The sequence below is a fragment of the Macaca fascicularis genome, chromosome 1, assembly GCF_037993035.2.
Source record: "Macaca fascicularis isolate 582-1 chromosome 1, T2T-MFA8v1.1".
Taxonomy (NCBI): domain Eukaryota; kingdom Metazoa; phylum Chordata; class Mammalia; order Primates; family Cercopithecidae; genus Macaca; species Macaca fascicularis.
The window spans coordinates 67,646,246-67,718,334 of NC_088375.1; the positions used below are offsets into that span (position 1 = coordinate 67,646,246).

General features: G+C 42.4%; 1 protein-coding gene across 2 annotated transcripts; it reads left to right on the forward strand.

The window, feature by feature from the left end:
* Positions 1–7,713: 7,713 nt before the first annotated feature.
* UTP25 (UTP25 small subunit processome component) lies at positions 7,714–32,052 on the forward strand. Of its 2 annotated transcripts, none has more exons than XM_074035467.1 (12): positions 7,714–7,927; positions 9,853–9,892; positions 10,542–10,779; positions 12,921–13,129; positions 14,837–14,925; positions 16,574–16,984; positions 18,715–18,934; positions 20,652–20,854; positions 22,084–22,266; positions 22,402–22,514; positions 23,256–23,501; positions 31,038–32,052. In XM_074035467.1, the coding sequence occupies exons 6-12, from the start codon at positions 16,778–16,780 to the stop codon at positions 31,279–31,281; spliced, it is 1,416 nt and encodes a 471-aa protein (XP_073891568.1). In that variant the 5' UTR covers positions 7,714–7,927; positions 9,853–9,892; positions 10,542–10,779; positions 12,921–13,129; positions 14,837–14,925; positions 16,574–16,777; the 3' UTR covers positions 31,282–32,052. The 2 variants fall into 2 exon arrangements, with proteins under 2 accessions (XP_073891568.1, XP_005540776.3); XM_005540719.5 differs by having other exon boundaries at positions 12,921–13,094.
* Positions 32,053–72,089: the final 40,037 nt, after the last annotated feature.

The window sequence follows — 72,089 nt, forward strand, 5'->3', positions numbered from 1 at the left end:
AATCACTCCCTCCTCTCTGTTCCCTCAGTGCACGGCTCACACTTTCATAAAAGAATTTATCATACTGTGATGTTGTGGAGAATCATCGGCTTCTATGACTGCTCCCTTTCTCTGGACTGTGAGCTCCCTGAGGCCAAAGACTTTGTTTTATTCTTTCACATAAATTCCCTTGGCACTTAATATATCCCCAGAGTGCAGTGGTACAGAATCAATGATTACTCCATAAACAAACACGCCCCAGGTTCTGTACTGCACCCAGTCCCCTGTATGAGGTGTAAAAGTCATTTGGCCCCTAATGCGTCACTGGTTTTTGAATCCAGATAGATGTGAGTCCAGCATCCTCAGTCTTAACTCTTTTGTAAACCTGCCTTTCCTGAGAAGAATCAGTCCATAAATGGGAGACAACACCAGCTTTCCTCTTCCCCCAGTGGCTGCTCCTCCTTAGTCACCTTGCTCATTCTTCTTCATCTGTCCTGTGTCTTAAATTCACGGCTACCCCAGGGCTCAGTTTTCAGGCTTCTTCTCTGTATTGATACTAAGCAATCTCATTCAGTCCCAATCATACACTGACCACTCTCAGGTTATTCTGGCAGCCTGGATCTCTCTTCTGAACTCCAGATGTGCCACATACCTGGACCTTTCCACTTATATGTCTAAGGGAATCTATCTATAGCTTAATATGTGAATTGAATTATCTGGACACTGGCTGGGCATGGTGGCTTACGCCTGTAATCCCAGCACTTTGGGAGGCCAAGGTGGGTGGATCACTTGATGTCAGGAGTTCGAGACCAACCTGGCCAACATGGTGAAACCTGTCTCTACTAAAAACACAAATAATAATAATAAAAAAAAATTAGCCAGGCATGGTGGTGCACGCCTGTAATCCCAGCTACTCAGGAGGCTGGGATGGGAAAAGCATTTGAACTAGAGAGGCAGAGGCTGCAGTGAGCCGAGATCACACAACTGCACTCCAGCCTGGGCAAGAGTGTGAGACCCTGTTTCAAATAAATAAATAAATAAATAAATAAATAAGAAGAATTATCTGGGCACTTGTTGGGCAGATGGATGCAGTGTTTCTGAGCCCACAGGGATAAGGGAGAACATAAGAAGTCAAGAGCTGTGGAGAGCTGGGGCCGGGTGTAGTGGCTCACGCCTGTAATCCCAGCACTTTGGGAGGCCGAGGTGGGCGGATCACGAAGTCAGGAGATCGAGAGCATCTGGCTAACATGGTGAAACCCCATCTCTACTAAAAATACAAAAAATTAGCTGGGAGTGGTGACAGGCGCCTGTAGTCCCAGCTACTCGGGAGGCTGAGGCAGGAGAATGGTGTGAACCCAGGAGGCGAAGCTTGCAGTGAACCGAGATCCGGCCACTTCGCTCCAGCCTGGGCAACAGAGTGAGACTCCGTCTCAAAAAACAAACAAACAAAAAAAAGAGCTGTGAAGAGCTGGACCCTTGGGTTCACTCGTGTGATTCCATCATATTATAACCATATTTGCATAGTGACCAGCATGGAGAGTGTGGATTTCACGGATGTTTCTGGTAAACTGAATTCATTACAGTCTCAAAATATGATAATTATACCAGGAGAGACTTGAGATTCCGGTTTCAATAAATGCTGAGAAGTAGGAGGAAGCACTTGGTAAACATATGAAAACGTCTTCAAAGTCGCCCCAGCTGGAATGCAGTGGCACAATCTCAGCTCACTGCAACCTCCACCTCCCAGGTTCAAGCGATTTTCGTGCCTCAGCCTCCCAAGTAGCTCAGATTACAGGCGCATGCCACCATGCCCGGCTAATTTTTGTATTTTTAGTAGAGATGAGGTTTCGTCATATTAGCCAGGCTGGTCTTGAACTCTTGATCTCAATTAATCCACCCACCTTGGCCTCCCAAAGTGCTGGGATTACAGGCATGAGCCACAGCGCCCAGCTGAAAAAGTCTCCAAAGTCGTGGTGGGCAGCATCCAAAGCAAACTAATTGCTCAGGTAAGGCATCAGAAGGGAAGATTTAATAGCCTTGACACCCACACCAGACATCCTTGTGATTGCTCTAAACTCCAAATCTGATCACATAACTTCCTTGCTTGAAATCCCTTATCAGCTCCTCACATTTTATGGGATTGGATGTCAACTTCTCCATAAGGCATCCAAGGCCTTTCATGGACTGGCTCCTCACCTGCCAGGTCTCTAACCCCTCCTGTCCTGCCCATCCACCTCAGTGACGTGGACCACTTGCAGTTATCCAAACACGTCTCTACACTTTTGTTCATGCTATTGCCTCTACCTGGAATTCTCTCTTCCTATGTATTCACCCAGGAAATCCTGACTCGGTCCATCCTCTGTGCAGCTCCCCACAAACTTTTCCCTCTTCTCCATGGCAGAATGAGTTTCTTTATCTTCTGGGTTCCTTTGAACCTTTTGTACATCTTTTAGCCCATGGTAATGTTATTCTTTGTTAATTGCTTTGTCTCCCAACTAGACTCTGAGATCTTCAAGGGAAAAGTCTGATGATTGAGTTTTTGAAATCCTTGATGCCCAGTGTTGTTATTCCTGGAACACAGTAACAGTTTAGAAAATGTTTGATAAAATGAATGAATGAACAGCTAAGCCCTTGCCGGAACAAACGAAAAATAGTATCTAGTTATACCAACATTCCATTAGGGGAGCAATGCAAAAGTTGATGCCCTCTAACAGCATTTAAGGCTTGTTCTCAACTAAAGTAATAGGATAAAATATTTTCCATTTTAAACTAGACCTAATGTAAATCAATCCCTGATACACCTGATGAAACATATTTATAAAAGTTCACGATATTCCAGGTTCTGAGTTTCACAGTGGATACTTCTTATCGGTACAGATGAATGGAAAGGGCAGGGGCCATATGTACTAATATTTTGTATTTTTATGTTATGTAGCGTGCATCACAAAGCTTTGCTCTTCACAGACATAATCTCATTTCTAAAGTCTGCTCCACCTAGAAAGCTTATTGCTCCACATATAATAAACGCTGTGGAATCCGATGACTACACAGCTTCCTAATTTCCTATTGTTCTAGATCCATCATATCCTGTCTTGAACGCACGCACTTGCTGTTGATGAGGTCAGGAGACACAACTCATACGGCCTCATATCCATAATTCTGATCAATTTTGAGTTCAATACTAGTGTTCAATGAATGTGTCTGGCTGACACATTCTCAGCCTGAGACCAGCATCCCCCGACCTGGGTAAACATGTCCTTGCAGATTCCTTAGCATCCAGCATTGTTCAGTTCAGCATTCAGCACAGTGAATTGTAATGGTCTGTGTACTTACCTACACCCAGACAAGACTGTGAACTCCCTGAGGAGACTGGCATGATCTTATTCTTTCTCCTAGCCTCAGCTGCCAGCATGGTACCTGGCACGTACGTGTTAGGTAAATATTTTTTTAAACAAATAAGTGAGCTAATTCCATAATTTTATAAGGCTAGTGAGAGACTGATTTCTGCCAGCACTCTCGGGAAGAGGCTGGATTGCTTTGGGTCTGTACACAGACATACGTGTATATATGTTGTAGAAGAGCTGGTCTTGTATGTAGGAAACTGTCTAATTTAAGGCTACTAGGAAAACACACACACACAGACACACACACACACACACACACACACTCTTTCGTTAGAATCTTCCCAAATCAGAAGCTGAGGTGTCTGACTTTCACAATTAGAGAGTCATACCTTTGGATATACATGGCTTCCTCTCAACATATCTTGAAACTATGTGACCTTGTTATCACAAAAAAATCAAATCTCAGACATCCCCAGCATCTGAGATGTATCCTCAAGCAGTGCTCCCCCTAGCTCTGTTGAGAATCTCAGACAGACCTCTGCTTACTCTCTGTATTTTGCATTAGAAAGTGACTAACTTGTGTCTTTAAAAATATATAGCTATATGTCAAGTAAGTACTTTCAAATTATATATATCATAATATTTACAAACAATTAAAACATATCAATTTGTAGAACTCCATGAATTCAAAATGATACTAAAAATAAAAACCAAAACGTAATTGGCCACCATTAAATCTAGTGATCAACTTCTTATATTGAAATTGGCAAATGAAGGCAAAGAATCAAGCATTTATTCTTTCCTATATAAACTGTACCACTGGGTAACCAAAATGTAATTAAGGTCGAAATTTATCTTCACAACAAGAATTCAGCAAGTAAGTAAAGAATAAATGACAGAATCAGAGTATCACTCCCTGAAACAGAATTATAACATATTCATGAATTAATGAATTTACACATTGAGCATCAATGTCTGGTAACATCACAGAAAGAAAGGCAACCAGACATCATATGCCTTCTGATGGAAGTATAAAATACCAAGTATAACAAAGTCTGATCAAACTACTGGGAAAACACAAACACACAGACACACACACACACACACACTCCTTCGTTAGAATCTTCCCAAATCAGAAGCTGAGGTGTCTGACTTTCACCATTAGAGAGTCATACCTTTGGATATACATGGCTTGATCCAACAATCAATTCATAAGAAATATAGAGAAGAGCATAACAGCATAACATGTTAAACGACATGTTAAACCAACAATTTTTTTTTTTTTTTTTTTTTTTTTTTTTTGGAGATGGAGTCTCGCTTTGTCGCCCAGGCTGGAGTGCGGTAGTGCTATCTCGGCTCACTGCAAGCTCCGCCTCCTGGGTTCACACCATTCTCCTGCCTCAGCCTCCCGAGTAGCTGGAACTACAGGCGCCCGCCACCATGCCTAGCTAATTTTTGTATTTTTAGTAGAGGTGGGGTTTCAGTGTGTTAGCCATATGGTCTCAATCTCCTGACCTTGTGATCCACCCACCTCAGCCTCCCAATAAAGTATTTTTAAAAGACAACATTTATGAGACAATCAAAAATTTGAACACTGGCAGTATATATGATTATATTAAATAGTTATCACTTTTTATTTTTTAGGTTGGATAATGCCATTGAGGTTACATTAAAAAAAAATCCTTAAATTTTAGAAATGCACACTAAAATATTTACAGATGAAATAATATGACGTTTGGAATTTGCTTCAAAAATAATGCAGAGTAGGGACAGAGCAGTGGGACAAGATGGTCTTGAGTTGATAGTTGTTGAAACTGAGCAACAGGTATATGGGAGTTCATTCTCCCATTTTGTCTACTTTTGCATACACTTAAAATGTGCCATATAAAACATTTTTTTCTTTTAAATTATTAACTGATTCCGAAACATTCCTGTATTCTTGTCCTAAGGGATAGCTATCCCTCTCCCACTCCTTGAGATCATTATCCTAGAGAATCTTCTGGAAATTGCAAATATCCCAAGGAAAGTAACTTGTTAATTCATTAACAGCTATCTGTATACTAATATAGAGGGTTATTTCCTAGACCACCTTTAACACTGAAAATACGGAGTTCCTGTGAGTAGAGGTAAAATAAAACTTTGGGGGAGGGAAACAGAAGGGCAGAGGGAGGGAAGATGAAAGAAGAAGAATAAATTTTGTCTTCATTACAGTTTTCCAAAGGCCATCATTTGTTGGCATATACAGCTTCTTTGTGCGGGTTTTAGTAAAAGAACTTTCACGGGGGGTGGGGAGTAGGGGGAGAGAAATGCTTACATTCTTGGCTCTTAGGTTAAATTTTCACAAAGGATCCCTTTTTATGTTGTCAAAGGGTAATATAAATATTTTTAGGACAAAAAGGGCTTCTTTTTGCATTACCCAGTGATCCAATGATGAGACTGCTTGGGTGGGGCTAGGGTAAATTTTTGCCTGAACCTGAGAACCGTCTAGACCTGTACACAAGACCACAAGGGTGTGGAAACCAGGAGATTAAGAGTCACTTCAACTGCTGGAGAATATAGCTTTCATAGAAGATCTCTGGAAGAACACCAAGAAAGTGGCTGCCTCTGGGGAGGGAAACTGGGGCACTTGGGATATATTGGGAGGGGGAAAAAGGATGGCTCTTTATTGTTACAGCCAAGTTATACTGTGGTCAGCACCTTAAAATATGTGACGACATCTTGTAAACAGGCTTTTGTTGACCTAAGTGACTGTACCTTTTATCTGGAAATTAGATAGAAGACAAATGGCTATTTATGGGTTCCTTGGCTGTCCCAGCTGCTGGGCACCACCCACTCTGTTTGCATGTGTTCCTCATATTCTCTGGCCCTGCCCTCCCTTCCGCACCCCAGCCTCTCCGAATCTAATTAAGAATAGTAGATGGTCACTAGAACTGACAAGAATCACATTCTAATAGTTTTATTACAACTTATATGGTGTGACATAGTATCAGGGAAAATCCAAATTTCCCACAGTAGCACTCCAATAGCAGAGCTGTTGGATGCTCCTGTTTTACCTTAAATATTCAAGTGAATTCTGCGGCTTATGATTTAAGCACTCCGTTTCTATAGAACATGGTATCATAAGTTACTATTAGGAAAAGGGTCGCACCATCTTTATCCTGTGGTCTCAAGCAGCCCTGCACACTTTGCAGATCCCTAGAATACTGAGTCTACTTCTATATTTTTGCTTTTTCCTGTTTATTTAGGTGTTATTTACATACATTAAAATTCACTCACTTTAACTGTACAGTTTAACTTTTCTTATTGTATACAAGGCGTAACTACCAGCATGATCAAAATGTAAGATGGTTCCTTTACCTTCAAAGGCTTTTCCATCCCCTTTTGTCCGAGTTCAGTTATGAGACACTGGATTGGGTTTCACAGCCTTTTCTAGCATTGATTGGGGTGATTTCAGCAAAGTCGCTTTACCTCTCTAGCTGTGTTTCTGCCGCTGTTAAATGAGGAATGCTGGAACAGATTTGTTTCCAGGGACTCTTCCAATACTTGCAGAAAACGCGAGAGTAGGGTGAGTGTGGGAATCACACACTTGTGGGCCCCATGATTGATACTAATGGGTAAAAGCATGTGGTTGTATCAATATAAGGTTCTTCTCTCGCTAGCGTGTTATTATTTATTTTATTTATTTATTTTTTGAGAAGGAGTCTCGCTCTTGTCGCCCAGGCTGGAGTAGGCTGGAGTGCAGTGGCGTGATCTCGGTTCATTGCAACCTCCGCCTCGGGTTCAAGCAATTCTCCTGCCTCGCCTCCTGAGTAGCTGGGATTACATGCACCCGCTACCACATCCGGCTAATTTTTGTACATTTAGTAGAAACGGGGTTTCACCATGTTTGGACATGCTGGTCTCCAACTCCTGACCTCAGGTGATCCACTCGCCTCAGCCTCCCAAAGTGCTGAGATTACAGGCTTGAGCCACCGCGCCCGGCCGTTAGCGTGTTATCTTGTCTAAGCATCAGTTTCCTCATCTGCAACACCAGGCTTATTAACAAGACCTATCTGTACACTGTTGTGGTGATGAAGTGAGATGTTCATGCACCTTTAAATGTGGATTGATATTTTTATTGCAGTATACTGTAAAGTCACTGCATTCGGCTATCTCCGGTACTACACATTTACACAGACTGATTTCCATAACCAAAACACAAGCACAAAGCTCATGCCTCCGACCCAAGCAACGCGGGAAGCCCAGCTGCCCACGTTCTGGGGCTCTGAGAACATATGGGAACCAACGCCCGTACTTTCAAAGTGCTGCGGTAGGGGGCAGAATAGGGAACCGGATGTTCTAAGCCTGTCGCACGAGCGCGACGTAAAGCGGATCTGCTTTATGGCACCTTGCTTTCGCCGTAAAGCGCCATCAGGGAGCCCACGTGCTAGTGTTGACTGGACAGCTTCCTGGTGAAAAACGCGACTCTTCCAAGTGGGCAAACTTGACATTGTCGCTATGGGCAAACGCGGGAGCCGGAGCCAGAGCCAGCTACTCAACACCCTAACTAAAAAGCAGAAGAAACATCTTCGAGATTTCGGCGAGGAACATCCCTTCTATGACAGGTCTGAAGGGGCGTGACAGGGTTCCCCAGTCGCCAGGGTCGTATCCTCGGGTTTGGTCCTCTGGCCTCCCGGATAGTGCTGCTCCGGCCTTTTCCCACGCTTCCCTGGCTCCCGCCGTGCTCGGCCGGGGAGATTCTGGCGCCATCCCGCTGGGAGATGGAGTGCTTCACGGGCCTTTTTGTTGAGCCCGTAATTTCATGCTAAGAGACACGCCCGTTGTTTGGGGGCGGATTTTTTTTTTTTTTTTTTTGAGACAGTGTTTCGCTCTGTCGCCCAGGCTGGAGTGCAGTGGCGCGATCTTGGCTCACGCAACTTCTGCCTCCCGGGCTCAAGCGATTTTTCTGCCTCAGCCTCCCGTGTAGCTGGGATTACACGCGCCGGCCACCACGCCCGGCTAATGTTTTTTGTATTTTTAGTAGGAATGGGGTTTCACCTTGTTGGCCAGGCTGGTCTTGAACTCCCGACCTCAGGTGATCCACCCACCTCGGCTTCCCAAAGTGCTGGGATTACGGGCGTGAGCCACCGCGCCCGGCTATGGGGCCGGATTTTTGTGTGGTCAGAGATCTTCTAGGAATTTTTTGTGGAGATATATATATATATATATATATTTTTTTTTTTAGACGGAGTCTCGCTTTGTCGCCCAGGCTGGCGTGCAGTGGCGCGATCTCAGCTCACTGCAACCTCCGTCTCCCGGGCTTAAGCGATTCTCCTGCCTCAGCTTCCCGTGTAGCTGGGATTACAGGCGCCTGCCACCACACCCGATCAATTTTTTGTATTTTCAGTACGGACGGGGTTTCACCATGTTGGCCAGGGTGGTCTCGAACTATTGACCTCAGGTCATCTGCCCGCCTCGGCCTCCCAAAGTGCTGGGATTACAGGCATGAACCACCGCGCTTGGCCTGTTTTTATAATTATTTTTAACTTACATAAAATGATTGTACATATTTGTGAGATACAGTGTGATATTTTGATACCAATACATGTACCCAATGTGTAATAATCAAATCCAGGTAATTACCATATTCATCATCTCAAACATCATTTCTTTGCTTTGGGAACATTGAAAATCGGCTCTTCTATCCATTTGAAAATATACAATAAATTGTTATGGTCACATTATATGTTTTCTGTGTTTTTAAAGAATTTGTTGGGACATCACTGATCTATGCAATTACAATAAGGAAATAAGTCTATTAGTAGTTGTGGTTTCTCTAGAAATGTGTAGGTGCAGTTATGATCTCAGTGCTCATCCCACTACTTCGGGCTGCTTTATTATCAGTTAGGGACATTCTTTTTTTATTTTTTTTCCTTTTTTTTTTCGAGACAGGGTCTCACTTCGTTGCCTAGGCTGGAATCCAGTGCTGCAATCCTGGCTCACTGCAGCCACCACCTCCTGGGCTCAAGCAGTCCTCCTGCCTCAGCCTTCCTGGTAGCTGAAACTAAAGGTGCACAGCACAACACCGGGCTAATTTTTCTTATTTTTTGTAAAGATGAGGTCTCAGTATGTTACCCAAGTTGGTCTCAAACTCCTGGGCTCAAGTGATTCTCCCACCTTGGCCTCCTAAAGTGCTGGGATTCCAGATATGAGCCACCACTCCCAGCTTAGAGGGACATTCTAATTAAGAAATTTGCTAGAAAAAGATGAACCCCGAGATCTTTTATTTAGCCAAGTTGTATCCTTCTTTTGGATGAGAGCCATGTGTAACTCTAGTGTTTGTCATGTGACCTCGTTAAACTTTTCATTTGTCAGTTATTAACCATATTCTTGGAAGCCCTGCCCAAGTGCATGTGTAATTTTTGCATGACTATATCTAAAATGTATTTATAATGTTATATTCTGCCTTTTTCATTTAATGTCTCATTTGACCTTTTCCTAATTTCTACATACTAGTAGTTAGAGTGTAACATTGCCTGTTTCTTTTTAGGGTTTCCAGAAAGGAAGCAAAACCACAGATTTGTCAACTGGTAATGCTTTATACCTTCTTTTTAATAGTTGGTTTTGGGTTGTTGCCACTACGATTATATCTAATAATAAAGCTTGATTACATTTCTGTTTCTTTTGATTTCAGATGCAAACTATTATTTTGGCAATATTACTTAATTTTAAATGAAGATGTCTATAAAAATGCCATTGTGATGTCTAATACAGAAGCTACAGTTTGAAATTGTCCCAGGAGACTAGCCTATTAGGCCCTGTTACAGAGGCTTACCAGAGGGTTCTTAGTGAATCCTAGGAGGGAATATCTTTTTTGGTTAGCATAAAGGAATCACAAATACAGTGCAAAATGAACAAAGGGCCTATCATATTAAAATAAACTAAAAAAGAAGAAAAACCTGTTTTCTTTTGTTGTTTTGTAATTGTCCTGTTGTTCTGTTAAACCTGTGGCCTGATGCCTGGGACATAAATTAATCTCATAACCTGAAGTTTTATGTTTTAAAAGTGAGCAGTAGCAGTTTGGAGAATATGAAGAGCTTCTAGAATCATAGCTAGATTAGCAATTTTAAGTAAATTTGAATTTGGGCTTCATTGAATAGATGTTGGCTTGATGATAGTTTTAGGGTAACAATGAGAACAATACAGTTTTTGTTCTTAAAATTCTCCTTTTCTTTTTAGTCAGAGAGTTCAGATTCTTCAGATTCTGAAAGTGAATCAGAGAGTGAGCCAGAACAAGTTTCTGGCTACCACAAACTACTTGCTACATTAAAAAATGTTTCTGAGGAAGAAGAGGAGGATGAAGAGGAGGAAGAGGAAGACAGTATTGTAGATGATGCAGAAATGAACGATGAAGGTGGTGGTAGCGATGTCAGTGTGGAAGAAGAGATGGCTGCAGAGGCTACTGAAAGTCCAGAGAGTAAGTGTCTTTAATATAGGCTCATCATCTTTGCCAGAACTATAGGCAGTTCACCTCACGGGCATGGTACCTTGTAAACTGTGTGAGTTGGATGAAAGGATGTGAATCCAAACCAGGGATTTAACCTTGTTAGGTTTGATTATATCTTTGAGAATCTGATGGAAACACAGAACCTTCTTAGCACAGCTATGCAGAAATAACATTTTTGCTTGTCATTTCAGGGACTACACCAGTACTAGTGAAAGACCTCCTAATACAGAGGAAGGAGAACACAGTTCTCTCTTTGTGACTGTCTGAATTTATTGAAGAGGTTACTGTTCTTCCCTTAGGGAGACCAAGTTTGATGGAAGATAGACATAAAAACATATAAAAATTTTCAAACAGTAGATTTGCGATTGCATGGAACAGCTAGATGTAGGGTGTTGAAGAGACGCAGAGTGGTTGAACACTGCCAGCGTAAACTAGGGAAGGCTTCAGGGACTCTGTCTCACTCAGACTTCAAGGTGACTTTTTTCTTCAACTTCAAAATCACCTTCATTGAGGTATCATTTACATACAGTAAAATGTATCCAATTTAAATATGCAGTCTGATGGGTTTTGATAAAGGTATATATCCAAATCAAGATACAGAACATTTCCATTACCTCCAGAAATTTTTCTTGTCCTTTTGCAATCAGTTCCCCACCCTTGGCATCAGGTAGCCACTGACCTGCCTTCTGTCACTGTAGATTAGTTTTGCCTGTTCTAGAAATTCATATAAATTGAATCATACAGTATGACTCCTTTTATGTCTAGCTATTTTTGCTTCTCATGTTTTTCTAATTTATCTGTGTTGTGCATGTATTAGTTGCTTATTACTTTTAGTTGCTGGAATAGCATTCCATTGTCTGAATATATCTGGGTGACTTTTTACATCTTATTATTTTCATGCCTATTTTTCTTACAGACTTATTTTTTTCTATACCTTCTGGTGTTATATATCATTCCAGGTATTTTAACTGATCAGTTTTACTGAGATAAAAATTCATTGACTTACACTTAGGAATTTGTTTTGTTTCTATTTTTCTTTGCTTTTTTGGATTTTTAAAATTGAAAATATTTTTTATCATTATAAAAATAATATATATTTACTGTAAACATTTAAGAGGGTAGCATAGTTACCCACTATCCCTGCTACCCAGAGATAAACACCTTTAGCATTGTATATAACCTTTCAGACTATATTTTTATGATTATATATGTGAGTATGTATACAAAGTTATGTGTATCTGTATAATGGCCTTATACATTTCTGTAACTTCCTATATCTGTAACTGTGGATTCACATTAGCTTCTTAATTACATAGTATTCCATTGTAAAAATATGATTGTACCCCATTGATAGACCTTTTTTCCCCCAGTTATTTATCATAATCAGCACTGCCTTGAACATCCTCTCATGTACGTCTTAGTGCACTATGTCTAGTTATTATTTTAGAATAAGTTCCTAGAACTAGAACTGGGTATATTAATCAGAATTCTCCAGAGAAACAGAACCAATAGGATATGTGTGTATATGAGAAAGAGATCTGGCTCACGCCTGTAATCCCAGCACTTTGGGAGGCTGAGGCAGGCAGATCGATTGAGCTTAGGAGTTCGAGACAAGCCTGGCCAACATAGCGAAACCCCATCTCTACAGAAAAATACAAAAATTAGCCAGGAATGGTGGTGCGGGCCTGTAGTTCCAGCTACTTGGGAGGCTGAGGTGGGACGATCACTTGAGTCCAGGAGTTGGAGGTTGCAGTGAGCCAAGATGATGCCACTGCACTCCAGCCCGGGTGACAGAGCCAGACCCTGTCTCAATATATAAATAAAAAATAAAATGCTCATCCAAAAACATCCTCGCAGAAACATTCAAAATAATGTTTGGCGAGATATCTGGGCACTGTGTCCCAGCCAAACTGAGACATAAAACCCACCATCCCACATCATGCATTGATGATTAGGCTTAATTTTGAAATCGATGTTTTCTACCTGAATTTACCTAAATATAAATAGTATCAATGAACATTATTGTTGGTATAGCCTAAGGAAATAAATTTTGTCAACAGAAGTATAATTTGTGAGTAAATAATTTGATAAAATGTTTCTCAAAACTGCAGATGTACCTTTATCTGCTGACCCTGAGGGAAAAGAAGATGGGGAAAGGCCACCGGGCACATTACAAGCATCCCCCGAAGAGTTCACAGACGCAAAACACGAGTCACTGTTCAGTCTGGAAACCAATTTTCTGGAAGAGGAAAGTGGAGACAACTCTTCTTTGAAAGCATCTCAAGGTCATAGCGCAGTGTGTGTTACTTGAATTCACCAGGTGCTTAGTATGGAATTTGTGTACTAATACACATTGAATCTATTATTGGAACAAACAGCAATAAAAACAGTTTGGTGGCTATATCTAGAGCTGGGAAAAATACTTCTAAAAGATATTTTGTGTTTCTCAAGGGTTACTCAGTGTTTAGGGGTTGGAGGGGATGTTTAGGAGAACAAACAACTTAAGAATGATGGTAGGGAAGGTCAGCTTCCCAGGCCTCACATTTTCATTATTGGGGTCAGGGGAAGATTTCTGATTTTCTCCCCAAGCAGGGAAAGAGAAAGAAAAAGAGGAAAAATACTTCCTCTACCCCTCACTTGCTGTTCTGTTTTGGAGCAGTAATTTTTCAGATTTGCAAGACCCAGGGGTGGCTAATCTGAGTGGTCTTTATTACAGGGAGACCCTCAAAAGCCAAAAAGCCCTACCCTGTGTCTCCTGCCTCTCACAGACTCTTGACCACTCCTGTGACCAAATGGCAGTCATGTGGACAAGACGTGCCTATGTCAGGGTTTGATGGGTTCCTGCTGTCTCAAGTCCAGTTTCTCAGCCAGTGTCTAGGTGGGCAAGTCAGGTTGGTCTTGTTCTGTATCCTGATTGCCTTCGTTGATCTCATTGCCATTCTTCAACCCAGCTTTACCTTTAATGAAACAGAAATTTTAATCCTTATTTGACTCATTTAGTTCTGTTGGTTATTTTGCAGGAGAAGTGACAGGTAGAATTTGGAGATTTTAATACAAACTCCCTTCTGAACGATTAAAACTTAGAAACTTTGGAGGAAACATTAGGAAGCTTGACTGTCCCATAATTTCTGTGGTGGTTTTGCCCATACAGATATATTAGCATCTAGAATTCTTATGTCCTGTTGTTCACTCTTAGATATTTAATACAAGATGCTTTTCGTTTGAAATTTTACTGTTTGGATGCTTGAATGGGTCATTTAACTTTGTTCTGTTTCTTGTGAGTGGGACTGGGAGAGAAGGTTGGGTGGCTAGCTCAGAATACTAAAGATTACTTGGAGTGCAGATGCTATCATGTGGATCATTTGTTCAATTCTGTGGAGTATTGATCATTTCTATGTGTCCCAATGCAAGATCAATAAGACAAGGTTCTTAGAGACCTTGGAATCTGCTAGATAAGACATGTGTGTATATATATATATATATGTGTGTGTTGGAATGGGTGGGCTGGGCAGGGCAGGAGACTAGAGAAAGTGATGACTCTGTAGGGAACAAAGGGAGCCAACGTTGTGCCTAACACAGTAAGCCTGGGAAGTATTTATTGTGATTCAGTGGGTAACATTAAATTGATAACATTTGGATATTATCCAAATCCAGCCTCAGTGAAGGAGAGGCTGGAACTTTTGGTTGAAAGAAGGAAATGCACAGAGGCAGAAGAATTTGAGGGCCATATAGTCCAGAAATGACACTGAAGATGCAGGTTGGAGGTATATCCTAAAGTGCTCTGAATTTTGGGCTGAGAAGTTTCTTCAAAGGTTTTCAAGCTGGGAAGTAATATAATTAGAGAAATGTTTTAGGAAGATGAACCTTTCAGAAATTTTTAAGCTCTGGACTTGGCTAGAGGATGGGGAAAGGCAATGGAGAAAAGGATGAGTTAACACAATGAAGATCAACATGTCTTTCACAGGGGAAGACCAGAAAACCCCTCTATAGTTGCATAGTGTGCTGACATTTTTTATTTCTGAATTAGATCCATTTCTTCAACATGTGAACAAAGAACTGAAAGAAAAAGAAATTCAGGCTGTTGCCACAAATCCCAAAACCACCCACGAGCTTAAAGTAAGTGTTGCTTGGTCATCCTGGTCAGAAATAGAGAAAACTCTAAATAAAACAGTGGTCTTGGGTTTTAGTAGCCTCCCACAATGTATGATATACACCTGTGGTAGATGACTTGCTAGGGAAGCAGGGCATAGGAAGGCTAGAAGAGCCTAGTGGGGCACAGGTGTAGCCAGAAAAAGCACCAAGAAGCTGGAGTGTGGGTGCCAGATAATATATAATGATGGGTAAGAGTGGATTTGGAGACCAACATCTTCAAGGAGCTGTCGCATTTTGACCAAAGGCAAGTTAATGTGCTTTTTTGCTATTCACTATTCTAGTCTGCTAGAGGGGGATCATAATACCTATTTCAAAATAGAATAGTTTACTAATACATAGTGTTCAGCAAAACGGTGTTCATTAAAACAGTAGGTACTACTATTGTTGATTTGTTTGAAATTATTGGAGGTAGGTCCACAAATAAATTACCCAGACACTGGGCAGTTTTTACTTCTTTGTTCCCACCATTGATACCATTCATCAGAGTTGGTCATCCTTTTTTAATTGAAATTTTTATTGAGGAAATAATTATAGATATACATGCCATTGTAAGAAATCATACAAAGACATCTTGTACCCTTGGCCCAATTTTCCTCAATAGTGAAATCTTGTAGAATGGTAGTATAATGTCACAGCCAGGAAACTGACATTGATACAATCTACCAGTCTTACTCAGATCTGGTTTTACTCCTGTTCAACTGCGTATGCCTGTGCCTGTATTTAGTTATATACAATTGTATCATGCGTAGGTTCCTGTATCTACCCCTGCCATCAAGATGTAGAACATTTCCCGCAAAATATGGATCCTTGCTGCCCTTTTATAACCACATCTACCTCCCTCTATGCCCTACCCCACCCCCATTTCTAAGCCCTGATAACTGCTAATCTGGTCTCCATTTCTATAATTTTGTCATTTAAAAAATGTTAAATGACTCATACAGCATGTAACCTTTTGAGATTGGTTTTTTTTTCCACTCAGCATAATTCCCTGGAGATTCATCCAAGTTATTTCAGCTGTCAGTAATTTATTTCTTTTTATTGCTGAGATTGTCCTATTTTTAGATCAGCAATTTAGCTATAATGCAAAAATTCTTAAACTTGTATCCCACAAAATAGAAAATAGTATTTCTTAGGATTTAAACAAAATGGACAGATTTCTTGTCATGGAATTTGTCAACACCTTTAGTATCTAATGGACATTGTGAATCTCCCTCAGAGGAATTAAGTTTTGTGATGTTTATCAAGGGTATTTGACTATGGGACCCCTTTGTTTCTAGAATGAATGTTGACTCTTCCCAGAATATATTCCACAGAACAGTGTGGGACAACTGATAGGGTGAAGAGCTCAGATTTGAAGTCAGAAACCTTGGGGTCTAGCCCTCAGCTTCTTTTCTTCTGTGTAAACTTTGTCTGTATCATACAACCTCTGTATAAACCTCAGCGTTTCCTAAACTATAACGTGAGTATCATGGTAACTACCTTGCAGGGCTGTTGTGAGGATTAAATGAGGATGATCTATAAATAATGAAAACATTTGCTAAATATATTATTATGTGAATGTAATTTACTGTTATTCATTTCTAATTTAGCCCTTGATCTGTTTCTCCCCTAGTGGCCTATCCTGGGCCAGCTTGTCTTTTCCTCTAAGTTTCAGAAGTTGGAAACATTTAAACCCACAAAGGATATTGACTTAAAGTCACTTCATCTCCAGAAGCCTCTGGAATCCACCTGGACTAAGACCAACAGCCCGTTCCTATCTGGTCCCCAAAAATCAAGCAGCCCATTCACCCCCCTCCAGAAAGAACTCTTCTTAATTATGAATTCTTACCGGGACCTGTTCTACCCAGAAAGCACTGCCCTGAAGAACGGGGAAGAGATCCGCCATGTGTATTGCCTGCATGTGATAAATCACGTCCTCAAAGCCAATGCCCAGGTGCTTGGCAACAATAGCAGACACCGAAGCCAGAAGTTTGGAGTGGGTGATGATGATGACTTTAGAGACCAAGGGTTAACAAGGCCCAAGGTGAGTGCAGCAGGAAGGCTTTGCTCTCGAGAAGGAGGCTGCAAGGCACTGCCATAGAGGTGCCTGACACTTAGCAGGAACTTGGGTGTTTTAATAATTGGCATCATGAATGAGCCCAAATGTGAGCATAGTAAGTAGGCCAGGTAGTGTCAGAGCATCACTGCAGCAGTTTAGTGGGCTGTTTCTGACAGTGGATGTAGCTGGAAACTTGTGAGAAGGAGGCACTTCGTGACACTTTCCTTAAAGATAAACCCAGAGTATATAAATAAAACTCCATTATAAATCTCTTCTTTGTGGTTGTCAGAGCTGGATGGGACCTTAATGAGCCTTTTATCCAATCCCTCCGTATTACAGGTGTGGACAGCCCCAAATTTGTAGAAGTTCGTAGAGGGCCTTGCTAAAGAGAACCAGGGAAAGAGTAGCAGAGATGAGACAAGAACCATGGATTCTCTTCATTAAGCCACATACATATGACAACCTTTGAAAACAAAAATTTATATTTGCCACTGTAAAGTTTTTGCTGCTTAAAGTGATGAGTTTATATTCATAAGTCTAAGCTCTAGTGGATTTGAGGCCTTAACAGGAAATGGCTTTCAATTATGTCTACATTATTCATGATGTTATAGAACCAGGACTTGTCCCCCTGCCCTGAACTGCATCTCTCTGTATTGAAGAGCCTCATCTTTTTATAATTTTCTCATTGAGTTTAATAGAATCCTAGAATTTTGATACTAATGTGGCTTTTGGAGATTTTTTAGTCAAACTCCCTTGTTTAATAGCGGGGGAAACCAAAGCCCTGATGCTTACTTAGTGTCACCGCTGGAACAATAACCCGGTCCTCTTAAATCCTGGTCCACCATTTCTGTACTGTATCAAGCTAAGTCCACTGCACTCCTTGGGGCTTGAACATCAGGGTTATAAGGTTATTTGTTTCCTTTTAGAATTACATAGAAGAATAAGAGGCAGATTATCTATGAAACATATTATAATTTGGTGAATTATGTGGTTTAACTGGGGTTATGTCCATTATGTTGTTTACAATAGGAAATTAGAAATTAATCATTTATTAAGCATCTTTGGTTTTTATTCTCAACAGTAACTTTAAATATTTTTGAATATGCTTAGAAAGCTGAGTCCTGTTTTTCCCATTAATTGTGGTCATTTTTTTTTTTAGAAATGCTTTATTGTCATTTCTGAAAGACTGTACTAGAGAATGCACTGAAAATGTAATGATGTGTTAATCCTTTTTCTTACCTGCGTTATTTCTTCTCTACTTGTTCCATTTATTTATTTGGCATGTATTTATTCACTGTGTCTTAAGGATAAAAATATTGCACTAAATGCTGTGGGAGACACAGAAATGGAGTAACACTTCTTTCCCTCAAAGAGCTCATGTGTTTATGTCCTTGAGTTTTTACTAGTAGACGTATCTGTTAGAGGTATTGGCTTATTGTAAAAGATATTTCCAAATTCTGCTTGAGAAATGTCTCAAGCAGAGACGCATGGATTCACGGGTCTAAAGTCCGCAGGTCATGGTGCTGGGGTTATGAAACGTGCTGTTTCTGGTGTTGAGCCAGGCCCTGTGCAAAGGGGGTAACATAAGTATGTTTCCTGGGCTGGGAGCCACTGCTCTACATGGAGCTTTTTAGCTCCACTTCCTCAGCAGGTTCACCTCAAGATCTGGTTCCTTCCTCTTGCCCCTACTAAGGCTGCTGTTGCTCTCTGCACAGGTACTGATAGTGGTGCCATTCCGGGAAGCTGCTTTGCGGGTGGTGCAGCTCTTCATCAGCCTCCTCGAGGGTGACAGCAAGAAGAAAATCATTGTGAGCAACAAAAAGAGGTTTCAGGGAGAATATGGATCAGATCCTGAGGAGAGACCACCCAACTTGAAGAGGCCTGAGGATTATGAAGCCGTGTTTGTGGGCAATATTGATGACCACTTCAGGATTGGTAATTCTTCCTTATCTACTTTGAGACCTAAAGTGTGAAGGTCTGCATAGCTGGAGACCAGAAGCTGGAATTAGACATTTTTCCAGTGGATCACTCGCTGCGCCTCTTAACAGAACCAGTGTGCCTTTGAGACATGTTGTTTGCCTTGGGAGAGTCTTTTCTTGGCTAATGGGGTGGATATTAGGCCAGTGGAGTGGGGAGGATCTCTGAGGCCACATATGAAAGGCACATATACATTAATAACAGAAATTTATAACAAGTGTATAACAGAAGTGTGTAAGCACACCCATAGCTGGTAGCAGATAGATGCTACAAGGGGTGCTGTAGGATGTTGGAAGTGATGGGGCTGATGGGGTCATTCTGGGGAGGCTGAATAAACTGACTGTCTCTACATAAAGGTGGACTTTCTCCTGTCTGCTACATAATGCCTACCCTGAATAATCTCCACACATGACTTCCACCCACATTTTCACGTTTTTGCTTGTCTCTCATTCAGCTCCCATTGACTTTGGTTGGTTATACCTTTCTAGAGTACAGTTCTTGAGAAAATGTTCATTAGTCGCATATGGTCATTCACAAATACTTATTGAGTATTTACAGTGTGCCAGGCACTCTTGAGAATATACGAATAAATATAGAAATAAAAGTTATAGTTCCTATTGCTAAGGAAATCCAGCCTACAACAGGGAGCAGGCAGTGCAGGATACATGTGCAGTGGTTGTTCTTGGAGCATTTAAAGCAAACCCCTTACCCAAAATGGGGGCAGGGTGGTTAGGGAAGATGTTGTGGTGGAGGTGTCATCCGTATTAGGTGGAAACCTATGCAGGATTTAGCCAGTTTCAAAGGGAGGTAACTGAGTGGAAGAAAACATTTCAGACAGGAAACTACCTGTTGCAGAGGCCTCAGGGTGACTAAGCTTGGAATGACCTGTGATTCACACAGGCTTCGGTATGGTGGAATGTAAAGCATAGGAGATGAGAGCCCATGTTTTGTTTGGAACATATATGACTGTCCAGCAAGCAGTTAGTATATTGTTCTGGAGCTCAGGAAAAAGATAAGGGCTGGAAATGCACATTTGTGTGAAGGTGACGTTAAAGCCACGATCAGTGAGTCAGTTTACCCAAAGCTTTATGCAGCATGAGAGCAGAGCTGACAAGTGAATCCACCAGTTTGTGGAAGAAGAGTTCTTTGGATCTGGAAGGATAGACAAGGGCCAGGTCAGTGATAGAAGCAAAAGTGAGCGTTGAAGTCATGGAAATGATTAGCGAGGAAAAGAACATTGCAAGGCAACTGTTTGTACATTCTGTGCCATTTGTACATTCCTCATAAGAAGCTCTCAAAAGTGTTCATCCTGTTGGTGACTGAGGACTGTGAGGACCTTAGCAAGAGTCATTTCTCTGGAGTCCTGAGGAATCAGAGGCCAGATTGCAGTGGAGTGAGAAGTGAAGGAGAGATTTGAAAGTAGAGACAATTCTCTGGAGCAGTTTGATGGTGATGGAAAGGAAGAGAAGGTAGAAGCTAGAAGGGACTATAGATGCAAGGGAAAGATTTCTCTTGTTCTTATGTTTTAATAATTAAAGCAGTTGAGCACAGTTACATGCTAAGAGGAACATAAGAGATGTGGAAGCAATAGAAGTGGTGGACTGCTTTGAGAGGGTGGAAGGTAATGGCTTGGTAGTGACTAATGAATTGGTGTGTACTTGGCTGTTTTGTGTAGGAGTGGCAATACTGCAGAGAAGCATCCGACTCTATGCCCCGTTTTACTCCTCGGATATCCTCATTGCTTCCCCCCTGGGCTTGAGGACCATCATTGGTGGAGAAGGAGAGAAGAAGAGAGATTTTGACTTTCTGTCTTCTATTGAGCTTCTCATCATTGATCAAGCTGACATTTACCTGATGCAGAACTGGGAGCATGTCCTGGTAATGCTGGCCATTCACATTCAGTGGAACAGTATTCATGTTTAGAGGGATAAGACACCCAGTGGTTTAAGTCCTAAAGAATTATTTAAGTCCAGATTAGAACTCTGTTTGGAAGCAAGGACACATTCCACATTTTCTAATTTGAAAAAGTCTTTTGTCCCCTTTTCTCCCCACAGATTGTCCATAATTAAACTATCTAGAGATTATAATTCCTGTCAGTTATTTTCAAATCTCCAGAAAAGATTTCTTTCCTTTAAAATTTCTTTCTGCTAACTTTAGGGTGGGTGGATGGGTGGATGGGACGGGTTGATGGATGGATGAGTCCTCATTGGGAACATCTTTACCTAACATAATCCCACATGTGGTTTTTTCTTATGCTCCTTTGTTTGGCCTTTAGTGAAGATGGGGAAACCCCGCTGCAGACTTTTGAAGGTGGGATTTTGTTTTGTAGAGAAATATAGGATGTCTTTATTTCCCGATGTAATTTGTACTGTTATTTTTTTCTCCTTCTCCGTACACTCTGCAGTGTTAATCAGTTTTAGGATTGAAAAATTGCTTTGGAACAATCCTTATTGAGGAACTATAGGTTTATTTTTCTAAGGCATATGGGAACTCACCCCTTCTACAACCCCATGTCTTGAAGCTTGCAGGAAATTTGGGACAAATGAAGGGTAGGACTTACTTCTAAAGTAGGAAATACATTTATTGTACTCATTATCCTTCAATATATATTACAAGGTGAAAATATAATTAAAATGGAAAAGGCATTTTGGCATAGTTGAGTTATATTCTTCGATTTGAGGAGAAGGCAGGTATGGTGACACTGCGACTATTCCCAATGTTTTGAGAACTAGGTCATTGAGGGACAGCAACTCTGTTTTCCATGTCATTTCCCTTCTTGTCCAAGCCTGGGACTTAGGGACCCATAGAGAGACCAGTGTGGCATTTCAGAGGTTCATTTTAAAGGAATATTCCTGTAGGTACCATTTTGATCCTTTGTTAAAATTCCAGGAGGTGGCCAGTTTTAGCTTATCTCCTCATTGGGCATGTTTGGCTGGCCATGGGCAAGTCGCTCACCCATGTGAGCCTCAGTTTTCTTATTATAATTTAGGAGATGATAGTACATGCTCCATGGGCTTAACTGAGTTGATAGACTTGGAAAATGTTTAGCAATGTCCAACATGTAAATGCTCAATCAACACTAATGGTATCATTATTTCTACTCAAAGCATTTGATGAATCACATGAACCTGCTACCCCTGGACTCACATGGGGTAGACTTTTCTCGAGTGCGGATGTGGAGCCTCAATAATTGGTCCAAGTACTATCGCCAGACACTGCTATTTGGGGCCCTTCAGGATGCCCAGATCAACTCAGTGTTCAACAAGTACTGTGTCAACATGCAAGGCCAGGTGGGTTCTTATCTTGTTTCCTCAGTGTCTTCATGAGCACTGTTTATTGTTTGGGTCCTAAAGTAGAAGGAGGGGATAGCATCTGGTCAAGAAGGGGATGGCTGTCTACCTAACGCTCTCGTTGACTACTGGCAGGTGGCTGTGAGGAATGTCCCAATGACAGGCTCTATCAGTCATGTCCTGGTGCAGCTCCCACATGTCTTCCAGAGGATGGAAGCTGAAAACCTAGCTTCAGTGATTGATGCCAGGTAACCCACTGCTCCCAGCAGGCCCCTGGGGACAACATAGAGAGATTTGACTTGGGTGTCCAAACCTAGAATTGGATTCCATTTTGCTTTTATTGATTACTGTTTACCAAATCAGATGAGATAATTTAATTTAATTATGTCATTTGTCAGAGGAGGAAACTGAAGCCCAGAGAGAAATAGTGACTTGGCCTAGGTCTCCTGACTAGTAGTGGGGTTATTGCTATAAATCAGGACTCTTTCACTCTTGACGGTGCCATTTTAAAATTATACAGCTTTATGCTACAAGGTGTCTCATGTCAGCAAGTTAATTGTAAGCCCCTCAGGGAAAGAACTATTTTTCCAATTGTATAGAAAATTTCCCCCTTTTTCTTCATTGTGTTTAGTTAGGGGACCCCAAGGAAGCTTAGTCGGGCTTAGTATATGGTAGATGTTCAGTGATTATTTGTTGACTGACTGACTGACTACTGACTAAATAGTGTGGTGTGTACCTCCTAGAATAATTCTCTGGGATATAATGGTATTACATCTGTTTTTTACAATGAATAGTATTGACACTTACTTTTTTAGTGTGCTTATCAAGTTTTATCCTTACATAATCTGTTTGAGAGGAGGGAAATCCTATTGGCCTCTGGGGAGGTAATCTTTTAACACGAGATTGTGATTTGCCCAGGGTCACACAGTTAAGAGACACCATAAGCTTCGCTCTAGACATTAACTTTGCCCTTTGCCATTCCAAATCAGGTTTAACTTTTTTGTGAACAAGATTCTGCCGCAGTATCGTGATGCAGTCATGTCTCACACGCTCATCTATATCCCCTCCTACTTTGACTTCGTGCGTCTTCGAAATTACTTCAAGAAGGAGGAACTGAATTTTACCCACATCTGCGAGTACACGCAGAAGTCCGGTGTCTCCAGGGCCAGACACTTCTTCCTTCAAGGAGAGAAACAGTTTCTGCTTTTCACAGAGCGCTTCCATTTCTACAAAAGGTAAAGTGGTGCCCGGTTTCAAGCCTCCTCTCTGCAGGGGACGTGCAGGACAAGTCATGGCCTGCTCTGAATGCATGGCAGGCTTCGTGGTGTTGTGAGATCATCCCTCACTCTCCCACTCTTACAAAGTAGCGAGAGTTTTTGGCCTGGACAGACTCTTCTTAGTTGGTTAGTTGGTTTTTTCCCAAAATGGGCATTGCTGAAGAAGGACGTAGAAACCAAAGCATACCCTGTGTATAACCCTGGAGTGAAGCTGTGGTTGTACACTGCAGGAAGGACATTACAGGACAGCTCCGATGAATACAAGGAAGGGGAGGGACCTTTCCTGTGTTCACTTGAGTTTTCCCTGTCTAGACTTTTTCCCTCTGTCTTCCCCCAATGCACAGACAAGCATTGAGAGCTGTGTTTCCTGGGGAGATGGAGGCTGAGTACAATGTCAGTTTCCAGACACTTGCAGTGCTCCTGAGGTATGCACAGATACTCCCTACCAAGGAGAACTAGGACCGTGAGCTCCTTGACATTTGCAGGAGGTAGAAGGGTAAGGGCTTCAAGTTGAATGTTGAAGGGTTTCAGTGTTTGCTTAGCTTTCCTACTAGGTGACTTTGACAAAATAAGTTGATTGGCCTTTTTGTTATTTTTTTAAAAACTCAGGCCAGGTGCGGTGGCTCACGCCTATAATCCCAGCACTTTGGGAGGCCGAGGCAGGCGGATCACCTGTGGTCAGGAGTTCAAGACCATCCCGGCTAACGTGGTGAAACCCCATTTCTATTAAAAATGCAAAAAATTAGTTGAGCGTGGTGGCGTGTGCCTGTTATCCCAGCTACTTGGGAGGCTGAGGCAGGAGAATCGCTTGAACCTGGGAGACAGAGGTTGCAGTTAGCTGAGATGATGCCATTGCACCCCTGCTTGGGCAACAAGAGCGAAACTCCATCTCAAAAAAAAAGAAAAAGAAAAAGAAAAAAAAAACCCTCTAATTAGGATAGTGGCGGCCCTTTTGGCCCTACAGCTCATGTATTTTATTGTTTTGCTGAGTCTCTCTCTGTTGATAAATAGAAAAGGCTTTTTTATTTTATTTTTAGATTTTTATTTTCAATTTTCATAGGTACATAGTATGGAAGAGGCTTTTCTTAACCCTTGCCTGCAGAGATATGTAAATTATATTCTGTTACCTCATCCTGATTTCACAGTAATGTCCAGTGGATTTAAGTTCTGACTTTACTGTTTTATTAACTCACAATGGGTGCATTTTCTCAGAGAATCCCAAACAGATATGCCAGAAATCTCCCAAGCTTTGGAGCACATTAGATGACGCACTTTGGCATCGCATTACCTTTTAATTTATGCTAAAACAATTAGGATGGTGCTCCCCAAATAATGTTCTTGTTACCAGGATGGGGAGGGAGGAGTCCCAGCAGCTTGCCTAGGCATAGCAAAGCTGGCATGGCATGACCTCTTAGAGAGTTGAGGATTGATTAAATTTGTGTTTCCCAGGCTCCATTCTTGGCTACCCAGAGAAGGCTGCTTGGCCAAAGAGTGTTAATGAATGCTTGCTTGTTGGCCTCATTATTTGCTCTGTTCCAGTAAGTTGTCGTTTCCATTCATGTTGGAAAGTGTCTGGGGGAGTTGCACTCATCAGGTCTTAAAAGCTCTTAGCTTTCCATCGTCTTGACAAATGAAAGCAAGCCCTTTAAGTGAAGTGGATGGATTGGAAAACTTCCCAGTGTGATTGTCTATAGCAACTGTGAATTAAGCTGGGATGAGGACTGCTCTTAAATATCTCAGCAGCTTTTCAAGGACAGGGCATGGCGCCCTTTGTAAGCAGGACAGTCCCCTGTATTATACTGTCTGTTTATTTACCAAGCTGTGTTGCCCTCAAAGTCACGGTAAGGACAAATCTCAGCATATGCCATTTGCTTTATGCCCTGGGCCAGGTTAATTGGTGTTTCTTTTGCAGAAGATGAATGGAAATAATGTGCTTTAGAGTTCTGTAACAGCTAATTATCTCAGTTTCCAACTATGGAATTTTTTGCTTGAGAGATCACCAAGGTGATGATGGGTGTTTTCGTGTACAGTGTCTCTGTGATTTGTTTTTTTTTAATTTGACCTTGGAAAAGGTACGCTTTTTGGAGGGGGGCTGGGTTGTGCGTTTGTTTGTTGTTTGTTTTTTTAGACAGTCTCACTCTGTTGTTCAGGCTGGAGCGCAGTGGCGTGATCTTGGCTCACTGCAGCCTCTGCCTCCTGGGTTCAAGCAATTCTCGTGACTCAGCCTCCCGAGTAGCTGGGATTACAGAAGTGCATCACCACGCCTGGCTGATTTTTGTATTTTTAGTAGACAAGGTTTCGCTATGTTGGCCAGGCTGGTCTTGAACTCCTGGCTTCATGTGATCTGTCCACCTCAGCCTCCCGAAGTGTTGGGGTTATAGGCATGAGCCACTGTGCCCGACCAGAAAATGTACATGTATTTCATATTGTAGTATCTGACTCTGTTTTTATATTCTCTATGACAGCTGGCAGTGTTAGGAAGATTCGAATTCATTTTTGAGTTAGCAAAAATTTTTTAACCTGAAGATTTGTTTTATTTGGGGAAGATTAAACTAGCAGAATCTTAGAATTAGATGAACATTTAGTCGTGATAGCCCTCCCAACGATGGGTCACAGCTCTTTTCCAGTGTGTTATCAGTGGGTTTCCACGGTAGGGAGTATCTCAACCAGGAGGCAAGTCAGAAACTGGAGGTGGGATTTGTGGAGTTTGGAAAGGCTGCTGGGAGTTTCTGAGTACTCCCTTCCCCTACATGAGAATCCCTTTTCTAGAAGTAGTAGACTTGGTCTTTATGGACCGTAGGAAGGAGCCAGCCTTTCAAGTGCGTTGTGGTTGCCTCATTTGTCTTTAACAGTGGCTGGTGAAATAGACATCTGGAAGGTCCTGTCAGGGTGATTAGGCTGTGTTTGTAGGAGTCACTGAAGACAAAGCATATGTAAGGGAGGAGGAAGGCAGGGGAAGGGGTGCTCAGGCTATGGAGACTTGGCACTAACTGCCCCTTGGAAAAGGCCCTGGCCATGTTCTCTGTTGCCAGGAGATACTTAGTCTCTATTGTGGTTGCATTGGGACTGAGACAGATTTTCGTGTGTGTGTGTGTGTGTGTGTGTGTGTGTGTGTGTGTTTAATATAACTCTTAACGGTTTTATTGTTTTGCTTTTCCTGATTGTGAGGGTATTACACAGTTATTGTAGAGAACTTGGAAATTTTAGGTTAAAAATCTCACTGCCGTGATATAAATACTCTTTTTGGTATTTTTTTCCATCTTTTTTATATGAAAAATGTGTGCGTGCATGTATGCACCTGCACGCATGCACACACAGGTGTTTTTTTAAAAAAAAAAAAAACTTAAATGGGGATCTTTTTTTCTTTTAGGGATTTTTTTTTTCCTTTGTCTGAGATGTTTTATGTGCTTACTGAAAAAAATTCAAAGATGTTAACATTTTGGCCTGTATATTTGTATATCGTGGATTTTTTGTGTATATTTTTAAGTTACTATATATAGCTCTACCACATCCTCTCTTCCCCCAGGTTTTTATTTGAAAAGATTTCATTGTGAAAGAAAATTGTTAAGAGACTAACAATAAACATCTGTTTATTTATAAACCCTTTTACCCCAGATTCCACCAGCTGTTCTCATTTTATCACATTTGCACATACCCATCTTCTCTCTATCCCCACTCACATCTCTTCTTTTTTCTTCCTGAACCACTTGAAAGTAAAGTAGCATGAATCTTCAGTGACACTTTACCCCTAAATATTTTAGCATGTAGCTCCTAAAAACATTCTTTTATCTAACCATAGCACCACTATCATGCTACCTGATGTTGCTACAACAATATCATCCGATATCTAGTCTATATTCAGATTTTCCTAGTTGTCACTGAAATGACCATTATAGCCCTTTCCCTTCCGGCCAAAAAGGATTCATTAAGGATCATACATAGCATTTGGTTAACTTATTGCTTTTGTTTCTTTAATCTAGTTTAGTTCTCAACTGGGGGACAATTTTGCTCCCTCAGGGACATTTGGCAATATCTGGAGACATTTTTGGTTATGACAACTGGAGGATTATTCTGGTGGTTCTAGTGGGTTGAGACCAGTGATGCTGCTAAACACCTTCGTTCGCAGGACAGCCCCCAACAACAAAGAATTAACTGTCTCAGAATGTCAGCAGTGTTAACACTGAGAAACCCTCATCCAGAATAACTCTCTTGCCTTTTTACTTTTTCATCACGTTGACATCTTTTTGAAGAGTCCAATCTGGTTTCCTGTAGTATGTCTCACAGTCTAGATTTACCTAATTGTTCCCTTATTATTTAGATCAGTGGTTCCCAAACTTTGCTGTACGTTAGAATAGAAGCTTTTAAAAATCCAAATGCCCAGGTGGCATCCCAGTACCAATTAAATCGCAGTATCTGGGATGGGGACAAAACCTAAGTATTAATTAAAAAAAACAAAAACAAAAACAAACCAGCCAGATGATTTCAATGTGCAGCAGTTTGGGGACGACTGATTTAGAATAAATATCTTTTGATAAGAATCCTACTTAGGGAATATTACTTACTTTCTACCTCATCTCATCAGGAGGCACGTAATGTCACTTTGTCTCATTCTTGGTGATGTCAAATCACTAAAATCACTTAGTCAGTGTGCGTATGTAATTAAAAAGTAATGTGTGAGGTAAACATCACATTGTATTTAATGGCTACGTAGTATTACATTGGTTAGTTAAGCTAGCTTCCTTTTAGTGGCATATAGTGTTTTTTTTTTTTCTGTTTTCTGCTGTTGTATATAGTAATACACAAAACATCCATATGCATATATTTTGATGAACTACTTACCTAGTTATTTTCTTGGGATAGATTTTTAAAGGAAAACTTGTTAGCACAGAGGCTATACATAGTTAAAAATGTGTCATGCATTGCCACTTATTTGCTCCTTCACATCTTTTCCATATCTTCTCCCGAATTCATAGACAAAGTAATTTATGCTCCATTGACCTATTTCTCCGAAACCCCATAGACTGAATTATTGCTACTGATGTGATAGTCAAAATGATACCTCATTGTTTAGATGTCTTTTTCTTGCTTTTTTATGTCTTCTGTAACTTTCAGTGGAAGGTAGAGGCTGAGGTAAATAATCCTTATGTCTGGCCACACCCCTTCCGTAGGCCAATGGTGTGGGTGCTGTCAATCTAGTCAGGATTTGATTTTTATAGATACCTTCCCAACACCACAGACTTCAAATACCTCCAGCAAACAGTGGGCTTGGTATAGGCTCTCGGGTGCTGGCGGGTTTTTCTCAGTGTCCTGATCGCTCAGCTGTCACCAAGGCCTCGACACTGAGTCCAGAGGAGGGTCTCACTCCACACTCGGACCCCTCCTCACAGGAGGCCTCTTGCTTGTTTCTCCTTGCAAGGCATCAAGTCGGGAGGAGGGGGTTCTCCTGGTCCAGCTCAATTTTTGGCCACCCTTTTTATTCCACGCTTTGGGGGTGAGGCTTTCTTAGGGTTCCTGCCCCGCCACCTCCGTGGCAGCCAGACTCTACCTTTTATCTGTGAGAGATCTTTGTGGTGAAGCGTATATAGCTTCTTCCCCAGTCGTGGCAGAACTCTGTTTGTATCAGTGCAGGAACTTGGGCTGAACAGGTTTCTTACCCCTTCCCCTAGAGCAGAATGCTTTTTACTGGGTGCAAGTCTTGTGTAGGGGAAAATGGAAGGGTAGGGGTTTACTGTCCTTCCATTAAGGGCAGACAACTTTTGCTTCTCCTCAGCCGCCTCCCGCCGTGAAGTGGCTTGCCTGTCCCTGCTTGCAGCTAGGGGTAGGGGACAGGGTGGTTCCTTCCCTCTTTCCCATCTGCTTCAGGTGTTTGCCATGGGTTTCACGGTAATGGGCCTGGGAAGTAGGTGGGCTTTCATGTCCCTACCACCAGTGGGATCTCCCTCGGGTCTTCTGCTTCCTCCAGGGCTCCCAGTGCAGGCCTCTGGAATGAGCTCTTGAGTGGATATGAACTAAAGGAGCATCCAGGGATCCTTGGGGTTCTGAAGTCAGGCAAGCCTATTCTTGCCCTTTAAGAATTTGTTAAAAGCGTATCTATTTTCTTACTACCCACTTTTTTGGCAGAGGCCGTCTTTTCTCCTGTGCTCCTCCTAAGGTGCAGTAGTTCCTGTGCCCTGTTTTTCCTCAGAAGGGCTATACTCTTTGGAACTTAGTCCATGGTGGGCTGAAGCTGGTTCACACTGGCTCTTGAGACCTGGTTGCACGTCTCTGTGTCAGCAGCGTGACATTGGTAGCTTGAAACTGACAAATCCTTCAAATTAGCACCCTCCCTTTCTCCCACTGAGGACCAATTATTAAACATACACCAGCTCACCAGCTAATTCAGGTTACCTGATTGCCTCATGATGGTAGCTCTCTGGGCTCAAGAAAAGGAACATTTTTGTATAATAGATTATCTGACTTTTTCTTATTAGTATAGGAGCAATATTCTCTTGAGTTTTATACATTCTAAGCAGAAGTAGAACTCAGTGTTGTTTTTATTTTGAGAACTAGTGAGGTAGAACAGTTTATTCAAGTTTATTAGCCATTAGAATTCCTTCTTTACGGAAAGGATGTTGAAAAGTGAACCACATAATAGATCACAGTCATGGTTTGGGAAAGGAAGGTCTCCAGAGAGATCAGGATGAGCCATGAGGGAGAAAGACAAGGAAAACTTATCTTCTGTGAAAGAAATACAATCCCCAAGGGAGTCTAACGTCTTCAGTGTATAAGAGAAACTTAACAGGAAAAATGAGAAGCTTGTCAACATATAAAATCTTTTGTTACGGAATCCCACAGGGAACGGTTGACCTCAGCCTGACTGAACCATACTGTGAGTCAGTCCCTTGGGTCTACACCACCCCCCACCACAGGGCAGCACTGTGCAGCCGGGAAAGAGGTGGCAATGCATACGCTGTTGAAACTAATTGCTTTCTCAGGATGCCTAGTGGGTCCTTGCGCAGGGTTTTGACATCTGCCATGGAGTTAACATGTCTCCAGAGTGGCAAGAAAAGACTTACAGGAGTGTATTTACAATTTGTACAGCTTATTTTATGTACTGGGTCTGACTGGTCTCCATTCTTTTTTGCCTGATTATAATAAGGCTAATGTTCCATTTTAAGTGCCTGCTTTTTAAGTTTTCTGTGACAGATTTTTAAATCCTGATCTATTCTTTCCCATGATACCTCAGACTACCCAGAGTAGGATCAAGAAATGTGTATTTATTTTATCATTATCTTAAGCCAAATATTAGGACTTTGAATAAAAGTCATAAAATGACTTTGTCATAAAAGTAAGTGCTGCCACCTCAGAATAACTTTTGTTCTGTTATTTGTGCCACTGTTTTTCTCCATTAGCAGGAAGCAACAAGCATGAACTATGCCTCTGTACAACTCCTAGGTAGTTTTTCTAGAACTTATTTCTCAAGTTGACATAGCTCTCTCTTTCCAATTCTAACAGGTATACAATAAAAGGCATCAGGAACCTGATTTTCTATGAACTGCCGACATATCCACACTTTTACAGTGAAATCTGTAATATGCTGAGAGCCACCAACAGAGGAGAAGAGGCCACGTGGACCTGCACTGTTCTCTACTCCAAGTATGATGCCCAGAGGTTAGCTGCCGTGGTTGGTGTGGAGCGGGCAGCACAGATGCTACAATCCAAGAAGAATGTCCACCTCTTCATTACTGGAGAAAAATGAAATTTTGTTGGACAGGAAGTGGTATTTGGCATGATACACAATGTTTGATTCTATGCCACTTGGACCCAATTCTGATTACTTACAGAAGAAGGATTGATACAAAGAAAGTGCATGAGTCAATGTCAGTATTATCTGACATTTCTTTCTTTTCAGGTTATGTGTCCCTGAAAAGTTAAATGTAAACCAGATTTTGGTAAATCACATTTTTCAGAAGTGAAGAGGGGGCTAGAAGGACTCTGAGAAGTTGGTAGAAGAAAACTTCCACTTGTGAATATTTTTATGAGACATAAATTCTTTTATTACAATTTACCTCTAATTTATTACACTTAGTAAATTCTTCCAGATTTTTCTATTTGTTTGACACTTTCTTAAAGTAAGAATACACATCATTGCTTGTGAGAACTGGTTATGAGACATTGGAATACTTCCTGCTGCTACATGTCATCTTAATTTTGGATGGCATGGGTTTTGTAAAACTTACTTTCCCCCAGCCAAACTTTTTTGAAACCTTAGATAATCCACCTTAATTCAGCCTAGAAGAGTACATTGATTCACTGATCTTTTTTTATGTTCATAATAGTAAATGTTTTAGTTTTGTTCAAATATATGCTTAAAATCACGTTATTTAAAAAACATATCTGCTCTGTCTCAAGAAGTAATTTTGTTGAAACTCCATGTTAAAATATCCATCTTCAACAGTAGAGTCTTCATAATAGCTGGTCATTTTTTGAGTCATAACAGATGCAAATAAAAAGAAAATTACATTTTTAACAACATTTTTATTTTGAAACATTCTCAAACAGAAAAATTACAAGTACAGAACCTGAACCATTTGAGAGTAAGTTGCCAACCCAATGGGCCTATCACCTTTAAATACTTTAGTATGTATTTCCTGTAAACAATTAAGAGTATTGTTTGTGACTAGGAATGCCCCACCAATAAGGATCATGTGAACATTCCAAAATCCAAAAATATTCGAAACACATCTGGTCCCAAGCGTTTCAGATAAGAGATATTCAACTCATCCTAGTATGGACTTGTAGTTTCTTCTTTTATTCATGGGTTGCAGTTTGTTACATCATTATTTCTTTAGACGCGTAACTGGTCTCAAAAATGGCCGGTAGGAGCACCTTCAAGTTAGCCCCTGTGTACTTTTGACATGTCCCCCCTCTACTTGGGCACCGCTGTATTTTTTGACAATGAGACATTGCAGGTTTCTCTACTCCAGCCCTGCTTGCTTTTAGTAGGAAATTAGTTTAAAAGGTTAGATTGGAGTGCTTACTGTTGTGGTGCCACTCATCCCAGGCTCCGTGGTCAGAACTTGGGAATTGTGTACACATATGCACATACATATGTACACATGTTATCTGAATTTGCTTCACATTAGTATCTAAATTTACTTTCATATCCATATATTGAAAACCGTGAAATCACACCAGTACCTCCAATTCTAGTCCAACAGCACAGGGTTGCTTCTCATTTTCTTTCCATATTGATAACTCCTTTCTCAGACAGTGGCTCCCATTATCCTCAACATAATAACCCGTGATTGGTACAGACTTTTTATCCTTGGGCACATTTAAAACTGCTTATCAAAAAAAAAAGTAAAATCACTTTTGAAGTAGTATTTCTGCTAAACATTGAAATAGACATTTTTACTTCTGTCTTTTTCTCCAGCATGGTAAATAAAACCATTTATTCCATATTTAGATGGTTTTCTAAATTTCAGAAAATTTAGTTGTAGATAAAAGCCAACCAAACCCATGCTACAAATAACTTTATATCTGTAGGCATGTCCTGTGGCTATTGGCATAATTGTACTGCTGTTTATCATAGATCCTGTATATTGTCAGAAAAGAAATGAGTTTATTTACCTCGTTCAGAAATGTGAGACAAAGGGACTGGGATTACCTGGATCTTTCTTTTTTTTTTTTTTTTTTTTTTAGATCAAGTCTCGTTCTGTTGCCCAGGCTGGAGTACAGTGGCATGATCTAGGCTTACTGCAATGTGTGCCTCCTGAGTTCAAGCAATTCTCATGCCTCAGCCTCCCGAGTAGCTGGGACTACAGGCACATGCCACCATGCCCAGCTAATTTTGTGTATTTTTAGTAGAGATGGGGTTTCGCCATACTGGCCAGGCTAGTCTCAAACTCTTGACCTCAAGTGATCCGCCCACCTCAGCCTCCCGAAGTGCTGGGGTTACAGGCCTGAGCCACCATGCCTGGCCGATTACCTGCATCTTTTTCTACTGCCATATTCTTTTGCCTGTGAATTGTAGTTCTCATGGTTCCATTATCACTATTCACAAGACTCCCAAATCTCCAGCTTCTCTGGCTCTCCACTCACATATGAGCTTGGATTTCAAATCCATGATGTAGCCCCACAAATAACCATTTTATTAAGCACCCCTAGTGATTTTCCTGCTGGCGTAGAGCCAAACCCAGCCAACTGCTTCTTGCCTACAGAGAGCACTGAGGATTTCAAGTGTGAACAAAGTAGTGCTGCTTTGTTCCTGGCTCAGCACCTGGAAAGAAGGTAAGCCTCTGCAGTTGGCCCTGGCTCCTTAGTGCATTGCAAAGAGTGGAGACTCTGGAATGGTTTTATTAAAAGGATGCCTTAACATCTGGTCTCTCTCACACGTAATAAGGGAGAGGAGAGGCTACTGAAATACAGATACATGAGCTGGAATTACACACTATCTGGATGTTAACAAGGCTCATTTGCAGGAAGCAAGTGCCTATATAGGGTCTGTGGAATATAGACAAAGGAGTGGTCCCAGTCCTAGGAAGAGTGGAATTGAAAGGTAGGGAAAGGAACTTACCCAGAAAGTAACACTTTTAAATGTTTTTTCTTTCCCCATAGTTAAAACAACCAGCTTAGCACTTTTCTTTTTGAGAGAGAAAAAGCTTTGAATCCTGGATGCTTCTCACAGCTGGCTGCACCATGTGCAATGTTCAAAAAACAAGAACAAGCTAATCATAGAGAACCAGCAGCAGCTAAACAGCCCTCTGCTGGCTTCCAAAGGGCTTATAATTGAGTGCAGATGGTCCTGGCGGAGATGGGGAATGTGTCCCTGCTGACTCCTCATACCCCAGAGGACCAAGGGGGGCTCATGAAGGCTCTCAGCCCTGATGGTGCCCTCGTGAGGGCCAGGAGCTAGGCTGCTGAAGGAGGAAAGGGAAAGGCAGGTGGGGCCAGACCCTGTTGGCCACCTTCTGCCCAGCCTTCCCAAGGCCACATGAGTAGATCTAGGGTCTCAAGATTACAGAAGACCTGGGGTGAGGGAGCAAGAGTTGGAAGTTCTTTATAGTTGTCTGAAGAGCCTCATCGTCCAACTGCAGGTGGCTCTGAGGTGCCAGAAGCTTGATGGAAAAGGAATGTCAGTGGAATGCTCAGAAGTGGCTCTTTTCAGAGCACGGCCTCTGAGGAGGGTGGGGCCACCACAGCTAGCCCTCCCTCCCTCTAGCCATCCTCTCCTTCCAGTCCCTTTCCCATGTTTTCTCTCAAAGGAGCATGGTGGTGATCTTCATTACCAAATTTCTACTCCACACTTATTTTTAAAAGCTTTTCTGAAAGCCTGGCTACATAGAATTCTAAACAGATTTCAGTCAACTTTTAATTACAGAGTCAATGAATGGCAAGTAAATACACATATAATCCAAAATTGATGTAAGCATTGGAAGGTGAAAGAGGGAACGCTTCTTTCCCTCTGGGCCTGGCCATTTCCTCCCAAGCGAACCCCATGATGTTCAGCCGTCTTCCTCCTATACTGCATGCTCTCACCAGAATGGCAGCAAAACTACATTTTGTGTCCTGTGTCTAAAGCTAAACACTTATTCCTGTCTACTCAAGTTTGCTTTGTGTCTGTTTCCCTTCTATGAGGACCTCCCCCTCCTCAGATGTGGGGAGGAGTTGCCTCCGCTTGCATTACATGTATTTCAGGGTAGGTCCTGGGCTCCCCTTACACCTCTGGTCATGTTGCTGTTATTCCTATGGTAGGTAAGGGGATGAGAAAGAACAGAGCTCCAGGCCTTTTTCAAGCAAACTGGTTTTCTCAGTAGTTACAGCCCTATGCTCAAAAGGAGTCAGGACAGAAATGTGACTGCCATAAGGAGCTGTTTGCTTTGCACAGAGAAATCGAATCTTTTTCCTGCTGGGCAGCTCAATGCAGATGTCCCCTCTCTGCTGGGAAAAACACCTGTCCTTGCTTGTTCTCCTGATGGCCCCTCACAGTCAGGTGTGGGATGGCACATTCCTAGGTGCTCCTGGCCGAGCTGTCATGGACTTCAGTCTTGGGCCTCTGCAGCTGGCTGTGACCAGGTGGAAACTGTAGCCTCAGCTGACATAGAGAAGGAAAGGCAGTCTGCCGCTTGGCTGATTTGGGAATTGTGCTGAATTCCTGCCCATCTGTTCTCCCAGCTGAGCCAAGGCCAAAGCTGTCTACCTTTTGCCAACCTAGGGAATGACACAGAGCACGGAGTGCCATCACTGAGACATCTGCCCCAGTGCCCTGCACCCCTCGTCCTCACTGACCTCTGCAGCCCCTCTCATCTGCCAGCTTGCTTCCGCAGGGAGAGGCGCCCCTGGGCTCACAGCTGGTGTTTGCCCACAGATGTTCGTGGGTTTCTGTCTTTGTGTTCTCTCATTTTTCAAAGCTGGGTGTTGGGACCAACATCATCACTGACATTCTGTGGCTCTAAGCAAGTCCTCACGACCACTTCTCAGTTTTCTCATCTTTATAAAGCAGGGAGTAATCCCCACTCTCCTTACAGAGGGACTGCGCGAGGAGGGAAGAGACTGCTATTGTTTGCCCTATGTCCACCTGCTTCCCTAGTTCCAGAACGCTGGATTTTAATGAGATAACAAAGCACCTAGTAAAAACACTGCATCATTTTCCGTCCCCCATCCCCCACCCCTTGCAGTAAGATGTGGCCCATGAGACAGAAGCACTAACTACTGAGCAGGAATTCTAGGGGAGTTCTTTGAAACTCAGAGGAGTACCGCTTTTACCTTTTGCTCTTCCCTTTTTCCTGCCTGGAACGCAGAAGTGATGGCCAAAGCTCCTGAGGCTGTAAGCTCTGTACATAGGATAGTGGTGGAGAAAGAAGGAGCCTGGTTCTCCAAGGACGTTGTAGAGCTACCATACCAGTCCTGCATGGTATTCCTGGGCGCCACTCTTATGTGAACACATAAACGCCTAATTTGTTTAAGCCACTAGGCCAGGCCTCTATTAGCCATTCCTGACTGATACAGAAGACAAAAATGGCACCACAGACTCCTGACCTCCAAAGACACTGCCTATTCTTTCGTCTGCTCTTGGTGGGCACCAACATGGGGACTGTACTTCAGGGTTGATGCTGGCCATTTGGTGGCAGTCAGGAGTGGGCACTCAGGAGTCTCTGCTAGCAATTCTGATGTGTCCATTCCACACTGGATCCACAGAATGAGGGAACACAAGTGTCTTCTCATAGGATTTGTGCAAACAGTGATCGTTGCAGGAAAATACTTAGCAAGAGAACAGACTTCAGCTCTCTGAAGGCTGATGACCACCTGTTTTTCATCTCTTCTAGTGTATGTCAAAGCTAAATTAGGTCAGATAGGAAATGAGTCAGAATCCCCAATTCAGTAGTAACTTACAGGTCTTGTGATCCAATCTGCCACGATCTGTTAATTACCTATACGTCATCCCTGAGAGGTGGCCTCCAGCTTCTGCTTGAATTCCTTCAAGGATGGGGGGTGCTCGCTGTGGCTTTTCTAATCATCTCTGATTGTTAGAGACACTGTGAAACTTTTATCCATCAGTCCTGTTTCTGAAGTTGTACAGTACAAATCTGGTTTGGTTTTTTTTTTTCCACTTGTTAAGCCTCAACTATTTGAAGACATCTACCATGTCTTCTATGAGACTTCTCCAGGCCAATCATCCTTACTTCCTTCAACTCTTACTATTTTCTTTTCCTAAAAGGTTATTCTTTTAGTCTTATTTATTAAAAAAGCAACCCATGTCCATTCAGCAAAGACAAGTAAAATGGTGAAAAACAAAAATCAAAACTACATCTATTTGGTGATCATTATTAATGTCTTATGTTTCCTCACAGATTCTTTTCTGCGTGAATGATAATAATAGCCAACAATGTGTGTGTGTGTGTGTATATATATATATATGTGTGTGTATATATATTTATGTGTGTGTGTATATATATATATTTGCATTAAAAAGTGGTTTTAAAGGTAACATTTTTTGGAGTACTTAAGTGCCAGCAACTCTTCCAAGCTCTTTGCATGTATTAAATCAGTTAATCTCCCCACCCATTTGAAGTAAGCATCCTTATTTTTCCCCATTCTATAGAGAAGGAATCTGACACTTAGAGGTAGGAAATAACTTTCTTAGCAGGACCGCCAGCATTTGAACACAGGTAGCACGACCCTGAAAACCTACATTGTTGTTCACTAGATAATTACTTTTCTAAAAACAAAACAAAAAAGCACTCAATAAATAGTAGCTATTATTATCCTTTTTAAGGGAGCAATCTTCTTAATTGTTGAATTCTTAAAAGAAGGACTAAGGGATGGCTCAAACCTGTAATCCCAGGACATCAGGAGGCCGAGGTGGGTGGATTCCTTGAGATCAGGAGTTCAAGACCAGCCTGGCCAACATGGCAAAAACCCATCTCTACTAAAAATACTGAAATTAGCTGGGCATGGTGGCAGGTGCCTGTAATCCCAGCTTCTCGGGTGGTTGAGGCACAAGAATCTCTTGAACCCAGGAGGCAAAATTTGCAGCGAGCCGAGACCGTGCCACTGCACTCCAGCCTGAGCAACAGAGGGAGACTGTGTCTCAAAAAAAAAAAAAAAAAAAAGGGCGAAGGGAGATGATAATATTTTCTTGGGGAGGGTTGTTATAAACATTAATTGAGATGTTTGTGTGCCATCCTTCTGGATGCCACCAAGTGACATTCTTTTTTTTTTTTTTTTTTTTGAGACAGAGTCTCGCTCTGTTGCCCAGGTTGGAGTGCAGTGGCGCGATCTCGGCTCACTGCAAGCCCCACCTCCCAGGCTCATGCCATTCTCCTGCTTCAGCCTCCTGAGTAGCTGAGACTACAGGCACCTGCCAACGTGCCCAGCTAATTGTTTTTTTCTTTTTTTTGTATTTTTTGTAGAGATGGGGTTTCACTGTGTTAGCCAGGATGGTCTCGATCTCCTGACCTCGTGATCCGCCCGCCTCGGCCTCCCAAAATGTTGGGATTACAGGCATGAGCCACCATGACTGGCCGCCACCAAGTGACATTCTGAAGGAGAATTCAAGCACCTGAAAAGCATAACGTCTCATATGTCAGGATTATTTAATGCATATTTTTCACTCCTTTGCTGCCCCGTTTATCCTTGGTCCATTGAGCTTTACCCAGAGAGACTAAATTCTTAGTATCAGTTCAAATAAAAATTAAAATTTTTGTTTCTTGAAACACACTCATGCACAGAGAAGCAGCATAAGAATGTGTGAGCACTGAAGTCAAGCTGCCTAGGTTCAAATCTTTCCTATTTTCTAGCTGCATAACTTTTGGCAAATTCCTTAAACTCTCTGTACCTCAGTTGCTATCTGTAAAATGGGGATGGTCATCATAACACCTGTCTTCAGAGTTATAATAACTAAGTTACTTAATCCATGCAGGGCACTTAGAACAGGACTAGACCTTCTTTTCCATGTTACAAAGCTTACTAAAGTTTTAGAGAATTAATTCTTATTTTGGATTATTCTTACGTACATGCCTCATACTCTTCAAGTGAAAGAAAAGAGATTTTGAGAGAGAATAGTTCAGAAAAACAGCTGTAGGGATCTTTTTTACTTGGCAAATTCCAACTCTTAGGGGTGAGGAACGCTTATGCGTTATGAACACCAGGTGGCGCTGTAAACAAGTAAGGAGAGCTGCACATCCCCCTCGGGTGCCGGCCTTGGGTTGTGCTGCTTGTGCCTGGCAGCTCTCAGAGCTGGAGAAGACAGAGACCTAGGCCTCTTTTTTTTTTTTTTTTTTTTTTAACAACTTCAATACATAGGAAGTTGAGAAATTCAAAGAGTTACAAAAAACTGTGGTAGAATTTGTTTATAAGTTAACACCTTATTAAAATGATTTCACAATAGTGTATTTATTTCAGGAAATAATTTTATGGAGTAGTGAACATTACCTTTTAAGAAATGGAAAATCTCCAATACGTGCTATTGCATATTTAACCTCACAAATAATTTCTTAAAAACTAACTTAACAAACCCTAAATTATAATAACTATGAGTAGCCTCATTTGGTTATTCATAACCCAATTCACAACCAAATTTACATATATGAGGCCCAAGCCCAACAGCCCCCTGGCTCCCCATAACCAACCACACTCTGGCTACACCTTTCTGCAGAGAAGAGATTGACCATAATCCCTTTAGAAGTGTGGTTTCTTGTCTAACCTTTTTCTAGAGGGGTTAGAGTTTCTCTCAGAGAGAGGGAGATTTTCTCTACTGGGTACCTTCCTAACTTCTTTTCCATCCACTGCTCCCAGGCCTAGGTTGTCACTTCCTTCCTTCTTGAGACTATCCACTCCCGTACCTAGGCCAGGGTGGATGTCCTCACACTTGCCCTTTGGTCCTCCTCTTGGGAACAATACTTCCCAAGCCAAAAGACATCAGGAAACTGTGGGGAAAGATAAGTGAATTAATATTTATGGAACACCTACTGTGGGCCAGGCACTGTCCTGGGTGCTTTATGTACATCAGTCATCTCACAACAACCCTCAAAAGCCAGCTGATTGCTTATCACCATATAGCAGGGGAAAAACATGCTCAGAGAAATTGGGCAGGTCTCCCAAAGTTAAACAACTGGCTAGTGGCCAATGCCACATGTTTTTTCTAAATCCCCATGTGATTGAATCCAGTGGAGAGGGAGGTCAGGACCAGTCACTCAGATGGTGATGAGTCTGCAAAGGGATTTCTACCTTTCCATCTGTGCCCGAGTTTTGTCAGTTTTATCAACCCACTGCCTCAAACATGAGCTCACTTCTCTAACTTCCTTCCCACAGCTTTGCTTAGTTCAGACCTTCATTAGACTTCATGGCATAATCTACACTTTACAAACTGATAAACTAGGCTTTTAATCCCAGCTTTGCCTTTTACTGGGAGTGTGACCTTTGGTAAGTTACTTACCTTTGCTTACCTCAGTTTCCTTATTTGTAAGGTAGAGATGATTATGTCTTTCTTGAGTGGTATTGTAAGGATGAAATGAAACCACATACATTAAAAAAGAAAAAGAGTCTCCTTCTCTCCCTTTTCCTTGGTCTGAGCGTTGATGTATCCATTCTGTGAATGTACTGAGCACCCACGATGTGCCAGGAATTATTTTAGGCACTTAGGACACAGCAATGAATGAGGGACACATATTTCCTGCACTCAGAGTTAGAGTGCATGATTTAGACAGAAAAGAATTAGAGGCTAGATAAAAGTATAATTTCAGATGGTGCTAAATGTTGGAAGAGAGTAAAACAGGGTCAGATAATAGAGATCTTTGACCATCCTGTTTCCTTTGCCCAGAATGCCCAATCACTCCTCCTCCTCTGCTGAACTTACTCCTCTCTCAAGGCCCCCTTCAAATGATAATCTCTGTGAAATCATCACAGCTCACTATGAACTTTAATCGTGCCCTCCTCTAGACATTCCCACTGGTTGTCTAAATCCACCTGCAAGGCTGAGGACATTCGCTCATATCTTGCTCATTGTTCCATTCTGCACACCTTTGTCCCACCCTCAAGCAAAGCTCCTTGAATATACTGAGGAGGAAAACAGACACCGTAACCCCAAACAACTACCTGATACCTTGGTTTGCGAGTGGCAAATCCGAGAGTGGGGAGAAAGGGGACAGGCATCCCGGTCCCTCTAGATGGGGACAAAGGAACAAACTTCCAAACAAAATGAACGATTCCCCTGGGATGTGTGTGTGTGTTTGTGTGTGCACACACCCATGTGCTCATGACTGTGTGTAGTGTGTGTGCCTGTCTGTCGTAGAGGCAGGGATGAAGGCTGATAGGAGGGAAAATCTACATTTTCTAGCAGGAGGGATACTAGTTCTTTTGTTTGTTTTTTTCCCAAAAGGCTTAAGAAGCCTTCCTGCAAAAGGCTAGATTTCTGGGAGCCACTTAAATGAAGGCATTTTGCACATGAAAGACATGTAGAGTCTGAATATGGTCACCTGCCCCTCACTGCCTGCAGTGAGCCGTCGGCCACCCACATCACCCCAGCTCCAGCACCACAGTAGCAGACTCATCGTTTTTAATGAGATACTCAGAGTCTGAGCACTCCTCCTCCCTGGGGTCCTAATCATTTCTCAGACAGTGGCTGCCCTGCACCCTGGAATTCAAGTTTTTGATTTGTTTCCCTTTCCAACTCCAGCCACAGCTGGGTGAGGAGGTGTCGATGGGAGGAGAATGGCTGTGGAACACCTGTCACAGAGTTCTTCCCAGCCCCTGTGGGTGGGCAGGGAGATATCCCGGTTTTGTTCTGTCTGTTATGAAACCTGAGGAGAAAGCTAAATCTGGCGGTACTGACTGAACTCCCGGGTCGAGAAAAGCTGCTTGAGAGTCTTGGGCACAGAAAGGAATCCAAGCCAGCAGCCATCATTTGTAGAGCTGCGTTTGTTCCCCACAGGAACCTGAACTCAGAGGAAATGCCAGCTGAGTTCTTCTTGCCCCATGTGTGACAGAATTCCAGCTGTTCCACGATAGCAGTCTGGCTTAGAGAGTGTAGTGGCTTCCATATACTCCATCAAAACAAAGCAGGGTGACATGTGAAGATACTAATTTTGGCTCCATTTTTATTGCTGTAAATGTATCTGCAAATTGCCACCAAAAAGTTAACCAGGTCTTGTGTTCCTTGCCTGGGGGAGCTTTGGGAGAGAGGTGAACAGCATTTTCCAGGCCAAGAGAACTTCGCTGGCGTGTCATGTAAGTAGAGGACATTGAAGCTAGGGTAGAGGAGGGGGAGACAGAAGCAGCCAAAGGAAAAGAGTTTTGAGGGTTCTCCTAGAACAGGAGGGAAGGATATTGACAAGACCTTCCTGTCCAAGCATGGCACAAAAGCCATGACATTGCTCCCTTGAAGCACTCACAGAAGTTTGGAAAATAAACGAGTAAACACGTTGATGGCGGTGAATCCATAGTGATCCGCAGCAACCTCAATTCTTGCCTCCTCAGAGGAAAGAATTCGACTGAGGGGCATCAAGCAGAAAAGGAGACCAAGGCAAGCTTTAGGGCAGGAGTGAAAGTTTATTAAAAAGCTTTAGAGCAGGAATGAAAGGAAGGAAAGTACACTTGGAAGAGGAACAAGAGGGCGACTTGAGAGATCAAGTGTGCAGTTTTGACCTTTTGACTTGGGGTTTTAGACGCTGGCGTACTTCTGGGGCTTTGCGTCCCTAATCCCCTGATTCTTCCCTTGGAGTGAGCTGTCCACATGCACAGTGGCCTGCTGGCACTGGGGCAGGGAGCGCGCACAGTGTGTTTACTGGAATTGTATGCATGTTCACTTGAGACATTCTTCCCTTGCCAGTCAAATGTCTCTAAAGGTCATATACCAGTTAAGCTTTGCCATTTTGCCTTGTAATGTGCATACTTGAGCCCACTCACCCGGCTTCTGGGATCAGGAAACTGCTGATCACCAGTTTCAGGTGTTTCTGTTTATTGGGAGACCGCCTTCCCCTGGCTCTAGCTAAAACCAATTATTATTTTAATGAGCTATTTAACAGTCACCTGACCATCACCTAATAGTTGCCTAACATTCCTGGTGTGTGTGTGGGTGGTGGGAGTGGGGGTGGAGGGGTGCCTATCCTGCCCTGCTCATGTCTGACTAGCAGACATGAGCTACCTACCTTTTGTTACCTACTGTAACAAAAAGAGACCAGAGTAACTGAAGGCCAGGTCAGAAGGCCTTCCCTAAATGCTGTAGCCTCTATAAGACCTCCAGGATTTTTGCACAAATCTGAAAGGTGGAGCCCCAATTATGACTAAATTGACTTTCTGGTCAATTAGGAGGGATGAGGTTTGGAGCAGATTACATCTGTTTTAAAGATATAAATGAGGCCAGGCATGGTGACTCATGCCTGTAATCCCAGCACTTTGGGAGATCAAGGTGAGTGGATCACCTGACATCATGAGTTCGAGACCAGCCTGGCCAACATGGTGAAACCCCATCTCTACTAAAAATACAAAAATTAGCCGGGCATGTTGGCGAGTGCCTGTAATCCCAGTTACTCAGGAGGCTGAGACAAGAGAATCGCTTGGACCCAGGAGGTGGAAATTGCAGTGAGCTGAGATCGTGCCACTACACTCCAGCCTGGGCAACAAAGGGTGAAACTCCATCAAAAAAAAGAAAATTAAGAAAGAAAGAAAGAGAATGAAAGAAAGAGAAAGAAAAGAAAGAAAGAAAGAGAGAAAGAAAGAAAGAAAGAAAGAAAGAAAGAAAGAAAGAAAGAAAGAAAGAAAGAAGGAAGGAAGGAAGGAAGGAAGGAAGGAAGGAAGGAAGGAAGGAAGGAAGGAAGGAAGGAAGGAAGGAAGGAAGGGAGAAAGAGAAAGAAAGAGAGAGAGAAAGAAACAAAGAAAAGGTAATACTGCTTATACTCCTAAGTTTTATGAAACAGATTATATACTTGGAACAAAACATTAGCAAAGCATCCCAAATGCTCTTCTTATGAGTAAACAGTAGGGCAGAGCTGGGAAGCAAAACCCTTCATTCAAGGGACTTTGCTCTCAACCTTGTAAAGTCACGAGTTGCAGGAGAAAGGTGGGCAACTGACATCCTGCAAGGAGTAGTGTGTTAGTTTGCTGGGGTTGCCATAACAAGGTACCACAGATTGAGTGGCTTCAAAAACCAAAATTCGGCTGGGCATGGTGGCTCATGCCTGTAATCCCAGCACTTTGGGAGGCTGAGGCAGGAGGATCACTTGAGCCTAGGAATTTGAGACCAGCCTGGACAACATAGTGAGATCCTGTCTCTCCAAAAAAATAATTTTATAAAATTAGTTGGGCATGGTGGCACATGCCTGTAGTCCCAGGTATGTGGGAGGCTGAGGCAGGAGGATTGCTTGAGCCTGGGAGATCGAAGCTGCAGTGAGCCTGGGAGATGGAGGCTGTACTCCAGCCTGGTTGATAGAGTGAGCCCCCGTCTCAAAAAAACAATAAATAAGTAAATAACCAAAATCGATTTTTAATTCTGGAGGCTAAAAGCCAAAGATCAAGGTGTTAGCTGGGGTGGTTTCTTCTGAGGCTTCCTTATGTCTTCACATGGTCTTCCCTCTGTCTGTCTGTCTGTCTCCTTCTCTTCTTACAAGGATGCATATCAGATTGGATTAGGGCCCACCCTAATGACCTCCTTTTACCTTAATTACCTTTTTTATAAAATATATTTTTTTCTTTTTTTGAGACTGAATCTCACTCTGTTGCTCAGGCTGGAGTGCAATGGTGTGATCTCGGCTCACTGCAAGCCCCTCTTCCTGGGATCAAGGGATTCTCTTGCCTCAGTCTCCTGAGTAGCTGGGATTACAGGTGTCTGCCACCATGCCTGGCTAATTTTTGTATTTTTAGTAGAGATGGGGATTTCACCATGTTGCCCAGGCTGGTCTTGAACTCCTGACCTCAGGTGATCTGCCTGTCTTGGTCTCCCAAAATGCTGAGATTACAGGCATAAGCCACCGTGCCTGGCCCAACTTAATTACCTTTTTAAAGACCCAGTCTCCAAACATAGTCACATTGTGAACTACTGGGGATTAGGACCTCAAGATAGGGATTTTGGGGAAACACAATCCAGCCCATAATATGTATTCAGGTCCCCTTTCTGCCCAGACTTTAATGCAAATATAGATTCACCAATCTGTCAAAAAAAGGCCACTGAGAAAGGAGGCCACACTTCCTGGAAGAAATTACATCAGGGAGGAATAAATACAAGCCTGTGGAGGTGTGGTTACTAGAAGGGGAAGCTGAAAATCTGTTTCTTATCTGCCTACACTCTTTGTACTTCCTCCACATGGGCTGCAAAAGGATGGTACCCCACACTTCAGCCCTGTTTGTTCCCTTTCACCCATTCCCACCCTCTGTGTATAGCCTGGATAAAGCATTCTGATGTTTTAGTTTTCTTTCTCTAGCCAGTCTAGGATAAAGTCTGTAGGGTGTCTTTGCAGAAGCCTGCAAATATTTTGCTACAGAAAAGTGTTGCGGGAAGTCAGGGATCCCCAATGGAGGGACCAACTGCAGCCATGGCAGAGGAACATAAATTGTGAAGATTTCATTTTAATATGGACATTTATCAGTTCCCAAAATTAATACATTTATATAATTATTTTTTATGCCTGTCTTTAATCTCTTAATCCTGTTATCTTTGTAAGCTGAGGATGTACATCGCCTCAGGACCACTAATGCGTTAACTGTACAAATTGATTGTAGAACATGTGTGTTTGAACCATATGAAATCAGTGCACCTTGAAAATGAACAGAATAACAGCAATTGTCTGGAATGAGGGAAGACAACCATAAGGTCTGACTGCCTGCGGTGTTGGGCAGAATAGAGCCATATTTTTCTTCTTGCAGAGAGCTTATAAATGGACGTGCAAGTAGGGAAGATAACCCTGAATTCTTTTCCCAGCAAGGAATATTAATAATTAATACCCTGGGGAAGGAATGCATTCCTGGGGAGAGGTCTATAAATGGCTGCTCTGGGAGTGTCTGTTTCATGCAGTTGAGATAAGGACTGAAATACACCCTGGTCTCCTGCAGTACCCTCAGGCTTGTTAGGGTGGGGAGAAAACTGCTCCCTGGTAAGTTTGTGGTCAGACCAGTTCTCTGCTCTTGAACCCTGTTTTCTGTTGTTTAAGATGCTTATTAAGACAATACGTGCAGGCCGGGCGCGGTGGCTCAAGCCTGTAATCCCAGCACTTTGGGAGGCCGAGGCGGGCGGATCACAAGGTCAGGAGATCAAGACCACAGTGAAACCCCGTCTCTACTAAAAATACAAAAAAAAATTAGCCGGGCGCGGTGGCGGGCGCCTGTAGTCCTAGCTACTCAGGAGGCTGAGGCAGGAGAATGGCGTGAACCCAGGAGGCGGAGCTTGCAGTGAGCCGAGATCGCGCCACTGCACTCCAGCCTGGGCAACAGCGTGAGACTCCGTCTCAAAAAAAAAAAAAAAAAAAGACAATACGTGCACAACTGAACATAGACCCTTCTCAGGAGTTTTTGATTTTGTTTTTGCCTTTTGATCTTTGCTTTGCCCTTTGCCTTGTGATCTTTATTGGCCTCAGAAGCGTGTGATCTTTGTTCTCCTTTTTACCCTTTGAAGCATGTGATCTTTGTGACCTACTCCCTGTTCGTACACCCCCTCCCCTTTTGAAGTCCTTAATAAAAACCTGCTGGTTTTGCGGCTCAGGTGGGCATCACAGACCTACTGATACGTGATGTCACCCCTGGTGTCCCAGCTGTAAAATTCCTCTCTTTGTACTCTTTCTCTTTATTTCTCAGACTGGCTGGCACTTAGGGAAAATAGAAAGAACCTACATTGAAATACTGGGGGCGGGTTCCCCTGATAGAAAAGTACCCAAACCTCTTAGTAAGCAAACCTCTTAGTTAAGAACTTACCTTATTGGACCATTTGGTGGGAAAAGCATGAACCTAGAAGATTGGCCCTAAGGTGGAGCTGTTAAGATGTGACAAATCAAGTGAAGGCTAAGCTGGTGCACATAATAATAACAGCTTCCGCCCCAGGAGACATCTGTGGGCTCCTCAATGGCTCTTCAAACTCTCAGATAGGTCCAGCCAAGAGGAGCCCCACCAAATGATGTCTGATCATGTGGAGGCCTTGGTTCCCCTGGCTCTCCCTGCTGGGCTGCAGGTGGGTGGTGGCTGCTGTCTCTATGAAAGCCACAGCTCCTGCTGGGTCACCTGCTCTACTACCACCCAGCCTCCAGATTCCTCCCCTTGCCCTGGGACACTCCAGCATCTCCTGCTAGTTTCCCCTGACCCTGCCCACACCTCTGTGAATAGATACTTCATAATCTCTCCTTAATAACTCATGTCAATGTGCCATCTGTTTCCTCTCAGGTCCCTGAGCTTTTCTATGTGCTAGGTACTGTTATCAATATAAATAAAAATATAAATATACATTTCCTCTTTTAAAAAAGCAGTTTGTTGAGATATAATTCACATATCATACAATGTACCCATGTAAAGGGTACAATCAATGGCTTTCAGAGTATTTGCAGATATATACAAACAATACCACAGTTAATTTTAGAACATTTTCATCACCTCAAAAGGAAACCCCCTGTCCCTTAGCTACTACCCTCCTCTTCCCCACACCCCACCCCTCAGTCCTGAGCAACTGCTCATCTACTTTCTGTAGATTTCTCTCTTTCTTTTTCACATGAATAGAATGATACAGTATGTGGTCTGTTACGACTGTGATATAGTATGTGGTCTGTTACTTCTTTTACATAGCACAATGTTTTCAGGATTCTTCCATGTTGTTACAGCTTATGTCAGCACTTTGGTCTTTTTTGTAGTTGAACAATATTCCACTGTATGAATTTAACACATTTTATTTATCCATTTGTCAGTTGATGGACATTGGGTTGTTTCCACCTTTTGGCTATAATGAATAATGCTGCTCTAAACATTCAGGCACACGTTTTTGTGGACATTGTTTTCATTTCTCTTTGGTATACAACTAAGAGTGGAATCGCTGAGTTCTATAGTAACTCTGTGTTGAACTATTTGAGAACTTGCCAAACTGCTTTTCAAAGCAGCTGCACCATTTTACATTTCCATCAACCACATATAAGGGTTCTGATTTCTTCACATTCTCACCAACACTTGTTATTATCTGAATTTTTTATTCTGGCCATCTTCGTGGTGGTGGTATCTCACTATGATTTTGATTTCTGTTTCCCTGTTAACTAATGGTGGCAAGCATCTTTCAATTAGCTTATTGGCAATACCTATCTCCTTTTATTCTCACAACTACTTTATGAGATAGGTGGACAATTAAATCCATTTTACAGATGAGAAGAATGAGGCATGGAGAGGTGAAGTGGCTTACCTAAGGTATACAACAAGTGAGGGTTAGACTAGGATAGGAACTCTAGCAGGCAACCTTCATGTTCCTGTTAGAACACACTGCCTTTGCACAAAAGAACAAGAAGATTTGGGGGATGGCAGAGCAAGAAGGCAGGGCGGCCAAAGGACTTTTAAGAAGAGGAATATCTGCTGTGCCATTTAAAATAGCTTATGTTGCTGCATAGAAATCTCCTTCATTTCCATGTGTGAATGGTTATTTTGTGGAAAGCAAGGAAAGAGGGCCAAGTTCTTTAATGTTTGGGTTAAAGCCAGAGTGAAAATAAAGGAACAGCCACAAGCAATAGGGCAGGGACCAAGAACTCAGCTGGGGCAGAAAGTTGGAGCCAGAGCTAATAAGATCATATAGATCCCTTAATAATTCACAGAAATACGGGAGAGGGCTGTAGCTTTTCTACAGTCCAGACAGTTCAAAGAAACCTTATCTGGATCTGAAGGGCCTGGGAGACCCTCAGCTGGGTTTCATTTATAAAGTACTTTAGCACAAGTATGGCCATCCCCTCCCCAGTCCACTCCCACTCCCAAGTTCTTAGCCTTGTATCCAAATGAACATGTGGGCACCAAAGCCTACTCTTTCCTCCTTCTATCTTTGTATAAACACTGAACACACTGGCCTTTGTTTCTGACCTTGAAAAGGCAGTAAAATCAACATCATTCTCCAAAATATCCCTCAAAGATGGGCCTATAGGAATTCAGAGAGTTTAGAGAACCCCTGCTTAGAAGCTTTCTCCCCTCAAACTCATCCCAGGAATCTTCTCCCTTTTACTCCCACTCCCACCCTCAACACCACACACACACACCCTTCCCAATTCACTGCCAGACTGCCTGATGGTTCTCTCTGGTGAGAGAAGCCAGGGTAACAAGAAGGAGGGAATGAGTCTGCAAATCAGGTATATTTTTGAATTTCCATTCTGCATCCCCAGCATCTGTCTGCTGATTTATCAAGAGGACCAGAGATCATTTAGGAATGATGGACAGTCCTCTGAGGAAGCAATGCCAGAAGCATGATGAGCAGAAATGCTGAACAAGATGCTGGCTGGAGGGGAAATCAATCTCCCAGGCCGATTAGTTTGGGTGGGAGCCAACAGAGGCTGAAACTTGTTACAGCTACAGTCATCCTTCTTGCTACTTTTTTTTTTTCTAGATCCTGGAATAAAATCAGATTAGCCTTAGCGCTCAAGGTAGTTAACTGCTCTGCACATGCCATGGCAATGTCTCAAAACAGATGACTATTATTAAAAAATTACAGAAAGATGACATGATGCATCTCTCCATTTGGTCTGTAAGATACTCAAGGACAGGGGCTAAGACCTTTCTTCTATGATTTATGGAGTAACCAGCACAATGCTGGGCCCAAAAGATCACTAAGCGACTTGCTGAAGGGAATAGGCTTAAAGTAGACATGAAAGGAACTTTCTTTTTTTAAAAAAAGTAAAACAAAGAGACTTTGTCTAATCTGCCAGCTAAGAAATGAAAGCCAGATGAGTCCAATTCATTATGATGCATAGAGAATAAGATGGATAATTATAAACAGAGAAGCCCACGGAGAAGTTTGGAGAAGGGGGTTGCTATTCAATTTTAAAAACATGATTCTCATACAGATATAGTCGAAGATTGATCTAACTCATTAGTGAGGGAACCAGTAGGAAGACAAATCCAAATCAAAGGAGAATGCAAGAGGCTGTTTTCTATGATCATTGAAAGTAAGGATGTAGGTGTGGGTCTGCAAAGCTAGGCAAAACTGCTTAATGTCCTACATAGCAGTAAGATCAGACCCTTTGGGGTTGTGTTTTCTATTTGACAGAATTCATTTGCCTTTCTACTGAACAAGAGTCATTTGCAATGTAGCAATCTTCTCAAGTTAGCATCTGATTTTACAGAGTCTGGCCCCTAATCATGAGTAATTGGAACCAGAAGAATGCTCTCGGCTCTCTCGCTCTCGCTCTCTCTGTCTTAAAAAAAAAATCCTGGGCTGGTATACCAGGTGACAGTAGCAGTTACAAGTGTTAATCCTCTCAAAGGCCTCAGCGAGTTTAGATGGAAAAGTCAGGGAAGGAAAAGTAGGCAGGGTATGCAATGTGCCTAGCGTCACTCTTGGTAAGATACCACTTGCCTATAAATAAAACCACAATGCATGATCACCCATTAACCCAGAAAATGGTTTTCAGAGTGATCTAATCCAACCTGCAAACCCTGGCTTCTTTTCCTCCCCTGACATTTCCATCCACATTCTTTAGGTGGAAGATGGAAATAACCACCTACCTGAGGTGAACAGACTTACCTCTCCTTGTCTGACAGTTTAAGTCCTAGATTTATAAGCCAGTCTTTCCTATTAGGAAGGGAATTAAATCGTTGTTAAACAAGTGTTTGTTTTCTTTTGCTTTTTCCTTCACAGGCCAGGAGTCATTTCCCTGGATCCCACTCAAGTTTAGGTGGCTGTGCCAATAGCATCAACTGCATAGGCTGTATCTATAGACAAGTGGTATCTGACAGTAAGGGAATTGCTTGTTGAATGACTTGGAGGATCTCCCCGCCCTGTTGAACCAGGATTAATAAACTCAGCAATGGAGATTTGGAGGCTTTACTGTCCGCCTCAGGGGATATGGCTTGGAAGAACTCAAATTCACCTCTATGACATTCTAAAACTGGCAGAGGCAAATGAGAGGATTAACACTTGTAACTGTTACTGTCACCTGCAGTACTAGCCCAGGATTTTTTTTTTTTTTTAATATACTTTAAGTTCTAGGGTACATGTGCACAACCTGCAGGTTTGTTACATATGTATACATGTGCCATGTTGGTGTGCTGCACCCATTAACTCGTCATTTACGTTAGGTATATCTCCTAATGCTATCCCTCCTCCCTACCCCCTCCCCACAATAAGACCTGGTGTGTGATGATCCCCTTCCTGTGTCCAAGTGATCTCATTGTTCAATTCCCACCTATGAGTGAGAACATGTGGTATTTGGTTTTCTGTTCTTGCGATAGTTTGTTGAGAATGATGGTTTCCAGCTGCATCCATGTCCCTACAAAGGACATGAACTCATCCTTTTTTATGGCTGCATAGTATTCCATGGTGTATGTATGCCGCATTTTCTTAATCCAGTCTGTCATTGATGGACATTTGGGTTAATTCCAAGTCTTTGCTATTGTGAATAGTGCTGCAGTAAACATACGTGTGCATGCATCTTTATAGCAGCATGACTTATAATCCTTTGGGTATATACCCAGTAATGGGATGGCTGGGTCAAATGGTATTTCTAGGTCTAGATCCTTGACAAATCACCACACTGTTTTCCACAATGGTTGAACTAGTTTACAGTCCCACCAACAGTGTAAGTGTTCCTATTCCTCCACATCCTCTCCAGCACCTGTTGTTTCCTGATTTTTTAATGATTGCCATTCTAACTGGTGTGAGATGGTATCTCATTGTGGTTTTGATTTGCATTTCTCTGATGGCAAGTGATGATGAGCATTTTTTCATGTGTCTGTTGGCTGTATGAATGTCTTCTTTTGAGACGTGTCTGTTCATATCCTTTGCCCACTTTTTGATGGGGTTGTTTGTTTTTTTCTTGTAAATTTGATTGAGTTCCTTATAGGTTCTGGATATTAGCCCTTTGTCCGATGAGTAGATTGCAAAAATTTTCTCCCATTCTGTAGGTTGCCTGTTCACTCTGATGGTAGTTTCTTTTGCTGTGCAGAAGCTCTTTAGTTTAATTAGATCCCATTTGTCAATTTTGGCTTTTGTTGCCATTGCTTTTGGTGCTTTAGACATGAAGTCCTTGCCCATGCCTATGTCCTGAATGGTATTACCTAGGTTTTCTTCCAGGGTTTTTATGGTTTTGGGTCTAACAGTTAAGTCTCTAATCCATCTTGAATTAATTTTCATATAAGGAGTAAGGAAAGGATCCAGTTTCAGCTTTCTACTTATGGCTAACCAATTTTCCCAGCACCATATATTAAATAGGGAATCCTTTCCCCATTTCTTGTTTTTGTCAGGTTTGTCAAAGATCACATGGCTATAGATGTGTGGTATTATTTCTGAGGGCTCTGTTCTGTTTCGTTGGTCTATATCTCTGTTTTGGTACCAGTATTATGCTGTTTTGGTTACTGTAGTCTTGTAGTATAGTTTGAAGTCAGGTAGCGTGATGCCTCCAGCTTTGTTCTTTTGACTTAGGATTGTCTTGGCAATGCGGGCTCTTTTTTGGTTCCATATGAACTTTAAAGCAGTTTTTTCCAATTCTGTGAAGAAAGTCATTGGTAGCTTTCTCTACACTTCTCTTCTTGCTTCATTTCATTCATTTGATCTTCAATCACTGATACTCTTTCTTCCAGTTGATCGAGTCGGTTACTGAAGCTTGTGCATTTGTCATGTAGTTCTCGTGTTATGGTTTTCATCTCTATCAGTTCTTTTAAGGTCTTCTCTGCATTGATTATTCTAGTTATCCATTCATCCATTCTTTTTTCAAGGGTTTTAGTTTCTTTGCGCTGGTTACGTAGTTCCTCCTTTAGCTCTGAGATGTTTGATCGACTGAAGCCTTCTTCTCTCAACTCATCAAAGTCATTCTCCATCCAGCTTTGTTCCATTGCTGGCGATGAGCTGCGTTCCTTTGGAGGGGGAGATGTGCTCTGAGTTTTTGAATTTCCAGCTTTTTTGCACTGCTTTTTCCCCATCTTTGTGGTTGTATCTGCCTTTGGTCTTTGATGATGGTGACGTACTGATGGGGTTTTGGTGTGGGTGTCCTTTCTGTTTGTTAGTTTTCCTTCTAACAGTCAGGACCCTCAGCTGTAGGTCTGTTGGAGTTTGCTTGAGGTCCACTCCAGACCCTGTTTGCCTGGGTATCAGCAGAAGAGGCTGCAGAAGATAGAATATTGCTGAACAGCAAGTGTTGCTGTCTGATTCTTGCTCTGGAAGCTTTGTCTCAGGGGTGTACCCCGCCGTGTGAGGTGTGAGGGGTTGGTCTGCACCTAGTGGGGGATGTCTCCCAGTTAGGTTACTCAGGGGTCAGGGACACACTTGAGCAGGCAGTCTGTCCGTTCTCAGATCTCAACCTCCGTTCTGGGAGATCCACTGCTCTCTTCAAAGCTGTCAGACAGGGGCATTTACCTCTGCCAAGGTTTCTGCTGCTTTTTGTTCAGCTATGCCCTGTCCCCAGAGGAGGAGTCTACAGAGGCAGGCCGGCCTCCTTGAGCTGTGGTGGGCTCCACCCAATTCGAGCTTCCCAGCGGCTTTGTTTACCTACTTAAGCCTCAGCAATGGCGGGCACCCCTCCCCCAGCCTCGCTGCCACCTTGCAGTTAGATCTCAGACTGCTGTGCTAGCAATGAGGGATGCTCCGTGGGTGTGGGACCCTCTGGGCCAGGTGTGGGATATAATCTCCTGGTGTGCCGTTTGCTAAGACCCTTAGTAAAGTGCAGTATTAGGGTGGGAGTTACCCGATTTTCCAGGTGTTGTGTGTCTCACTTTCCTTTGGCTAGGAAAAGGAATTCCCTTCCCCCTTGCACTTCCCAGGTGAGGCAATGCCTCGCCCTGCTTCAGCTCTTGCTGGTCGGGCTGCACCCACGGACCAGCGCCAACTGTCCGACACACCCCAGTGAGATGAACATGGTACCTCAGTTGAAAATGCAGAAATCACCCATCTTCAGTGTCGCTCATGCTGGGAGCTGGAGGCTGGAGCTGTTCCTATTCGGTCATCTTGGGCGTGCCCCAATTTTTTGTATCCAGGATTTTTTTTAAAAAGAGAGTATCTGGTTTGGCCCCATTTGCTGCTATGAACCCTCCCAGCTCCTGCCTTTTCTCCCCTGCTGGTTCTGGGGCACCCCAAGGAGCACTCCACATGGGTACATAGCACAGTCCTCTGGTGTGTAACGCCAGTAACCGTCATTCCTCTTTAGTTCTGCCCTGAATTCCTGTGCTGAGTTTCATTCCAGAGATCGCATACTCTTGTGCAGCTACCTGGACACCACCAGAGCACAGACACCACCACTCATGATGCCAAAGCCACTGGAACCAGGGCCACAAGTGCCCTGTGCTGTCTGATGCCCTCCATGCCCCTGCCAGAGTCTATGGAATGGCTCACTTAATTCTTTCCTTCTGGCAGCCCTTTCTGCCTAGGACTCAGGCAGGTGCCCTTAGCACCATCTGGATTTCTCTGCTCCTCTCACATGGACCCAGATTTGTGCAACTCTACCCTTTGCTCCTCCAGGTGAACTCTCCCAGGGGACTTATGAGAAAGTCCTCTTAGAGGGCCCCCTGGCCCATTTGGCCATGATTCTCCAAATATGCTCAGGGGGGTGTCTGGATCCAAAGTAAATAAAGTTGAGGTTCAAGTTGAGACACTGTCACTCTTTAAAATGGGCATAGATGGGACAATAGAACATCACCCACCAGCTCTGAAAGGAAGTTCACAGATATTTCCTTAGCTAAGCAGAGAAACATGGGGACAGTTTCCTAGCTCCCTCTGAATCAAATCTTCAACACAAAAGTTTGTTATTCCAGGAAAGAAACAGGAACATTCAAAAAGAGAAAATGGAAACTGAGACCTAGAGTACAGTCTCAGTTGTACCGTTAATGAGTCTAAGAAAGTCATTTCCTCCCCCTAGCTTCAATTTCCTTTTATGTCAAATGAGAGTAGTACTCTAAACTGGGGGTCAGCAAACTTTCTGAGTAAAAGGCCAGATGGTAAATGCGTAGGCTTTATGGGTAATACAGTTTCTGTCACAACTACCCAATTCTGCAGTTGCAGTACAAAAGCAGCCAAAGACAAAATGTGGCCGTGTTCCAATAAAACTTTATTTACAAAAACAGGCAGTGGGCTGGGTTTGACCCACAGGCCATATTTTGCCAACCCTAGGTGTAGATGATCTTCAGCATCTTTTTAAATAACCATAATTCCTTTAGGTGAGAATTGGATTTTTTTGATACTACACATACAATTCATTTAAATGTAAGATCCCCAATATAATAACTCCAACTGCTTTTTGTTGTTTTGGATAACATCTTTTCTCCTCTCCTTTAGTGATAAATCAAATCTCAACAGACTTTATTTAGAGGTTAGAATAACAGGTCAGGTGATGCTCTCACTGAGGAATTTGACAATATACATGACTAAATCCTAGACCTCAAAGTGTTCACAATGTAATGAAAGAGACATACACATAAAGGCATAATTATAAAGTATTACAGTAATTGCTAAAATCATGCTATTATCCATTATCAAGACGTACTTAAATTTTACTACATACAAATTTCAGATGCTAGAGTAGACCAAGTTCAAGGACATTGCAATATAATGTATGTAGCATATGCAGAAAATTGGTGGACCATCTGAAATGCATTCCTGTGAAAATTGAGGGTGTGAGTTTTCAGGGAAGTCTTGACTTAGAATAGGACTGGTCCACAGAGCAAGGCTGTGCCAGATTGCACTTGAGACCAAAAGAGTGGCCATCTGTGGTAAAAGTCAGACCTTTGTTCAGTTGCAAAGAAGTAAGGTGTAGTTATGATACAGAACATGTGAAGAGAACTTTTTGTTCTGGAAGGCGGCACATGACATTCCATTTGAAAGAGAAACATCAGAGAGAGCCATGCTTTCACTCTCACAAGACACGATCCCCAGCTGCACAAAGCGTTGTATTTCTTGTTGTATTTCCTTTTTCAGGGAGATGAGGGGCTGGTGGTAGAGAGAGATGCATGGACCACAGCAAGTTATTGTGCCATGATTTTGTCTTTGACGTACTTATTTCTGAAATTCATTATGACTTGAAATATCCTTTTCATAAAGACTGCAATAAAGTCCTTTGACAATATGGCTAGATGGATCAAAGGGCTTATCTCTGTTGAATCTTGAGTAGCCACCCAGATATCACTGGAGAAGCAACAGTGCAGGTAATTCAAAACACCCTCAACTCATACTTAGTTGACTCTGGGATGTAGTACAGTTTTGCAGGAATAGATTTATATTTCTTATATTTCATAGCCTAATAGAAGCTTAAATAGTTAGCTCAGCCTTCATTGCACAGATGGTGAAAGAGAAGCTTAAAGAAGAGAAATTAAGTACTTGGCCCAAGGTCACATAGTTAGTTAATGGAAGAACCAAAACTAGAACCTAGATCTTCTGATGCCACATTTAAAGCTCCATGAACCACTGGTAAGAACTACCTTTGATGCTGGTACACAGTGTGTGTGCAAGATTACACCTATAATGATAAAACTGGTGGTTTTTATTCTGTCCTTTTCTATTTGATTATTTCCTTTTAAAAAGTGCTGGTCACAGTCCACAAACTCACTACGAGGTCTCAGCTAGCATTTGTAAATACTGCTGTGGATCACAGAATTGCTAATATGCCATCCTAACCATATACCAAATGATGCTTTCATACAACAGTGAAAAAATATTTCCCTTGGAAAGATTAGATTTCTATTGTCTCTTTTTGTGAGTGAGTGGAAAGAATTTGTGACTATTTGGTTTTCTTAGGGAAAAAAGATTAAATATGCATAAAGGGAGCCACAAATCTGTCAAGTATTTTCAAACTGTGTTCAAAAACTCACCGTTTCCCTGAACTCTTTCCACACTAGACTCATTGAACTCTCCGATCTTCTCAACACTGATGTACCTTTTTGCAAAACATTTAGTCACTGATCCTAAACTTCAACGTTACTCCCTTTTTCTAGAAAAATTAAGAAAAATTGCACTCACACACAAAATTTCCATTGGCATCAGGGGACTCTTACCTGCTTATTCCCAAATCTGGGAGGTATGGTAGAAGGCTCACATGCATGACACAGAATGACAGGCATTCATACATGTCAAATACTATATATCTGAGAGCTGAAAATATTATAGGAATGCAACAAAAGGTCAAAATCAAATGGTCCAGGATGGAAATTTGGCTTAAAAAAAAATCAGTCTGGGCACAGTGGCTCATACCAATGATCCCAGCACTTGGGAGGTGGGCGGATTGCTTGAGCTCAGGTGTTCAAGACCAGCCTGGGCAGCATGGTGTTACCCTGTCTCTATCCAAAACACAAAAATTTGTTGAGCATGGTGGCACGTACCTGTAGTCCCAGCTACTTGGGACGGGCTGAGGCGAGGGGATCACTTGAGCCTGGGAAGTCAAAGCTGCAGAGAGCTGTGATCACGACACAGTGCTCCAGCCTGGGTGACAAAGCCAGACCTGTCTCATTTAAAAAAAAAAAAAAATCAGATTTCTAATGCAATTTTAGAAACTTTGCAGCCTGTGGATACCACGGACTCAACTGGATTCAACCACGCCCTAGTCCTCCTTCCCAAACATCTCTCAGAGTTACACACTTCCAGCAAGGAATGCTTTGACATTCATTTTGTTTTCTTAACCACCACGCCTGCAGGAGATCCAGGATAAAGGCAAGGAGCAGAAGGGAGACACACAAGATGCTCAAGTCTTTAAAAATCTCCATAGGGAGAATCTTGCTACAAATGGGCAAATCACATCCTGAAACAGTGGACTCTCTGAAGACCTTACAAAACAGCCTTCAGGCCTGATCTGTCTCCTTTCCCAGCTTGAACTGTGTTTTCCTAAAGTGGTTTCACTTTCCTCCTTCTCCAAAAGGTGGCATCAGAAAGGAGGGAGCAGGAAGGCACAGGCCAAACGCTCATCTCAATGGCTGCCTCAGCCATGCTCTGACAAGCGAGCTGATGGGAAAATTGCTCCTAATTAAATCACTTCATAAAAAAGAGACCATTTTCCAAGCGAATGCACTCCGCAGTTCTCGTGGTGGGTAATTTGTTGTGTTAATAAGCTGGAGAGGTTGAATTCCAAGGTTGCAGCCGCTGACAGCCCACAGAAATAGGGACCATATTTTGGCAATGCCCTTGCCCTGTCGAGGGTACCGAGGAAAGCTGACAAATGGCAGTTCCTTATAATAGTTCTGCTCACTGGAGACCTGGGGGGCTGAGAATGATGTTTTCTAGTCTGTAGGTTTAGGATGCCAACAAGATAAAACAAATACACAGAAAAAGACCCTGTGTCTTTTGTTTGCTGAAAAATAACCAGGGGAGGACTTCCCTTTTGTAGATCCTGCTGTGATAGAGGAAGAGGGTGCTTCTTCAGCTGTATTTGAACCAAAGCATGGAAAATTCCCATCTGCATTCGACTCCGTGGTTTTAGGGCAGCTGGATAGGCAGTGTTGCACAGTCTGAGGCTGTGGACCCTGAAGTTAGACCAAGTGTCAGTTCCAGTCCTAATGCTTACCAGCTGTGACACCTTGAGCATGCATGGTAATCTCTCTAAGCCTCGTTTTCCTCATCTGTCAGGACAGTCATAACACCTACCTCTTGGAATGGTGGTAAAGAGTAAAGAAGGTAATATTTGTAGAGTGCATAGTGTCTGGCAATAAGAAATACTTATTAAATGGTAGCAAAAGTGTTTTCCCCCACTTTACAGATGAGGAAATGGAGGATTACAGTGATTAAGTAGCTTAACCAAGGTCATAAAACCCTGAGTGGGAGGGTCAAGACTCCGTTTGGCTCTAAATCCAGGCACCGTGATTTCACTGTTGGTACAGATGGAAGCAAGCACTTAAATGCATGTGATCTTATTGGCTGTGAACTAAGCAGGACCATTTCTGATATTTCTGTCTAGAGCAGGCCAATCACGTAGTGCACAGATTATGTTCCCTGATGTATATCTTGGCAAAAATGGTCCCAATCCCTTTGGTTCTTGGGCTGATCTTGTTTGAGGATTCTGTTGCTCAGAGCCCCTGAGCCTGTTTCTCTCTAGCTTCTGAAGAACATTTGGTCTCCTGGGTTCCCTGTAGCCAGTCTGCTGCTTCACTTTTCTTCTTTAGCAGCTCAAAAAGATTTTTTCCCTTATTTCCTGAGACCCCAAAGAAAACTGGTGGTCCTGGCTCTTGCCTTCTGACCTCCACTTCTTTCTCAAGTTTCCACTTTAGTTTGGCTTCTGTGGAAAATTCCACTGTGGACTTCTATGGATGAAAGCACTCTCTAATTATATTGAATCTACAGAGATCTGTTTTCATAACCCTAACAGGGTTAGTCCCTGAGTTCCTGTGACTGTTAGATGATCATGGACCCAATGGACCCATTCTGCTGGGTACAAGGGCCCCTCAGGGAGGCTCATTGACAGTGGCCAGTCATCTGTCATGAGTCATTGCTATCGTGCTAGAAAATAGAAACTTATGGCTTTGATCAATATCTTTCCTTAGGGCTCAGCATCTCTTGGCTCCATTCTCTTGTTGGCACTATGAAACAGCAGCAGTTAAAACAATTTTTTTTTTTTTTTACTGCAAATAAATTCTTTTTTGCTACAGTTTCTCTGAGGGCCCTCACTGCAAAAGAAACCAGGAACTGTAGCGTAATTTGGGTTGTGTTTAGTTCTCTTTCCCTCTCCTAGATTTCCTTGCTGTCTCCTTCCTTGCTCCTTCCTTTCTTCTCTTTTTCCTCCCTGTGTTTTCTTTCCCCTCACTTCCCTTGCTTTCCTATACTCTTCCTTCTCCTATCTGCTCTGTCTTTCCACATTCTTTTCAATTCAATAAATATTGATTAGGTACTCAATTGATTGGACTAGGCAACTCAGTACCCCCAAAATGAGATGGTCTTTGTTCTTAAGGAACTCATGCTTATAATTTAGTAGAAATCTTTCCTATATTGCCTTTTCCCCCCAATGTATAGTGAAGGCTGAAAATCTAGATACTATTTAGGGTTAGTAAATATTCTCTTACAAAAAGTCAAAATCTTCTTGAGGAGTCTGGCTTAGTTAGTCATTTACACATTAGTGTGAATTAATTTAATAAGATTGCTTTCCCTCTCATACCTAAACAGCTTGCCTTGTAAGAATAAAGATTCTGATTGGGGAAGGAGAAGTAGGAAATTTGGAACTATAAAACAATTTTTGGAGGTTGGCAGCCTCAGGGAAAGCCATTGGAAGAGGATAAGAACACTGTTCATTAAGATAGAGATTCTTGTTTTAAAATGAAATCAGGCCGTGCACAGTGGCTCACACCTATAATCCCAGCACTTTGGGAGGCCAAGGCGGGTGGATCATCTGAGTTCAGGAGTTCAAGACCAGCCTGGCCAAATGGTGAAACCCTGTCTCTATAAAAATATAAAAATTAGCCAGGCATGATGACAGGTGCCTGTAATCCCAGTAACTCGGGAGGCTGAGGTGAAAGGATTGCTTGAACCTGGGAGGTGGAGGTTACAGTGAACTGAGATCGCACCATTGCACTCCAGCTTGGGCCACAGAGTGAGACTCCATCTCAACAAATAAATAAATAAACAAACAAGTAAATAAAAAATAAAATGAAATCAATACAAAAAAAAAATAAAGATAGATATTCTTTTTACCCAAGGCTTGCCAAACACCTCTGTGACCTATAGTTTTAATGTGAACCAAGGCTGAGTGAGAGAATTTGGAGGGATTATGATTTTAATTTCTCCAGCTGTCAAAATTTTTGACTCTACTCTCAGCAGGAAGAGGTGGAACTTTTTTACTGTCTTCTTCACTAGACTGTAAGCTCCATTAGGTTAAGATATGATCTGTCTTGTTCATAATTGTGTCCTCACTACCTAGAACTATGCCTGGTATACATGTAGTAGGTGCTCAAGAGGTACTTGATGAATAAATGAATGGATGAACAAAGTGACAGTTGGATACAAAGGATACAAACTGCTAAAGGAGTGCAAACGAGGGAGAAATTGCATCAGGTTGAAGAACACTTTCTACAACCTGGTTTAGAAGGAACTTCATGGAGAAGGGTTTTCAATGAAGAGCTAGTGGACTGTCTGCCTGGACCTCAAGGACAACAAGGAAGAAAATAACCACTGAGAACCAGTAGGGAACATTACCCAGTTGGAGTAATAACACTTCCAAAAAGTGAACATTCTAACAATGAACTATTTCTTGAGCACAATGGAATGTACAATCAGATTGTGTGCATATTCTGATTGTACAGAATATGCCTGGTGGGATGATTTTACTTCCCTTCTGAGCAATCTGGGAATTGTCAGGAAAATGGAGATAGCTTCAGGCTAAGAAGGGATTGCCCAGGGAACCGCCTGGTGTTCCTGCAGAATCACTGCATGCTCCACAGGGCAGAGCCTCTCACTGAAGGCTTCCGGTGCTCTGTTTCTCAAGAGTTGTCACTCCTTAAATCCAGAACCCTCTGCAGATTTGTTCTACAGGGTTGTTCCTATCCGGAGTGAGTGACAAGTGACTACGCAGTCTGTTTGCAGGGAAGACCTTCCAATCCAGTATTGTGTGGGTGTGGGGATGATTCTGCCCCAAGGCGGGGAGGAGAGAAAATGTCCTTCAATGAGCCCCTTCAGCCTGAGAATCCATAATTACCGCGTAGACTCGTTGCAAAATCTGACCTATTTTCCAGCTCCCTGAGTGATGGCAGGTGTGGTTAACTCGACAGTCTTCCCCCTGTGCTGTACATCTTCTCCTTTCCCCACTTACACCGACAGATTATTCCTTCCTAGTGTCCTTTTTTTCCCTTTGTCTCAGAAATAACGAGGTGTCATGAGTCTGCCATACATCGCCCTATCGGCAGCCAGTGGTGACTTCTGATTAGTGGAATATCATGGGAGCAGAGGGAGGGAGCGTGGCAGCACCGGCTGCTCTGCCTGGCAGCCCTGTCGCGCCTCAGAGACTGGCGTTTTGTCTGTGTCAACAAGAATCCGCCTGGGTATTATTCATGTAGCTGGACATAATGAATTCAGCTGTTTGCTAGTGCAGCAAATAGGTTTTTTGCCAGTGATATTAGGATCAAGCTGAGTAATAGGATGTGTCCATACCAGAGTAATGTCCATTTATTAGTTTCTGTGGGAACACACACATATTAAGAAAAATCACATTTCGCATGGCTCTGTAGCTGAGGGAACTGCTTGTTAAAAATTTCCACTCAAGCAACCTCAAGCTAAGGATTTGTATTCCTAAGAGCTGGACCTATTTCACCAAAAGTATTTACTTGTGAAGTAGAAAAATCCTACAAGCTTAATGAGCACAAATGACTCTGCCTTATGTAAAATCCCTGTGGGAAAGTTAACCTTAGTGGAGGAGAAAAGCTGGAGGTCTACAGAGAGGGCAACCCAGGGGAAATGGCTGACACATGCTGTCTTTCAACGTAACGTCAATTGGCTTTTTTTAATGGCAACATGAGATTGACTTTAATTGCCTAGGAGGTTACGCTGCGAACAAGAACAGGCTTCTAAGTCATCAGGAGAAGCAGCTGTCTACTTGATTTCAGGGGCTGGGAGCAGATTCTCTTAGTCCTCCTCAGAAACCTCTCATCAGCTCAACCAGGACTAAACTCCCACCATCTCAGATTCATCCCTTGGCTTGAGATTTACCTTTGCCCAGTGAAAGATGTCACTAGGAAGCGCCACACATGAAGCCTCTTAGAATTGTACAGTGCCAGCCCCCACAGACTTAGTAATTTGAAACTCTTTCTTATGAATGAGTTTTGATGGGAGAGAAGGTGAAAATTGGAGGGCTCTGGGATCTGGTGGAGGGGAAAGAGAATATAGACAAGGCAGAGAGGGGGTGACTAGTAGTTCCAAAAAGGTAGGAAGAAGTGGATTTGGCATGCCTGTAGTCTCTGCTACTCAGAAGGCTGAGGCAAGAGAGTTGCCTGAGCCCAGGAGTTCATGGCCAGCCTGGTCAACATAGTGAGACAGATGGAAGGAAAGAAGGAAGGGAGGGAGGGAGGGAGGGAGGGAAGAAAAGAGAGAAAAAGAGTCAAGACCAGAAACAGAGACCTAAAATTTTGCCTATTTCACAGTCTTGCAAAGGAAAACTTAATAAATAGGAGTCCCAATCGTTGTCATTTGGGAGTTTACAAATGTGGAATGCCTTCTAAGGTACATCCCATGCAGCCTAGACAACTGCCTTCCATGAAGCCAAAGGGACAGTGGAAATGTCTTGGTGGTACGCCTTCTTCCAGGTGGGAAGGAAAAGGCAGACACGAAGGTGAATATTCTGAGGTGAGGCAAACCCATCTCCTGTTTTCCCACACAGAGGGCCTCACGCAGTCGTAGCAGTAGAGGTGTTGGATGATGCTGTGCTCCTCCATGGGTCTGTCAAGCATGTCTCCCATGGAAGGCACACCCTTGGCACCAACTTGGCAATTGCAGCCGTCAGCATTTTGTGATCTAGTGAAAGTGTCCATGTTCCTTGGAAGACAGGAGGGCAATTCCTTCAGCTCAGACCACCAGGTCAGAGAACACCGGGGGCTCCTGTCAGGCAAGCATATCTCCCAACCCAGCCCCCGTGGCCCTGGCTCCACTTTCGCTGGTTCCCAGATGCCTCTCTGGAGATCAGGTTGCGTTCTCTGCCCTTCACAGATGTCCCTCACACCGACTCAACTTCTTGGGCCTTTTTTTCCTCAAGACCGACTTCTGAATAGACTACTGGCTCATCAGCTATGCTCTTCCTTGCTATCTCTGAAAACAAACACAGGGGTACCCTTTTCTTTGTTTTAACCACCTGCCACCAGGAAGAAACAGCCATGTTTCAAAGAAGTTACAATCATAAGGTGAACACAGAGGTTCCAACATTTTACTCATTTCTTCCGGTCACTGTCTCACACCACAGATGCCAGCTTATCCCTTGACTATTGCTCAGTCCTTGGCCCTCTTTTCTTCTCAAGCTGCATCTGAACAATCACATGACAATCACATGACTTTGTTTGTCATCTTTAGGCTGAATTCTTCCAAGTCTCTGTTTCTGGTCTCGACTGTTTCTCTGAACATGAAACCTCCATATCCAGCTGGAGGGTCAACAGTCTCACTTTAGTGTTCTCCAACTCAGCACGTCCACAGAGTTCATTATGACTTCCCCTACAGTCTGCTCTTCCACCTGAATTATTTATATTGACTTCAAGCATCCACCTAATCAATTAAACCCTACACCTGGAAACCTTCCCAGACAACTTTTTCCTCTCCAGACCCTCATATCTACTTACAAAATCATGTCTTTTTAACACCTCTGTTCCTGACCCCTTCCTTCTTCTCAACGCAGTACTCTTTCCCTAATCCAATGTAGGCCCTCCTTGTCTCTTGCTCTGCTCCGGTAGTAAGCTACCCTCTGGGCTTGCCTGTCCCTAATAATTCTTTTGTAATCCTGCCAAAGAATGGCTCCCATAAGGCAGATAGATTTTTGTTATCCTCCTGATTAAAACCCGACAGCAGACTCCTCCTTGCCCTTGGCATATAATCTGAGCTTCTTTGAATGTCCTAGGAGGTAGCCCACGAAATGTCTCTGCTGAACCCTCTGACCTTATCTCTGGTGAAGCTGCCCACGTGCCTCACGCCACTGCCCCCTTGCCATGCTCTAGGCCAACCACACTCCCTACCTCCATGCTACCCACTGATCTCAATGTCACTAAGTCATTTTTTTCAAGAGAGTCACTCTCCTTGGCAAGTAGGTCTGAAGTTAGATTTGGGGTAGAACAATAACTGTGAAACAGATGGCCAAAAACTCAGGGCCATTCAACTGCCTTCCCAATCTAAGGACCATTATGGTGGTGTGGCATAATGAAGGTGGGCTGACCCTCTATGTCTAATATAAACAGAATACAGCTTAGCATAGCTCATTTAAAGTGCTTAAATAGATAAAGAAGCAGCCTCTGGAGTCAGAATTCTTAGCTTCAAATTCTACCTCATCAATTAAACCTTAGTTTCCTCATTTGAAAAATAGAAACATTGGTATTCACATGAAATTGCTGGCAGCAAATTTTAAAAGTGGAAATAATAATACCTGTCTCGTAAGGTTGAGAGAAATGGAAATATTGAAATGCGGCCTGGCAAAAGGTGTTTGGTAAATGTTAGCTATTGATGTTATCATTATTAATGGTATTTATAGAATTCCATTTCTTTTCTATCAAATAATCAGAAGGAGATTTTACCCTTGAAACTGTTGGAGAGATGACCATGGGATTCAGCAGTCAGGCTGGCATTCTGATTGGTGGCAGATTGACAGGTGCAGCAGGAAAACAAAGACATACAACCCATTCCTCCCTCCCCCACACTGTTTTATATTTTATAAAGGGAATTCACAGCCTAGTAGATATGGGGTTGAGTAAAAGTACTTCCTGCCTCTATTGAAGCTTGAGGACACTGGAGTCTTCCACAATTCAGCCAGAACCCGGGGTACGCCAAACCACTTTGCGATCCTCCATCTCTGTAGGCTACAGTTTATAAAACACTTCTATCTCCATGATTTCATGTGATTCCCAGAGTGACCAATGAGGTTTTAGACCTCTCCATCCTCAGACAGACTCTGTCACATGCCTCTGAAAATGTTTTAGTTGTTGCCACGTGGATGGACACTCAGAAAATACTTAAAAAAAAAAAATCTAAACTGCTTGCTTTAGTGGTTTTGTGTAAAATGCAACCAGAGAGAGAAAGAGAGACAGGCCCTTGGCAGATAGGTTTAACTCAAATCACTGAGCAGGAAAATATGTGGGAATCTGGCCTGGTTTGAGAAAAAGAGCCAGCTTTTTTAGCTGACTAGGAAGGAGCTTAAAAGGGAAAAAAATGAAAGGAAGGAAACTAATGAGGCATCTCTTTCCTCACAGATACTGTGGGATGCTCACCCAGTGGTTTGCAGTGGCTATAGCATCTATTACACTTCAGTGACAACCAAAATGCCTTGGAGATAAGACAACAATTATGAGACCTGCCTGAGAAGAAATGAAAGAAAACCCAATCGCAGCCAAATAGCACTGCCATCTATTAACAAATTATTACAGGCTGAAGCAGTCTTTAATGAGATTTTAACAAAACAAATCCAGTCGTGTTCCTCTGGGGCAAAGAGATTTTATTATCATGTGAATGGTTAAGCAGGTAAGAGGCCCTCCCTTGGAGCTCCAATAAAGAGGAAATGTGTGAGCCCTGTGTTCTGCCTCTCCAAGGAGCTCTAACTCCCAGTCAAGATGAAAACATCTTGGAGAAAGGACCCAAATAATACTGTTCAAGAGGAAGTTTTAGTTTAGTAAGTGGCTTGATGAGCCAAGTGAGTCTTCAGAAAAGCCGCGTTAGACCTTTGCGTTGTGATTCCAATCCTTTGTGCTTTTGGTTATCCTAAAGGACATTGTGACATTCTCAAGAGATTCTTAAGTTAAAGGGTATAGTGGCAACATTAATCTGAAGGAACAATGAAGCCAGCTAGATTCAGGACCTGCCTGCCTATGATCTTGTAGAACCGCTGAAGTTTCAGAAGAGAAACTGCTATGAGTCTAATGTTGTTAGTTTAAAGGAGGAAAGAAAAATTGGCTGCATGGAGGGAGTTCGAGGGAGGGGGAATAATGTGCAGTCCAAGGAAGTCAGTGAGAAGTCTGCTCTGATGCACTAGACCGTCTTGCATGAATTGGGTTTTTCTTTTTGCTTCTCCCACCCCTTTCACTGATCCACTACATGAACACTTATAGGCAGTCAACAATATCAGGAGAAATATAGCCATTTTGAAACTAATATTTCTGTTACCCAGGAATTTGCTTTATTTGCAATATGAGCCTCCAATGCCTGACTAAAGGAAACTGAGGACTAACCTGGGTGATCCAAGAATTCCTGGACTGTTAAATAGCGTAGTTTCTTCAGAAAAGGACTCTGGACCTCCTCCTGGGAGGAGGGGCAGTGAGGCTAGGGAGAGTAAGCAGGCTCCCCGCGTGAGGGTGAGTCAGGGAGACTGATTCCTTAGCAGCCGGGGCACTGTGTAAGACTAGGTCACCTTCTGTGGCAAAAGAACAACCACAATCGCTATGTGTTATGCTGGTTATACTCCCCTTGAGACCAATGGCAGACACTGGCTGTTAAAATATTTAGTGTCTGATAATGTATGATTAATGGGTAAGGAGTAGAGTAGCACTTCTTTTAATGGCTCACACTATAGGAAAGAGATTTGATAGAATTGAAGATGGACTTAGAATGACATAGAAGATAAATCTCAGGAACATACATCTTTGGGACAGATAGCTCATTCTGTTAGAATATAGTGTTATTATTGTTATTAGCTAACATTTATTAAGCACTGACTAAGTGCCAGGAGCTGCTTCAAGTGTTTTACATATGTTAACTTAATGCTTCTTGTGCTGTGATAATGAACCAGTATTTGTTTTTTAAATTTCCAATGTGTCATGGACAAATGCTTTTGTGGAATTCAATAAAAATAAATTACTACAAAAGTGAAAAAAATTTAAAACATGCAAAATTCAAGCTCAATTTTTTGCTTTTTAAACTATTAGATGTAAGAGACATCCAATTGTCAAAATCCTACAAAAGTTTCTAAATCCTTACTCTTAGTTACTATACATAACTCCCCGTAGACTAGTAACAAACCTTCACCAACTGGTGCAAGTCTACGGACTCTGTTGAAGAGCACTGTATTAACTCATTTAAACCCTCCTAAAAGTTCATGACGTCATTAATATTTTCATTCTACAGATGAGGAAACTGAGGCACAAAACAGTTATCTTGCTACTGAGGCCAGACATTTAATTTTGCAAAGAGAAAAATATCTATTTCATGGTCATAGAAGAGTACCCCAACTAGTCACTGAAAAATTAAGAGTAGCATTAAGAAAAACAAGCCTTAATGAGAAAGTATGAATAGAGTTTTATTATCCAGGCTTCTGTGGAAAAACCAGGAAAGGCATAGGCCATACTGGTGACATTTTGGGGGTGTCATCGTTGCTATATTGGGCAACAGGATGAAGTGTTTAAGACTGTGGCTTGAGGGCTAGACTTCCAGGATTAGTTTTCTTGCTTGGTCACCTACTTGCCATGTGAAGTTGTTAGTTCCTATCTGAAAGGATGGTTGGGAGGATTAACTGAGTTGTATATGTAAAGTATTTTTCTTTAAATGCCTGGTACATAGTAAGTAGTTTATATGTGCTGCTGTATTTGCATATGAAAAACCACCCATTGCAAAAATTTCAGATTCCTTAAATGCTTCCATCTATAATCTTTAATCAGAAGTCATGTTTGACTTCTAATTAAACAAGCCTATCCTCCTTGCCTTAAACTTAGAGCCCCTGGTAAAACTCAGCAGTGCTGCAGTGGTCACTGCCAGACCTCAGGTATAGAGCAATGTTTGGGGCTGGATAATTCTTTTTCTTGGGGAGGGGGTGGTTACTGTGTGCATTATATGATAGCAGCATTCCTGGTCTCTACCCACTAGATGCCAGTATTATCCCCTTCCAGCTGTGACAACCATAAATGTCTTCAGTCATTGCAAAACGTCCCCTGGGAGGCAAAATTGCCCCCAGTTGAGAACCACTGATATAGAGAAAAGAGAATATTAATAATAGTCTCTTATGTTTTCATAGCTTTTCAGTGTAAAAGGGCTTCTGCATGTTTTAACTCAGTTGGGAAAAAGAAAAAGAGGAAAAAGATGAAATAGATCAGAAGAAGAAAAGAGAGAAGGGAATAGGGGAGGGATAAGGGAGGGAGAGAATGCAGAGCGCAAAGAGATGAACTGGGGCAGACACTCAAAACACAAAGGAACGAACAAACAGGTGTGTGAGTTTGTGTGATCGCCCATGAGTGCATCTACACCTGCAGGTCCTCCCAGCACCTCCCACTCAACATGTTCAAAACTGAACTCAGCAGGTTGTAGACAAGGAAGGAAACTGAAGTCCATGGCAGTCTAAGGTGTGACCTTGGGCAGATTCTTCTGAGTCTAGTTTCCTTGATTGTAAAATGAAGATAACACCACGTGCCTTAATGGACTGTGTGAGCTGGCATGGAGCTAACCTATCACAGTGTGCTCTTGCTCATCCTTTTCCCTCCTCCTTGTCTCATGCCTGTCAGTTAACGGCTAGGGTCTGGCACTCTTCCTCCTTCACAGCACTGCCTCCCGGACAGAGGTCCTGTCCCTACTAGCACCCAGTGTTTCTATCCATTTGACTCCACTATTCCATTCCTCTTCCCACTGCTCCAATCCATGGCCAGCCCTCAACACTGCACAGCTAATGTCCTGTGGGAGCTTCCTAGTTAGACTTCCTGACTCTGGGTTCTCCCCACGACAATCCAGATTCATGTCCTAAAACAGCACTGGGATCAAGTCACTCTAATTTTTTTAAAAAACTGTTCACTGGCTCCCCAGCATAAAATCTAAACTTCTTTGCCTACCATTAAAAGCCATCCTCTCTCCCTACTTCCCACTGTCTGGCTCCAACCTAGCTTCCTAACCTTAATTCTCCATTGTGCTACCCATCTCTCTCTCTTTTTTTTTAGACAGAGTTTCGCTCTCGTTGTCCAGGCTGGAGTGCAATGGTACGATCTCGGCTCACTGCAACCTCTGCTTCCTGGGTTCAAGTGATTCTCCTGCCTCAGCCTCCCGAGTAGCTGGGATTACAGGTATGCACTACCACACCCAGCTAATTTTGTACTTTTGGTAGAGATGGGGTTTCACCATGTTGGCCAGGCTGGTTTCAAACTCCTGACCTCAGGTCATCTGCCCTACTCAGCCTCCCAAAGAGCTGAGATTACAGGCATGAGCCCCCGCGCCTGGCCTGTACTTCCCATCTCTTATCAAACTAAAAAGGCAGTTTCTTATACACACCCTGTGTTTTCCTCATCTTCCTGGGATTCCCTTCCTAAATCCCCACAGTCTATCCCCATCCCTCAAGGCCTATTTCACTTGTTAACTTCCTTCATGAAACCTAACCTCCTCTTCCTGGACATGTACAGTTGTCCCTTGCTATCATCAGCAGACTGGTTCCAGGACCCTACAGATACCAAAATCCATGGATGCCCAAATCTTTTATATAAAATAATGTAGTATTTGCATATAACCTATGCACATCCTCCCACATACTTTAAATTATCTCTAGATTACTTATAATACCTCATACAATGTAAATTCTATGTAAATAGTTGTTATACTATATATTTTAAATTTGTATTATTTTTTATTGGTGTCTTTCTCAAATAATTTTGATCTTTGGTTGATTGAATTCACATATGCAGAACCCATGGACGTAGAGGGCTGACTATATTCAGTCTCTCTCATCTCTGGACTCTCATAGCACTTTCTCTGGGTCTATTATATAGCATTTATGTTTTTCCATCTTGTATCATAAATATCTATGTGTTTATCTCTTATCTCCCACTGAACAAGGGGCTCCTTGAAGACCCAATATGTACAGACTGATTTTCATATCTTCTGTTGGACCTAGTACAATAAATATTTACCTAGTATATATAAGCCATATAAATAACATTAGCTGTCATACTTTTTTATCCTCCACGGAATTCCTATCTATTACTTATCTAACTAAACTTTATAATGGTTTAAAAAAGAAACAGGGAGGAGGGAGAGATAGCCAAAGATTGGTTAATGGATATAAAAGTGATGCAGGGGCCAGGCGGGTGGCTCACACCTGTAATCCCAGCACTTTGGGAGGCCGAGAAGGGCAGATTGCCTGAGGTTAGGAGTTCAAGACCAGCCTAGCCAACATGGTGAAATCCCATCTCTACTGAAAATACAAAGAAACTAGCCAGGCGTGGTGGTGCATACCTGTAATCCCAGCTACTCGGGAGGCTGAGGCAGGAGAATTGCTTGAACCAGAGAGGTGGAGGTTGCAGTGAGCCGAGATCATGCCACTGCACTCCAGCCTGGGTGACAGAGCGAGACTCTGTTTAAAAAAAAAAAAAAAGCGATGCAGGACAGAGACTCAATAAACAAAGGAATAGTCCCACCTAGAGAGGAGGAACAAGTTACAGTGTTCTATAATACTGTAGGGTGACTATCATTAACAACAATTTACTACATATTTTCAAATTGAAGAGTAGATTTTTATTCCCAACACAAAGCAATGATACATGCTCGAGGTAACAGGTATACTCATTATCCTGATTTGATCATTACGCATTGTACACAGGTATCAAAATATCACACTGTACCCATAGATATGTATCCATTAACAGTAATAATAAGAGAAAAAAACTAGCATATGATAGCAGCATGAGGAGAGTCCCTACTGACTTGGGTCATAAGAGCAGCCTGAGGTGTATGTGTATGTGTGTGTGTGCATGTGTGTGTTGTAGTGTAATGCAGTGTTCTGAAATCATATAGAACTGGTTTCTAATCCTAGCTGTAAAACTTGATAGCTATGTGGATTTTGGACCAGATAGTCCGCATACCTAACTTCATTTCCTCATTTGCAAAAAAGAGATAACAATACATACTTTATAATGTTATTATGAATCATTTATTTATGTCATCAACAAGAATTTACTGAGTTTTCACTATGTGCCCGGTACCTGGTAGAAACAAAATAATGTACATGGTATATTTACCAGAGGACCTGGTATATACTGAATATTTGTAATGTTTAGTATTTAGCATTAGAGCAATTCGAATAATATGAGAGCAGCTACTCTGTTACACATCCATGTACACAAAAATAGAGAGAGCTACAGTACCAAGTAGGGGTCTTTATTTTAAAATTTGGACAAAGGGAAACACAGTATTCTTTAGCCAAAAGTTTTTCTTCTCCAGTTAGCTTGAATATGCTTTTCCTGCTTCATTCTTAGTATCCATACTCATGGGAAAAAAATCAGACGTCAAGAATACCATTTATCTGGTGTCTATTATGTGCTATGAGCCTTTCAACAACTCTTTAAGGTAGATTAGCTGGTCTCCGTTTTATGGGTGAAGAAAGAGACCCA

Bases quoted from the DNA above. Each gene is read 5' to 3' on its own strand.
- UTP25 (XM_005540719.5), top strand. From the start codon at position 7,821: ATGGGCAAACGCGGGAGCCGGAGCCAGAGCCAGCTACTCAACACCCTA. The intron at 13,095-14,836 runs GTCATAGCGCAG...TTTCTGAATTAG, and splicing joins TTCTTTGAAAGCATCTCAAG to ATCCATTTCTTCAACATGTG. The intron at 20,855-22,083 runs GTAATGCTGGCC...TTCTACTCAAAG, and splicing joins AGAACTGGGAGCATGTCCTG to CATTTGATGAATCACATGAA.